Below are 69701 nucleotides of genomic sequence, written 5' to 3' on the forward strand. Positions count from 1 at the left end.
TTTAAATTCCAAGTGTACTGAAACTCATGTGTACCTTGCATATTGTATAACCATGATAATTCTTACTTGTTCTTTGCCAAGAGTAGTTATTGTGCATGATTCATTCCTTATTCCTTCTCTTGAGTGTCGGTGAGTGAATTTCATTTTAAATCTTGGGGTGTTTTGTAAAGGAAAGCCAAAGAGGGAGATTGTGAAGTCTAGACTTTTGTGTTTGGCTTTCCTTGTTAACATTGTAATTGTACCACATATACTCTCATTAGTTCTTAGTTATATCTTTAAAGGCCTGTTGTTGCTAGGAAGAAATGTTCAAGTGTGGCACACCACCTCAAAAGGTTTATTCATGCATGTATATTCACGTCTAAATTCATGTTACATTCTGACTAGATTAATTGTCTCATCAGTTTGCGCGCTGATTTTATACGAGCTAGGCACACAAATTAAGACTGTCCACATGAGCTGACTGACACCTTTCTGCTGATAGCCAGGTTTTAACCATTGATCTACCCAAATTGTTTTTTGGGCTAACAAGTGTCCATTATCCTTGCTAGCTGAAAAGAAACAACCCCTTTTGCATAAAACTTCAACTAGGTTTTAATTTTTCTATGGTTGTCCAGATTAATTTTTAGAGAGATAGAGTGCTTTCAAAGCTCTTAAGCTTGCCTCTTCTCGATTTATGGAACCCTAGCTGCCAAACTATTTTTCATGCACACAAATTCCTTATCTTGAGAAATAGGTTTGGATTGTTGTCATGGTCTAGCTTTAAGTTGCAAATACAAATCTTCATTTAGACCTAGTTTTTTTTGTTCATATTGGTTTCTTCCTTCAACTATTTGACTGAAGAAACTGACTGGTCGTTGAATCTAGATTTCATATCATTTTATCACTGTATCATTTTGATTTGTTTGTGTTGATCTTGGTGTGACAATGTGAAAAGTTCATATCTGGAAAGGAGCTAGCGTCTTGTGTAAACTGAAGACGACTCCATCTTGTGCAAAGTAAGGTTGCAAAAAGGTAAATCTGCTATATAGATTAGATCTAGGAATTGAGCTTGTTGTGGTGCTTTGTAAGAATCTTATTTGTACTAGTGGCTTGGACTTAGTGGAAAGTCCCTGGTCTTTTAACCCAGATGTGGGCTTTTCCTTCAAAACTTCTTGTGTTTCTTATACCCCATATTCTACCAAATTTTCAGAGCTTTTGCAACCCTAAAAAATCCCTAAACAATCTACTCTCTCAGAGAAACTAACTTAGGCATCGGAGATCCGTTGACCTAATCCCCCCTCCCCACCTTGTGGGCGTGTGAAGCTTAGGTCTTTGATCAAAGGTGTTGATTGTTTTGCAGGTGCATTTTCGTCAAGACTGAAGAAAGTGGAAATTTGCATCAACAACGTGCATGTTGTACTCTTTTTCCTTCAACTTGGATTTTTCCAACTGGGTTTTTCCTATCAAGGTTTTAACCAAGCAACATAAGCATACTTAACACTATTTAACATTCCATGCAAAGTTGTACTCTTTTTCCGAGCAAGGTTTTGATGAGGCAATTGATGTTGATATGCGGGCATCCAAGAAGGAGTGTTGTAAAAGTTTTGGGAGTGAAGGCCCACATGTTTTTAGTCAAAGATGGAAAGTGAGGAAGACTTAAGAATGTAGCATTTGTTGTTGTTGTATGATGTTTTTCAAAAAGCATTCATTTCACTTTTGTGATTCTTCACAAATATGACTCTATATAAGGAGCATTCCATGTATGATCACAATACATAGAAAAGAAAGGAAGTGAAAGCAATAATATCAATATTCCTTCCTTCCTCTCTTTACCTGCAATCCTTTTGTGCTTATAGTTACGAAAATAAATAATGTGATACATTGCACCCTCTTCGCTTATGTCCCTAGCAAAGGTTATCTCTCTAACTTTTGCCTATTTATAACATTTTTGAAATTTTACTATTTATTGTGTGTTTTTATATACTTTTTTTAGGAAATAATTAGTTACAAAATTTGAAGTCCATTAAAATACATTAGTGTCAATAAGATGAGATGTACAAATTAAAATACTTTGATAAAAAAAAAAAAAATAAAAACTAATAAAATTTCAATCAAACAATATTAATTAGTGATTAAAAACCAGCATCCAAAGTCTTCCTTCTTTATTTGTTAATGAAATAGCATAAACTTTTATTCACTACTACATATACATTTTTGTTCCTTAAACAGATATTGCAAATTAATCTGTGCAACTGAAAATGCCACAAAATTAAAGATGTTTTATTGTTTTTGAGTTTTTCTGCGTAGGAATAGGATATTCGTCGGAGGCTTTGCGTATCATCTCAAATGCATTTTGCATGCATGACTTGAACTTTTGTGGTTCAATGAGGCCCTTTTCCATTTTGAAGGCAACCCTCACCTTTCCCATATAACTTACTATTGTTACGTCAAGCCCCTGCAATACCATTAACACCATGTCATATAATTTCTATGAAGGCGCGCGCACTCACACATTATATGTGTGTGAAATGAGGATCAAGGGATGAACAATACTCGACAAAAATTTGAATTTGGATGCAAAAGAGGGAGCACGATACTGGTGCTAACTCAATTAAGCAATAATCACTAATACGCATGAAAGTTGTACAATATTCCAACCATGAAAATTATATCATACCTCAGGTGAACCAAACACCAGAAAGTACATTCCTTTAACTGGATTATTAGCTAAAGCCATTTGTTCCACAGGGCCAATCAAATTTGAGATCATCATGCTCGTGTTCTTCAGTGTGCTGTGGATGTATCTGGCTGCTGCCTGCACCATATATACTAGCAAAATGTTGAAAATAATTCTACTAATGAAGAAACTGAGAGAGGGGTTGCAACTCTATCACAAACCTCATGGCCTCCAAATTTGTTTAGGAACTCCAAGAACCTACAAGTGAGATAAATAGCTAAAGAACTTCTCTTCCTAGTGATTATTTTTTGTGCTTCCCAGACAAAGTCAAGGGCATTTGAATATTGATCAGCGGGAAAATCATGATCGTGATCTTCGGGTAATGATAAATTGGGGATTGGTACATGCAAGAACGTAAAATGATTCCCCCATGGCATCTTGCTGTCGGGTTTCATCATCTCCTGGATTGAAGTATACTTCCCCATCATTCTCGTGTTCAGCAGTACCACTGCCGTGCCTCTTGCTTTGCTTGAACTTCTGTTTATCTCTTGCATGTATAGTCGAGTGCCAAGGAAGATCATACCAGCAAGAACATCGTTTACCGTCTGTTAAGTGTCTTGCTAATTAGTAAGTAATTAAATAATTAATGAAGGAGTGAATCAAAGGGAGAAAAACTTGGGGTGAGTAGTAATCCCTAATATACATGGCAGGTGACATGACAGTTCGGTTAAACATGTCACCATTTGCAATATGAAATATTACGTAACGTGTCTAGCAATCATGTGTCTAAATAACATTACTCCTAATTAATCAATTAAACGCACAAGTATCTCAACACATTTTGATCGTGCTTGAAAGAAAAGGTTTATGATCAGAATAAAAGATTGTATGAAAACAGATAAAAAATCACGAAGAAAAACCGTACCACTCCAAGCTTACTCTTGATTGATTTGATTTGATCAAGAGAGAAAGTCATAGTTGCCACTGTAATGGGCTGAAACTCAATTCCATTGCCAGACCTAATTGGTGATATATCATCTTCCCCCACGGTGCTCCTCCAAATATCTGAAAGAGTGTTGAAGACTGATGAGATAGTTCTAGACAAAAAGCTTTCATCACTCATTTGCTGTGACCTCTGCCTTGAAGGAAATGTTAGGGGAAGAGAAGGGTTGTCGGCTCTCCGTAGACAAGAAAGAATGGCACTCATGAGAGAGAAGCCATCACCGAGGGCGTGATGGAGCTTGAATATAAGGTTGCAAGCAGCGTTATTATTTCTTGTTGGGTAATTGAGGATATGAAGTTCCCATAAGGGTTTGTCTTGTGACAATCTTTCTAGTGCTAGCTTTGATATGTAGCCATCAAGATACTTTTCATATGATTCAGTTGATAAGTTAGAAGGAATAATAGGGACGCTAATGTGCTCTTCAAGCTTCACTTCAACCCTTTTCCACCGTTTCTTTCCATTGATTTCAACCTGCACGAATACTTTCCAAACAATTAGTAATACATTTTGAATATAGTAATGTGGGGGGGAGAGAGAGAGAGAGAGAGAGAGAGAGAGAGAGAATAGTACCACAATAGAGGAGAAGCGCGGGCTGATGGGGAGGAAGAGAGTCTTAAGTAATGAGATTGCTTGAGACTCACTCAGTGGATTTTCGAGTTCCATAACGCCAATATTTGATACGGACAGGACAGAGCTAGTGAAGTACTGAGCAGTAGGGCTCACTGGCTCCAGTACTACTACTTCATCTTCCTCCAAGTGCTCCATCTTAATTATACTATCAATTCTATAAATTCTCTGTGTTACCTAGCTAGTGTCCTGAGTTGGTAGCTAGGCAAGTAAGTAGAATTGGAATTATATATATAATTTCTTCATCGATCATTATGTTTTAACGCAAAGTCACCAGCTTGTGCTCGTGTTCAAGACGTGACTGCAATGCTTGTGCTCATGAGGTGGCGAATTTTCATCATTTCGTTTCTTTTCATATGTTAAACATGACTATCCTCCTACTGCTAATGAAATAGCAGCACTATCTGCATTGATTCATTTCCAAAGCAGAAGTTTTTGCTATCTATAAGGGCCCAAATGTATGTACACGTTAAGCCTCAGTTTTAGCTGATCATTTTCTTTCTGTGATTTTATCTACACCCCACAATTTGTTAAACATTCTCGCTATTGAAAATACACCAACTTTTTAGTTAAGGAATTATCTTAAAACACCCACATGCACGCCCTCCTTCTTCACTCAACTCCCTCATCGTCTCAAAAAACACGAACTCGTTTGGTTAAAAACAAAAAACACTAACTCGCCTTCACCACCAACAGTTTCGGTGGATACATGCCGAAACTTGCACAATTGTGATTGGTAGCTACTTAAAATGATTTTGTTACTAAGATGCTAAAGCACCATTTTGGTAGTTTCCTGCGAAAAATTAAATAGCTTTGGAAGAGATTAACCAAAATATCTTTACGTTTTCAGTCGCCATCTACTGAAAATTGTGCAGCGGTCATACTATGCGAATAGCAATATGATCATAATATCAAAATTGAAGTAAAATGGAGAACAAAAAGCTATTCCTGATGTGGAGCCCCAAAATAGTAAGTTTCGTATTTCATTGTCAACGTGTGTGAGTGTTCGTTTAGTGGTTTTTTTTTTTTTTTTGGTAAATTACACAGAACTACCTGAACTATGGGTCTAATGATACTATCATACCTCATCTTTTTAAAATGACAATGTCATACATCATTTTTAGAATTTGTTCTAATGTTATACATCCGTTAGTTTGTCCGTTAATTTCTTAGTTAAAAGCTAACGTGGCTTCATCCGAGGCCCAGTTCCTTGCCCAGGTAGATTCCACATGGCGCCACACCCAATGTTTTCCCGCCAAATGGCATCTAGCTAGAATTCCCAATACACATGGCTTTCTCACCGGATGACACATGGATATTCCATTAAAATTTAAATTTAAATTTAAAAAAATAAAAAAGCAAGAGAACGTTGTAAAGTGTGCCATTCGAATTCCTTTTTCCCCCCGATACACCCAAACCCTGTCGATCTAATTTCTTCCCCAATTCCAGAAAAAGAAGAACCCTAACCCTAGTTCTCATACCAGCAACTCCAAATCTCGAACAATCAGATTAGAAATTCAGCGAAAACCCCAAATCATCTTGCCGGCTTGCTTGCCTAATTTCGTTGGTGTTGGAAGGGGGTTCCATCTGGGTTCCATTGGCTTCGAAGAAAAATCAAAGGATTCAACATGGGTTGGTATGTGCGCGAGGATCCCGACGAAACAACACCTACCTATTGTAAGTATTTTTTTGTGCTTTTGATGATTCCAAATGCATACTAAACTTGTTTATTGGAATGGGTTGAATGCGGGTTTTGTTTATTCTTGTTCGAAAAAGTGGATTTATGCTTTGTGAATTCGAAATAATACCTAAGGTGTTGGATAAAGGGTTTGTAGCTTTGTTTATTCGAAATGGTTCCTAAGGTGTTGGATAATGGGTTTGTAGCTTTGTTTATTCTTGTTTGAAAAGTTGGTTTTATGCTTTCTTAATTCGAAATGGTTACTGAGTTGTTGGCTAATGAGTTTGCTGCTTTGTTTATTCTTGTCGGTATAAGGTGGTTTGTTGCTTTGTTTATTGTTGTCAAGATAAGGTGGTTTGTTGTGGTTTTTTTTTTGCTTATTGCTATGTTTATTCTTGTCGAGAAATGGTTACTGTGCTTTGGTTGTTTGCATATAGTGTGTTGGATTTGGCTTTTCTTAGTCATGTGCTTTGTTTTGTGAAGAATCTTGTGCATTGGTTTTTGTTGGCTTTTGATTAGGTTAAAATGCAATTGCTTTTGTTTTTGCCTTTTCTTAGTCATGTGCTTTGTTTATTGTTGGCTTTTAATTAGGGTTTGTTCTTGTGAATTTCAGTATATCCAGAACTATTCTCTATTGAATTGCATCATGATGGGGAGATAAGTTATGACCTCTATTCTAGGGGGAAAGTGACATATATAGATAACTGTGATAAAGACATCATGTCATTGCCGGTGATAGATGATATGGTGGAGGCAGTTGGATACAGTGAGCGGTTCATGAACTACTATTTCAAAATTCCCAACATGGACCTTTGCAATGGTTTGAAGCCGATTCAAAGTGATTCCGATGTTCAGACAATGTGTAACTTTGTTCCAAAAGATAAAGTGATTGAGATGTACATCGAAGAATTGACGACAAAAGAAGCCGTAACCCAAAAGCAATAATTTCTTAAGTCCATGGAAGTCACTGGTCCAAGTAAATTGGTAATTGAGGAGATAAGTAGTTCAGAGAGGGATGTTGGGCCAACACAACTTCAACCAATAAGATATAGGGGCTTGCTAGCTATTGAAGGGCCAGAAGTGGATGATTGTTGCACATCTCAACAGGGATTGTCAATCAACAGGGATGGACATTTATGAGTGATAAAGGGGTTAATTCCGGCCTCTCAAAAAGCCCTCCCTAATTCCCAGAACAGATTTTGCGTGAGACATTTGTATACCAACTTCAGAAATCTATTCAAGGGGAAAATTTTGAAGGATGCTTTATGGTCAATAACCAAAACAACAATAGTTCCCCACTTCAAAAAAGCAATGGAGGATATGAAGAAGCTAGATGAAAATGCCTATGATTGGTTGGTGAATAAGCATGCACATCATTGGAGCAAGTCCTATTTTGAAATATATCCCACGTGTGACATGTTGCCAAACAATCTCTGTGAAAGTTTCAATGCTATCATACTTGGGCCAAGATAAAAACCTATTGTCACAATGTTACTACTTATTCACACATTCTTAATGAAGAGAATTCAAATGAGAAGGGATATAATGGTGAACAAAGTTGGAGATCTCTGTCCTATTAAACGAAGCCAAAATTCAAAGTGCCAGGTGCATTGCAAAATGGTCAGGGGGCACTAAATTTCAAGTTGATGCTAGAGGGGGAAGTAATATGTGGTTGACTTGGTTGAGATGACCTATTCTTGCAGAAAGTATGGCTTGGCAGGAATCCCATGCAACCATGCAATAGCTGCCATCAATTTTAAGAGAGAGAAACCAAAGGACTATGTCGATACTTGTTATTCGAAGGCACGGTACTTTGAGGTGTATTCTCATTTAGTAATGTCGATGAATGGGATGTCTTTGCGGGAGGAAACCAAAAACCCACCAATATTACCTCCAACATATACAAGGCAATCTGGAAGGCCAAGGAAGAATAGAAACAAGGAAGCTACTGAGAGGGACAATAAGGGTGAACAAACTTCCACAAACCCAACCAAATAATCCTCAAGGTCCTCCTCAACCACTTAAGCTAGGAAGGAAAGGGCAAGGCAGTTTGAAATGTACCATATGCAAAAAGGAAGGTCATAATCCAAGAACCCATCATAGACATCTTCCTCCAAGGGACAAACAAGTAACATTTTCTACTTTGTGGTTTTTAAGCATCCACATATCAGACTGTTTATCCTTTAAATTGCTTTGTAAGCATCCACATCTACTCAGGTTTATGAATTTATGGATAATTAAGCAAGTTCTATGCATAATTTGGTCCATTTCATATTTTTCTTCGGAAATGATGAGTAGTTTGTGCTTGAATACACTAGTTTTGTTGTGGTTATATCATTATGTTTGGGTGAGATTTTTCAAATTTGAGGTCAAGGATGATAATCTGTTCTTAAAATGTTAGATCATCTTTTTCTCACTTTTTGGCGGGAAAGTGAACTTGAAATTTTAAATTTTTGAAATTCAAATTACAAAAAAAAAAAATCAAATAAATTTTCTGATGTGGATGCCATTTGGCGGGAAAACATTGGGTGTGGTGCCATGTGGAATCCATCTGGACGAGGAGTTGGGCCCCGGATCAAGCCACGTTAACTTTTAACTAAGAAATTCATGGATAAACTAACAGAGGTATAATATTGGAACAAATTCTAAAAATGAGGTATGACATTGTCATTTTTAAAAGATGAGGTATTACATTGTCATTTTTAAAAGATGAGGTATGATAGTGTCGTTCGATCTATAGTTGAGGTAGTTTTGTGTAATTTACCTTTTTTCTAATTAAAAAAAATTAGACCAGCTAGTGGCATCGCCACGACAGTTTATCTTTCTAGGGATCAAGAAGACTCACATAAACATTTCAACCCCTCTCTGGCCATCATCGTGCGATTCACCAATGCCAGGAATCGAACACAAAGCGTGCCGTGTGGAATACAAGCTTAGAATTTATTCTCGACCATTAGGACACCCTATGCGGTTGTGTTCATTTAGTGGTTAAGGTTACCTTGTTTAACAATGAAGGGTGAGTATGTTTGAGAGTTTGAAGAAAATGATATCTCATTTAAACTTTATGATAGGGGTAAAACTATTATTATAATTTGTACTTCAATTTAAGCCTATCATATTACATTTCATGTAGTGATTCTCTATAAAGGAATAACCTCCTTATATTATAAAAAAAAAAAAAAAAAAAAAAAAAAAAAATCCCAATATGGGCTAGTTATATATAGTATAACTCCAAGTTATAATTTTTCTACGTCTTTTTTTTCAAGGACATTGGAATCTCTCTGCCTAAGCTCGATCTCTCATCTGCACAGAAACAATTCATCCACTTTTGTAATCGATTAGATCTCTCTACCTCTCTCTTGATCTCTCCACATCTCTGTTTTCATTCTCAATTTCATTCGAATTCCACCATTTTTTTCGAATCACCATATAGGAGCCTTTTGAGGATGAAGGAATTTGGGCTATTGGGTTTTGGGCATCCCCTAGCATCAGCATTGGTGGGACTACTAGGTGCAAGCACTTCAACCAAATGGCCACTCTCAAGTTATTGCCAAATCTTGTTGCTGCGATGAAGAAATGCAGAGCGCATATGCTACAATGAGAGTAACAAGGAGTCTTTGAATGGTGACAGGAATATCTGGAGACTAGTCCGTGTGGTGTGTATGTGAGAGTTAATCATAGAGGTTTAAGGGTGCGGTTGTGCATGGTGTGATTGTTTATACCCGAGAGAGAGGGGCTCGAATCAATGGCGGTAATGGGGTTTCGAAGGAGCGGAGATATGGGAGGAAGGGCTCGGAAGCCAAGAATTGAGAAAGCCCTTCTCATCAATTAGTCGACTGTTTAGCTAAATATGAGTCAAATTGCAATTTGGAGTTACCCAGGGGGTAGACATGAGGGTGTCAGTAAACGGTCAGGGCCTTCGGGTGAGGAGCACGATATGGAAGCAAACGTGGTTGAACTGAACTTGTAGTCAGTGTTCGGTTTAAGAAGTAGTGATATTATCATTATTCAGTTTTATAAATAATTTAGTATCTATGTTTAGTTTCATAAACAGTGTATTACATGTGTTTCGTTTTATAAATTGTGTAGTAATCGTGCTCAGTTTCATAAATGTAGTACCCGCAACCTATTTCAAAAATAATGTAGTACTCATATTTAGTTTCAGAAATAGTCAGTGCTCGGCTTAAGAAATAGTGATAGTACCAATGTTCAGTTTCATAAATAGTGTAGTACCCGTGTTTATTTTCAAAAATAGTTAGTGTCTAGTTTAAAAAATAATGATAGTACTTGTGTTCAGTTCTAAAAATAGTGGTAACAACTTTTTAAACCCGCAACAATCTCAAACTGACTCTACAAATACCTTATATGAAATTTATATTAATTTTATTTTGATTTTATAAATATTTCAATATGCATTTCATCACAATTTTTTTTTTTTCAAAAAACATCGATATATTATTGAAAATCATAATAATGAAGTTTTGAATGAAATTAGGAGGTTTTTCGAAACAAATTAATTCATTGTCAATGGAAGCAGCAAACTAATTTTGATATGGTATTTTGAAATGGATGCACTTATCTTTATAGCCCTAATTATAATGCTAATAAATTAATAATTAAAATAATAATAATGGACTAAAATTTGGGGATGAAGGTTCTAGTTTTGTAGATTGCGGAGGAAGCGGTGGGGCGGTGCTGCCAATTTGGTACATGTCAAATTTGATCATCGATGACTCTAATTTAAATTCCATTCTTCTCACATTTTCATGCAGACATAAATTCAAATTTCTAATGGAATTGGACCGGCGGAACGGGGTTTCCGTCAAGGATAAGGACTGTCTGCCCTTCCACTTCTCACTCTCTTGTTTATATAGTTACGGTTAAACTACGTCAACATTTTATATTACTATTCATTTTTGTCTTATTATCTCTTTAAAAAAAACAATATAAAATGTTGACGTGGCTTAACCATGACCACACAAAACAAAAGGGCAAGAGAGGGCACAGGAAGTGTGAGGGCAGACAATCCTTGTCCTTCCGTCACGGGTATTAGTTGGAAAAATAGAATTTAGTTTTGCACATGGGCTTATTTCCTATTTATAAGGCTTTAGTTTTTGTCTTTATTATATTGTTTTTTGTCATTTTCATTAAATTTCAAGCCTTTTACCTTAAATAAAATTAGTGAATGATTTTTTGTTAAAACAAACTTGGCCCAAGTCTTCTTTATTAAAGTTCCCTAAATTGAGACCTTGCATGGCTATTACAATTAACAAGATGGGTAGAGAAAACCTTTCCACTACTAGCAGACAAGAGTTCATATTAATTAAATATCGACCAAATGATGAATTATCAACAACGTAACTTTAAAGAGATTTGAAAAATAATTTTGATTGTTTTTTTTTTATTACAAGCGATATTGTAGTCGACAAAGTTTAAAATCAAGACGAGCTAAAAAAAATAAAAAAGATTCTCTTCTTCCTAATTTTTTAAGATATGTTATTTACACATCTCTTTTTATTTTTTATATACCTCTTTTTAATTTCTGTTATTTGAACTTTTTTAATTATTCATATCTAACAGCCGAAAATTTAAAAATATATGGGAAATAATTTATCTTTTCAATAAAAAGGTGAACCGCCTGCCACGTATATGGAGTGTTTACTCGTTCGGCTGTGAAGCCTCCGATTCGCACCTCAAACACAAAGTCCATAAATAACACAACACAAAGTTGGATCAAAATATTGCAACCTAAAATCCAAAAAAAAATGGTCGAGAAAGACGACAACAAAACCGGGGAAATCGAGGAAACGGGCCCAAAATCCGACGGGTCTTCTCCGAACCCGAATCCCAAAACTGCGAGGACGAAGGTTCCAGAAGTGGAAGTCTGCCTGTATCGACGGGGAAAAGGCCCGATCGACACGTTCAAGTCGGGTCTGGGGGGTTGGGACCAGAACCAGTTGGAGGTCGGAGACATTCTCGACAAGTATGGATTCAAATCGCTTTACGCTTTCAATACCGAATCGGGTCGCGGGGTTCCGATCCGGTTTAACCCTAGAAACGGCAGGTCTATGCTGCCATATAGAGATGGAGCCACGGTTCAAATCGACGGAGAGCCTAAGGTAAAATTTCATAAGATTCTCCTTCTGTTATAACATGATTGCCAAAACCCAATTGATGAAATTAGTCAGATGAATTTTCTGTTTGGATGCCGAGAAAATTGTGTTGTAATCTTTTTTTTATTGAATTGTATTTAAATAAATTTACTTTTCATGTGTGAGAGAGATACATTAGTGTTTTTTGGTTTGGAGTCGTATATATTTTCAGTTGTCACCCTCAATTAGCAATATAGTAGCTCCTCCTACAATTAGAGGCTTTAGAATTAGATCAAGAGATATCAGCAACTTACTTGGTTGAATTCGAGCCATCGGTTTCAGTAGTTCGATTAGTTTTTCTTGCTACATTTCATTTGTGGCCTAAGCATGGAAGTAATTTTAATGCCCCCTACGCGAATCATCTTGTTGAGCTTTGATTGTTTGTTTGATAAACACCGGGTTTTACGACCACATATTCCTAAAAACTAGGATTTCGCATCGTTATTTTGGTCGATGCTTTGCCCATTTTTATGACGAGCAAATGTGCAATCACCCCACTTAAAGTGATTGGGTTTAGGCACCGTGCTAATAGCACTGCGCCACAACCTCGTGGCAGCGTTGTTAACCATAACATGAGTAGTTGCCCACTAAATCCATCTCTAGGATTTTAGTTCGTACCTTGTTTTTCATCTATTTCATGAGCAGTCAGTCAGGAATGAGGATCTGCTGACATTATTATATCTCTGTATCGTTTGTGTTTCCATCCTCCCATGTCCTTCCTATTACGAATACTGAAAGAGGAACAATTTGTACTCTCATTAAAGGAATGCTTGCAACTGTTTTATTTTTATTTTCCACAAGATTCTTTAGTTGCAGTTTTGTAGACAGCGGAATATTATATTGACATGTGAAATGTCTTTTGGTGCCAGTTTTGCTACTGAGTTCTTGTATGTTCAAATTCTCTTCATGCAGGATTCATTGATCCAACCGGTGACGAAAATCTTGATTGGAGTAGCTTTTATGACCATCCTGATAACCTTGGTTTTGAGGGATCCTCCGCAATGGATCCAGAAATTAAACTTTACTGGAGGTAACTTCCCTCCATGGATCATCGCTCTCGTGATCATAGTATTTACTCGAATGAGGAAGAGAACCAGGGATTTGCTGAAAAAGTTTGGTTGGTGAAAGGCGTCATTGATGCTCCTCTTCTAAGGTTCATTAGTTTTTCTTTCCAATTGCTCTCAAACTTTGTTAAAAATTGATTCATAATCACTGAAAGCTACTCTCCAGTATTTACTGAAGTTTGACAACAAAAAAAGCAACGCTCATCTGTGCATCGTCACTCATCCGCAAAAAGCTGTATGGGGATTAGACTTCGTCACAAGTATAATCCCCTACAAGACTTTGCGGATGTACACAAGGGGGCATTTTCCATAGTTTCCCACATTCATTTTATGTAGCTTCTGTAAAGAATCCAAGATTTTGTATGCTTGACTTCTAGAAGGATTGTGCATTTATTGATTTTGAACTGCTAGTAAGCTGGCAGTGGAGGTTGAAGACATTATTCGAAGGATTTGAAAAGCTTAATTATTTTATGGTATGTTGCAAAAGTGTATTCGTAACCTCGGAAAAGGATTAGCTCCGTCTACTGGGCGGTGTTCCCAGCCTGGAACCCGTCGGTTGTTGCCTAGCACTTGTTCTTTAGGTGGAGAGACGACTGCCTCTCTAACCATCAGGTGCTTCGGGAACTTGAGCCTCTCTGACATCACCTGCGGGACTCATTCCAACTCAACGAGACTGTAAAAAGCACTTTCCTAATGCATTAGGCAGGTATGAATATCAGGTTTATTTTCAGCGACTCCCGATGGAACTCAAGCTCGCTATGCCCCATTTCAATACATTCCGTCGAAGAATCGTTACAAGGCTTGTGTGGCAGGAATGTTAGAGTATCGTTATAATGACTTTATGGGGCAGCAATCTTCGGGGAAGTGTCGTCATTTCGCGAAGCCATTGTTTAATCCTCTCTAGCACGTAACGCAATTTACGTTCCAAAGATTATAAAGTCTATAAAAACAAGGAATTGAAGAAGTGAGGGAGGGTGGACAACCGAACCAACCAAGAATTTGTTAAAGTCGGAGGTTCCAAGTTTGTGTGAGGGGAGAGTTATTGCTGGCAATGATTGTTGGTTTTTGGTTTGATTACTAATAACAACACAGTTCAGATTGACAGGGTAGGCTATGTTATATTGTTATGTAGGTAATGTTGAGAGAAACTCTTTGTAACCAGACACCACGTGGCAAACATCTATTAAATGGCTGGTGTACATTCTGAATATGTAGCATTTGAAGTGAAGGGAGAATTGGATCTACTAGCCCTCCAGTCAACACGATACCTAAATTTTTAGGTATTTGGTTATGGAGTTTAAAGATAGGCTCACACTTTTTGATTTCTTGCACGTTAGTAATCCTTGGGAAAACTTTAGAAGTAAAACGACTCGCATGGTATATTTTAGTAAACACAAGAAACTCTAAAATCAAAATGATTCCAATTCTCATTCTTGTACGTAAACATGACCTAGCGTATAAACTAAACTAAAAATCTACATTGCGAAAGATGAATACCCATACTTGGGTTACATAGAAAACAAAAGTTGTAAAAATAATCAAAGATTAAGATCACATAAGTAACTCTACCCCATATATTAACTTTCAAAATTCCATGAAGTTGATTCTCTCACAAGTCAAAACTACAAGCATCGATTTCGTTTTCAAGGTCAAAGCAAAACTCACAGTGACTACTTTCCTTGGCGTTCCTCCGACAAAAACAGGGACTACTTTCCTCAAAATGGCAAAAGTCGAGCATCGCTAGACAACACAACTTAGTATACAACGTGTACAAACAATGGCTATGAAAGTATGAATCGGGACAACAAAACAATGAAAACTGGGCAAGCCAGATGAATTGCACTAATAAATTCAGCATGCACAGCCACCTCCTCCTCTTTGATCAGACTCTGAAACAGCATCAGGGATGCCCTGGAAATATCTGCAAGTTAAAGGAAAAAGGAACAATGATGAAAAAGGCAGGTTTAGAGGGTCATAAAACATCTCATACGAGCATACAGCAACAATAGCAGAAAGATAGATAGATACTGATACATTGTAGATACAAAGTTCGGTAAATTGTAAGGTAATCGGAAGTTCAGGACACAATAAGCCAATTGAAAGATTTTCGTGTTCTGAAGGACATTACATCAGCATCATATGCTTATTCTACAAAGATCAAATGCTCATCCTCTGATGCGAATGGTCAAACCAGGCTTTATCTACATAAAAAACTATTGTGACTAGTGAAACCAAGCTTTATTTAATAATACAACGACCATTCTTTCCCTAGAACATCTTAACTACGTTCTAACATGACCATTTCACTAGGTTTATATCCTTCATGTCATAAAAGTGAACTAGAAACTACCTTCATAGTGAAAACTAGCTATCATGTTCATTCTATCTAATTCTTGTCTATATAACAAAAATTAACCAAGAATATGACCCGACATTCTATATAGAATTGTCCATCTACTATGCAAACGGTTCCAAACGAGAGCTTAAGCTCATCTCCTGGATCTGGAGTAGCCCACGAACGTAAATATATCCTAAAATAGAACTTCGCTTACTCCAGAATATCAATAGAATAAATGAAAACAATATGTCAGCCCTCACTATGAACTTACATGTCCTGCTCATGTTCATTTGCAAGAGCAGTCTTTGCAATACAAAGAAATGCACCATCAACGTTGTAATCTTCTTTTGCTGATGTCTCAAAGTAAGGTATATTCCCCTTTGATGCACACCAGTCCTTTGCTTTCTTCTCAGACACCTGTAAAGATAATAATTAGATTATGTACATGGGCAAATCATGGACAGCACAGCGAATGTGTTTCCTTACCACACGACTGTTACCCCCATCAATATCAATCTTGTTACCAAGCAATATAAATGGAAATGTCTTGGGATCGGGAGGGTTTGCCTGGGTCAAAATTAGAATGGAAACAATGTAAGCATCAAAACAAAAAATGAGCATTTCTGAAATACAAAATTCAAATTACAGGGCTGTTAGTCAAACAGCTTAGGTATATATTTACAACTTTCATAACTCTTAAGAGACACCTTTATTAAACCACTGTGTTTTATCAATTAAATCAAATGACAACATAAAACAAGAAAATCATGTTAATTCATAAAAACAAACTGTTAAAAGGAATGTGTACAATTAAGGAAAAAAGAGAATGGCAACCTTACATAGCCACCCATGGAAAGGCAAGCACAAATGGAAAACTTGGAAACTTACTACTATCCGAGGCTCAACTATCCTCTCGTATCAAATACACCATAGAACATAAACAGAACAGCAGTTAGAAATTAGAATCACGCCGCTGTAGTGCTTTGCTCCAAGTTCAAATTTGACAGCTGAATAATGGACCCAAAAGTCCCATAACTTATCATTACAGATAAAATGGTAATTCATCTGGAAGAATTCTCTGCAAATTCTACAATTTTTTGGCTGAAGCAAGATTTGATGGATGGAAGTAAGATAAGCAACGTTCCTTCCTACATGGGAATTCCCTTCTTGCATACAAGAGAAAGGTACCAGGAAATGGAGTATTGATGGAATACCGATTGCTTTCGTACTTGGGAAGAAAAATACTTTTGCATTTGTCTCAAAAGCCAACGATAATAAGGAGACAAAAAGAGAATGGATCACAGAAAAAACTAAAACGTCAAAATTAGAATTGTATTTGTTTTTACTAAAAGACTCTTAATGTATTCTTTCTCCTTTTTTCTGGTTACCTCTCTCATTATACAAAAACAATAGAAAACACAAATATCATCAAGCCGGCTCTAAATAAAAACTAATTAGACATTAGACAAGTACTATGAAGTATTTCTAATCTCTAAACTAGTCTTCCCTGCCGCCATGCTCATTATTCAGTCTAGAAAACCCCCCTACCGAAAATTGTTATAACTTTAGCAGCTAGCCCAAGATAAAGCAAAGTACTTACTATTAATCAAAATGCAGTATGAAAAAGAAGTGATATAAAACTAGTATTACTTCTCTAAAGTAGTTATATTCCACTGTGCCAATGATGCCAATGTTTACTCGAGTTTTTTTTTTTTATGTCAAGGGAATTGTTATTAGTGTTCCAAATAGTTATCATGCACCCTTCTCCTTGATTTATTTCACTTGGGAGAAGTATATATGCCTTTTTTGGAGTGAAAATAACAGCTCCCTTCTGACGAACATATATCATTGCTTGAATATAGAATGACTAAGAAGCGCGATGTACAATTAACACCGTAGCCAGCCATCATCAGAAAACTGTCAAAGCCTAAATGCTAATGAGAAATCACACAGAACTTGATGTGTGTGTATTTGTGAACATTTACATAAGCAATTCCATATTGTGATACAATTGGCATGCTATGCCACCAGATAACAATAAGAACCACACCTCAGATCCTCAACATATGTTTCCAACTGATAATGGTCCTACTTGAGATTCTAACACAACAAAATCAGAATGGCATGATAAAGTTATGAGATAAATATATAAAGAATTGAGAAAGGCATGAATCAAACCTGCTTTAGAAACTCCTCATGCCAATTATCTAGAGTATCAAAGGACTTCATTACGTTGACATCATAAACAAGAACACAGCAATCTGCACCTCTGTAAAATGAAACTCCAAGACTCTGAAATCTTTCCTGCCCGGCTGTGTCCCAAATCTTCCAGACGAAAGAAAATAGAAAAACCCACACAAATTAGTCCCCGCAATTCCCACTACAATTACCCAAAATTATACTAAACAGAACACTGAAATACCGTTCAACCAGAAAACCCACTTGTAGAGTGACGAGCCTGTCATCGATTTGGAGTTCTTTTGTGACAAAATCGGCACCGATTGTAGCTTTATACTGCTGACTAAACTTCTTGTGCACATATCTAAGCCATCAGTTAAAGAACCACACAGTCTAACACCCACAAAAATACATAATTAAACTGATACCTCATTAATATAACATGCCTCATATAGCGATCATAAACAATATCAAGCCGATTAAACTTAATTTCACCCAAATTAATCAGATTTCTGAGATCGCACAATGAAAATTACACAAATCCAACACCGAAATTCAAAAAATAATTAGAAATAACGAAAATAATCTCACAGATGGTGAAGGATACTGGTTCATCAACGAGGTCTTGCCAACCCTAACAGAAGAAGAAACACAAAGTTAATCCCTAAAATAAACACAAAATCCAGATAACAACAATGGGTGGTTGTGGAATCAGAAACCCTAGGGGTGCAGAACGTTACCCACTGTCGCCGAGAACGATGACCTTGAGCAAGGTTCGTCTGCGCAACATGGCGGACGAATTTAAACTGATATGAATCGGAAAAAAGCGGAAACAAATCAACTTTTGGAACACTGCCAAGGCGATTGATTGGTGGATGTTTTTGAATTTTTCCTTTTCTCTTTCTCTTTCCAGGAACGGAAAGAATGAATGGGGAGAGAGAGAGGAAAGAGGAGAGAGGGACAGAGAAAAAAGGAGCGCCAAGTTCGATCGGTGTTTTTTTTTAGTTTTTTGGAATTATACTTATGTCCGAGTCGGCAGGACAGACAAGCAGCATATATTATTAAATATTTACGTGACAAAGCGAAGTGCCAGGTGACATTATAATAAGTTTAAGTTTCTTGGGTCCCACTTATCCGCACAACAAAAGTGGTCTCGGAGGGGCCCCATCATGGTCCGAAGATGTTAAGGGGAAATTTTATTAAGACCTCTTTGTTTTTTTTTTTTTTTGTTTTTTTTTAATTAAAATGGTTTCTAAGATTGTTATAATTATTCATTTTGACTTTTGAGGTTTAAAAATCGATATAAATGTTCATTGAGATTTTTAACTGTCAATCATTATGGTCGTTGTGAAAAATTATCATTAAACTAAAGAAACCACCTATCAAATGGAGGGGTTGACAAAAATTCCCTCAATTTAACAGAGATTTTCCATTGAATGACTAAAATGATTGACGGTGTATAATTTCAAGAACTACTACTTTAACGATGTTGAATTTCAAAAACCAGAGCGAGAAGTTATGCCAACTCTATGGGCCATTTTTTTTTCTAAAAAAACCTTTATTTTCTCTACGCTCCCGATTTATAATTGAGTAGTTTTATTAACGCCCACATCTATATGAAGGTGCCTCATAAGATTTTTCACTTGAACTTCCTCTTTCACCCCTGTTAATTAAGGTCAAAAGAAAGGGAAAAAAAACACAACCATCCAACTATATGATCGGATACATCCATTTAATTTCCATCTCTTCCCTGTGACTTCCACCATGTTGTCTCACAACTATTTTCTCTTTAAATCCAACCACCCAACCATTCCTCTTGTCAATCTTTTTAAAGCCAAACCACATCTCATCTCTCAGTCAAATAGCAATCATGGCCCACGCGCACATAAACAACTTCCTAGTTAACTTGGATAGGAAACCCGATCACCCTATTGTTAACTCTAGCATTTGTTTGGCTGGATTTCTTATAGTGGAGTGTCTTCCTCCTTGGAGCACTACTGTTGGCTTAATCAAGAGGTTCTGGGCTCCATATGGCGACCTCAAAGTCTCGGCTCGTACGAACACAACCTTTATCATCACTACACCCTCAGAGTCAACAGCCAATAGGGTCCTCAATGATGGGCCTTGGAATATAGCTAGAGACTGCCTTGCCATTCACAAGTTGCCACTGCACCTCACCTTTGAGGAAATACCAGCTTACTGGATCAACTACTGGGTTCAAATGCATGTTGTGCCTTTGGAGGATTTTTCCTCTGAAAATGCTAGTCTCTTTGCGAATCCTTTTAGGGAAGTCATTGATGTGGATGATCATCTTGCATACCCATATGGAATCCATGACTTTCGCCGAGTAAGGCTTAAAGTGGATGCAAGGAAACCTCTTTCTAATGGGTTCTGGCTTCAAAGAAGAGATGGTGGAAGAACAAGGGCGATGCTCAAATATGAATGCCTCTTAAATTTCTTTTTTCACTGCAAAAGACTTGGTCAATTCGACAAATACTGTGAGTATGAAGTGCCAAATGTCAACAACGAATATCCTTATTTAACTATTATGGTAGGGGAACAGGTCCGGCCACTAAGACTCACTTATGCTACTTCCTGCTCAAATAATTATGTGAGTAAGGGTGGAAAACGTTGGAACTCCACCCTAAAGAAGGGCCAGGGTCTTCCCTTGGTTCTAGAAACCCTTATACCAAAATCGTCGTTGGTTGGTGCTTCTGCTATTGTCCTCTCCACCATGACACATCGAGCAATTTTTTTGGGTGAACCCTTTCTGTCCCTCAGTCTGTCTCCTACTGAGCCATATGTCCCCCTGCCCCACCTGGCCAATGTAAGGTATGGCTACCCATATGGAGACCAACTCTAGTTTTTCTATGAACATGTCGGCATTTGACTTCCTGCAAAAAAAATATCCACCATCCATAAATATTTCCACTCTCAGCTGGCTTGCTAAGTTCTCTCACTCAACTATGACTTTTTTACCAACCTCAAAGTCAACACTTTTTACTCATTACACCCCAACTTCTGCTACCTCACCTAAGTCAACAACATATCTTCTTGAAGGGGATCATTTTCTATCTCAACGCCTTTACTCAAATGAGACTCTATCCATAATTTCCAGCCTTATGGGACTCTCCATCAGTAACAATCCACAACCGCCAACCCATGCCTTTTTCTCCAGAAACCTAAATGCTACTCCTATCATGAAAGTTGAGTCTCCTCTTGGACCGACCATATCCACCATTACTCAAAGTCTTCTAATGGAAATTTAGGAAAACCACCTTTGGATCCTATGCCTGTCAGGAATGCTTAGAAGAGAGAGGTCCCTACTTGTGAGGTGAACTCACGAACAAAAAAACAAAAAACTTTACTCTTGGAAAATCAACTTTCTCCCACTGTGGTACAAGAAACCAAGCTATCTAAGAATGCAAGATTGGCTACTTATGCTCGTGCTCGTGGTTGTCCTAACCCCCGTTGGGGCTGGGCTAGTCTCTCTCATATAGCAATAACTAAACCAACTACCTCGGTCGAAGATTCAAATAATATGGATACCATTGCTTTATCTCCTCACTCACCGAATGGGATTGACAACACCGCCCTCAAGGTGTGGAGAATCCTATCATTTTCCAGGGCACTGGTGGCTGGCTTGATGCAGCCATGGGGGATAAGTGATCTACCTAGCTTGGAACTATTAAGGGATTAGGTAAGACTTCACAGTGGATGCTCTTCGTGAGCAATTACGTATAAATAACCCATTAAATGGTTTTTTATCTAAAACAAAATGTAAGAATGATGTAGTCCAAAAAGTGGGACGTTCCTTGGGTTTTTGTATTTCATTTTTTATTCCTGCAGTATGTAGATCTAGTGGGTTATGCCTTTGGTGGAAAGATGGTACTACTATCTAAATCCTCTCAGCCAACAAATATGTCATTGATACATGTATCCAAGGGAAGTTGGCGACTACTCCTATCCATATCTCATGGTTTTATGGTCCTCCTCACAACCATCAAAAAGCTCTTGTTGACCTTGGGTACTGTGGCCCAATTTTCACATAGGAAAGAGATTGGGAGGAGTAGGGGAAGATTACGGAATGGTTGGATCAAGCTGTTACTAATCTTTTGTGGACAGAATGTTGGCCTGACATGGTGATATCCCACGACCCTTTAATTGGCTTCGATCATATGCCCTTAATTATTCAATATGCTCATGATGTTGCTCTTGATCCCCGTCCTTTCTCCCTTGAAGCTTTTTGGCTCAGGAATTCTGAGTTTCTTAGTGTTGTAAAAAAAGCTTGGAATGATAATATAAATAATTACCTTGGGTATGCCTTGTCTAATAAGTTATCTCATTGTTCTCGAATGTTGTCATCTTAGAGCAAAAAAATTCTCTAACAACATAACAACTATAAATAAGTTGCTCAAAGTTCTCAAAGTAATGACTTTCAGCCTCATGCCGGCACTAAACGTGAGGTTCACTTAACAACCACTAAGAAGTTGGGGGAGGTTTGGAGAAATGAAGAACTCTATTGGCTCCAGAGATTGCATATTAACGGGTTGCGTGATGGAGACAAAAATACTGCCTTTTTCCACCGCTCAGCAATCCAGCACCACCAAAGAAATCACATTCTAAAGCTTAAAGATTTTGAAGATGTTTGGTTGGAAGAAGATGGTCAGATTAGAAATCACATTAACGCCTATTTTAAGACATTCTTCTTGCCTGCCCTTGCGAGTCTTAAGTAGGTGGTTACTCCTTAAATTAATGCCAATCTTCTCATGCCCTTCACCCTAGAGTAGATCAAATTTGCAGTGTTCGAATGTGAGGTCTTAAAGCTGCAGGTCCTGATGGTTTCCATGGAAATTTTTACCACACTTGTTGGGAGGTTGTTAATAATATTATCTTTAAGAGATGAACTATACCAATATCGTCTTTATTCCCAAGGTGGAAGTGCCTGAGTCTATCTCTCAATTCCATCTTATCAACCTCTGTAACTTTGCGTACAAGATCTTTTCCAAGTTGATGACAAATCGGTTAAAACCCTATCTTCCAAGCCTCATCTCTCACCACCAGAGTGCTTTCGTCCCGGGACATCAAATTCAAAACAATATTTTTGTTGCTCATGAGGCTTTCCATTATCTGAAGCACAAAAATTAATTCGAAATTTTGAGTTGGGTCTTAAAGTTGATATGAACAAGGCCTACGATCGTGTTGAATGGGACTTTCTGGAAGCAGTGCTACTTTGGTTGGGATTTCAAACAAGATGGGTTTCTATGGTTATAATTTGCGTAAGAACGGTCTCATTTTCTATCACTTTCAATGGCAAGTGTGGGAAGAAGTTTATTCCTTCTAGAGGACTACATCAGGGTGACCCATTTTCTCTTTACCTATTTCTCTTTATCATTGAGGCTTTTTCATCCCTGATTGCTGATCATTGCGAGGTAGGTGCTTTGTTTGGTATTTCTCTCGCCCCTTCTTGCCTGATGTTCTCTTACTTGTTTTTCGCAGATGACTCGTTTTTCTTCATTATGGCTAATTAGGATAATTACAATGCTCTGCTGAGAATTTTGGATTTGTATTGTGCGGCGTTTGGCCAAACTATTAATCTTCAGAAATCTTCCATTTTCTTCTCGGCAAATATTCCCCAGATTGTCATTAACGATGCATGTACTTTATTCAATATTCCTCAAACCTCAGACTAGGGGAAATATCTTGGCTTGCCTACCGTGTAGGGGCGGTCTAAAAAAAAAGCTTACTTTTTTGTTAAAGTGTGAATCGCTCTCAAGATTCATAGTTGAAAATCGACATCATTATCTTTAGTTGTTCATGAAGTTTTTATTAAAGTTGATGCCACAGCATTCCTACCTATCATATGAATTGTTTCTTGTTCTCAGCCACTTTCTACCACGATATTGATGCCTTTCTAGTTAGAGGGAGAATAAGCGTAAGATTCATTTGCGAAATTGGCCGGCTATGTGTGCCTCTAAGTCTGCGGGTGGTCTTGGATTCCGGAGCCTTGTGGACTACAATATGGCCCTCTTAGCTAAGCAATTTTGGTTTCTCATGGCAGAACCTATTGCTTTCTATGCTCGTATTCTGCGAGGTCACTACTTTCCTTCGGATGATGCTTTAAATGCCTCCAAAGGAAGCCATGCTTCTTGGGCTTGGAGCAGCTTCTTGCAAGGTTGGGCTTTTATTATCAAATGGGCTGGATGGAAAACTGGTGATGGGAGACGTGTCTGCATCTAGCAAGACAAATGGCTTACTAGCAATCATGTCTCGAACAATATGGCTACGGTGGCCATAAATATTATTTCAATGTCGGATCGATCTTGGAACCTAGGGCCTATACACAATATCATCCCTTTTATGGAATCTATGGCTATTGAAAGTATCATCCTTGATGATATTTCCTTCCCCAGTCATCTTATTGGTCGTGGTCCCTCAATGGTGATTACTTTGTTAAATTGGGTTATTCCTTTGGTCATGCAATTACCCTTGGCAACCAAACCCTATCTACCAATAATGCTAGTCAATCTATCTGTGTGGATCCTATCATCTGCAAACTCATTTGGGGAATGGCTACTCTTCCAAAAATCAAGTTCTTTTTTAGAGGATTGCTAACAATTGTCTCCAGACCATGAAGAGTCTTTTTCGCTCCCCTTTGTCCCATTTGTAAGAATGGGCCTGAAACTATTAAGCATATGTTTTGCCTTTGCCCGTGGACTTCTACGGTTTGGTTAGCGTCTAGGCTAAACTATCGCATCGATTGTCAATCCATCACTTCTTTTGACAGATGGTTGTTGGCTCTCTCTTCGGTGGTAGATGGCTTAGGTATAACCTTACCTAAAGTTTTATCTTCTGTCTCTTTCCTTTGCTGGGAAATCTGGAAGGCTAGATGTCATGCAAGTTTTAATAATGTTCTCCCCCTCTCCTAATAAAACCATGAAAGTGGCAATAAAAGCTTGCAATGATTTTATTAATGTTTCCACGGTTCCTGTTTATCCTCGGGCTAACCTGCTACATCCTCCAACTTGGATTCCTCCCCCGCCAAATATTGTTAAGATCAACTGTGACGCCTTGTGGTTTAAGGTTTCTTTGTGCTCAGGTCTTGGAATGGTGGTTCGAGATGCATTTGGGAAGTTAATCATAGGTAAAAAAGCCAAGGGCACGGCTGCCAACCCATTGGAAGTTGAAATTAAATGTGTCATTCTTGCCATAGAATTGGCAATGCAAAATAACTTCTCCAAGGTGATTTTTGAATCTGATTCCACGACATTGGTTCAAAGCATCAACGGCTTCTCTTGTCAATCTTGTTAGACCATCTTCCCTATCCTAAATCAAATTAGTAATTTCAGTCACAGATTCCAGTTCCTTCGTTGGTCTTGGATCCCCCGCCAAACGAATTTTGTAGCCAACTAGGTTGCTTTGTAGTGTAAAAGAAAGATGTGTTTGGAAGTCTAGGTGACCAGACCCCCCATTTGCTCTCGTCCATATTTTATCTAACGATAGTCTACCATGTCCACATTAGGCCTTGGGTCTTGGTGTTCAGGGAAGGTGATTGAAGTTTCGCTTCAAGTCTTGTTATTCCTCCTTGTTCACGTGGTCGGTGTCGTGTCCTGGTTTGTCATTCCTTACTGTTTGTTCTTAGGCACTATTGTCTTGGCCATGTACTTGTTCTGGAGTTTTTGTCTCCTTTTCAATGAATCTCATGTTGACCAAAAAATTTGTCTCCTTTTTTTTTAAATGTTTGTTTCTACAATTTTCTTCACATGTCATAGCAAGTAAAGAATACAAAACTTAGTAATTGGGTAAATCGTTCATTTGCTCAAAGGTGAGCCAATTAAGGCCTAGAGTGGTCAACTGAGCCTCTCACCGTCTGCCTAGTTTGTATTTATTTGTATTATCATTAGACTTATTTGGTATAATAGTTAAAAAACTGGCCTTTCTCACAAATAAATTTCTTCAATTAAATTCCTTCAGTACATTATATATTCCTTCCAACTAAACATACTTATTTGTCGAGATATATGGACCATGCTTATCATATGGTGTGTTTATATCATTCCAAAATCAGAACCACAAATTAAAATGTTAAATATAATCTAAGGGATAATACTTGCATTTTCCCTTGGGGATGAGCTCATTTTTTTACTTGCAAATAATGTATCTTCAAAGTCGAAATTTCATAATAGGAAACGTTTAATCTATTAATCTTCATTTGAAGATCATCTCTACAAACAAAAAAAAAAATCATTTGAAGTAGTGACCGTTTAGTCATCTAATGCATCAAACAAATTAATGGTGTAGGTACCAAATAACATATTCATGATGAACCATTTATCCTATACTTGAAGCCATGTGATTGCATTCTCCATCCCTTAAAGTTTTCTTGAACTAAAGAAGAAATTGTCCCTCAACAAAAATTCTAATTCTATCATGGATATCGAGGGAATTCATGGTGGGTTTCCTTCCTCGTCGTCGATCCCAAAACATTGAAGCCTATTGTAATCGACATCGAGCAATTCAACGTCATTGGACAACATCAAGACATTAGGGCTAGATGTGAACCTCCTTCAGAGTCAAATGATAGCTCACGGGGGAGTCGTTCGAAACGTGCCGCAAGTTTGGCATCCAGGGCAATACAAAGAGAGGAAAGCGCCACCAAAATCGACAATTGAATCGATTATGGGAGAGCCGGGACGGATGCTTCAAGGGCAACTACACGAGTCTCCATGGACAAAAGACTATGCGGGTGGGTTTGGCCTGCATCCATAGAAGGGAAACCAGGATTCAAGAAGGATGATAACCATTGATAAGATCCGGTTCTCAAAAACCCTATGCAACCTGCAAGTAGCACATATAATATGTAGGAAGAAGAAGAGAAGAGAGAAGGAACTAAGCTCAAATATCTTTTTGTATTTAATTTTCTTTGTAAAACTGATATGATACAAAACTCCACTCATTTCTTGCTTCATATACTCGTTCCCGAAAAGAGATCTTTTTCGGATCTCTTCCACCAAGGCCACTAGATAAAGTGATTCGGGCTTTTGAAATTTCATCCAACGGCCTACCTGTTTTGATCGCTTAAAAACTATAATAATTTTTGGCCGTTTGATGAAATTTCAAAGACCCGAATCACTTGATCCAGTGGCTTTAGTGAAAGAGATCCAGAGAGGATCTTTTTCCCTCGTTCCCAAACACTCTTGCCAATTGCCATTTCCTAATGAATTGCCTAATAACAACTAACTCAATTATAATTGTGGTTAAGGCAATCATAAATCATAACACAGGTGGATGGCGTCAACCTTGATTGATTTCTACATCAATCTTGAACCTTTGACATTATGAATTTAAACATTTTTTTCTGCTAATTTATAACTTTCTACATTATTGAAAATTTTGAGGTTTCGTTGTTGTCAAAAAAAGAAGGAAAATCATATCTTTATAGGAGTACTTGAAAAGATATTACTATGAAGTTGTCAAGTTCGTATCTCAGAGTAGAGGTAGAGCGTAACAAAGTAGCTTGACTGAAAGGAAATGGTAGCGAGACAGAAGATGTGATAATTCGGGTGTCAACTAAAGCAAGTTATCACAAATGGAACGAGAAACTCACACCTAGTAAAGGTATATACGTTCAAAGTTGCAGCTTGCATAGAGTTGGTCTCCCATGAGCGTAAGATCTGATCATCTATAGACATGACTCCACTTTAAAAGAAATAACATAGGGATAAACAAGTTGTTACGGTAAGCTTAAAACTACTGAAATAGCTTGATTGTTATGTCTAAACATTTTCCAGATTGAATAAGTTAATGAGATAATCCTCTTATGTCTCACACAATAGATTACTCAGTCTGATACAGGTAGTTTACGAATAACTTTATGTGAAATGGAAAAAATCATAATTGTTCATTTAACCTTAAATCTGAAAAAATAAACAGAGGCATATGAACAACTATACGGTTTCCGTGCAACTTTTAATCGATTGCAATGAGTGTCTCTTTGGTACTTTGGTAGTTATAAACTTGCTAGATTAGCTTAGCTTGTAATTGTTGGCATGTCTCAAGTCAATGCTAGTTTTAACATAGTCTAATGTGCTCTTTCTAGATTTAGTTATTGTATTCTAATTTGATTTCTTTCTTAATTCACTGATCTTAAGTTTTAATCTTTGCGAAATAGATTAAAATATAACGTGGTTATCAATTACAATGAAAATGATGTGGAATTATAATTTTAGGAATTCTGGTATTACTTAATGGCTGAATCAATTTAGTTTTTATTTTTTTAATTGTACAACTTGAAGGAGCTTTGATATGAAGAGACATTGTACAACTTGAGGTTGATGTATGGTTCAAGGGACCTATCTAGCGTGTTTAATGTGTTGCATAATTTGAAGATGGTATTCTAAGAGCATCTATATTTTGTTGTGATTCATAGAAATTATATTTTGCTAGGGCTGTGGATTGAGGCATTGGGGCGTAGTGCTAGGCGAGCTGCATGACTTATGTCCTTTGGACTCTTGGACCTAACGCAAGCTAGGCTGGCGATTAAAAGAAATGAGGAGGTTGCAAACCTCATGGGCTGCTGGGCTGCAGGAATGCTGGAATGCTAGAATGTTGGGCATTCAAGCCTCCTGCCTGCTGGTCTGAGAGAAAAAAATAAGGGAAAAGCCAGTATGGGTTGAGTTCCCTTGCTGAGTACTGTGAATGGCGTTGGTTGCTTAGTCCTCTTCACCAGGGAGAAATGTGGGCTGCTCCCGAGAGAGAAGGTAAAGAGGATCAAGGTGAATGCATTGGCTCGTCTGATTGCTGTCGTGGAGCCTACTATGAATAAAGGTGGAAAGACGAGATCTTCCCCGCCTGTTGCCAAGAGGTATGTGATTAACATGACTTCTTCCAATGGGAAGAAAAATGAAGCTGCTAGATCTGAGCATGTGGCACCTGCCATGTCGAGAATGGCTAGTATGATTGCTGATATGATTGTTCAACGTAGAGGTCCTGTCATGCCCCTAGTGCCGAAGTTTGTACCAAGACGTCCATTGGGAGCTAGGTCTGCTTCACCGTTGAAGAGGCTTGCTATTATAAAAAATGATAAAATGGACTCTACTGCTAAAGTGGCGCCAAAGCCCACTCCCTTTGCTACTAAGACTGATTTGCCTGCTGGGAATGAGGATACTGTTCTCATGGGCAGTTATGAGACATCCACTAAGCCTGCTTCTGGGAAGGCTGCTGAGATCTATGCATTTTTTAAACCATATCTGCTTGAAGACATGGACTCTTGTGCCAAGTTTGTTGATGGCGTTAGAAAGGTTGTTTGCCCAAGTTCCTTTGCAAAGCATACGACTGAGTATAGGAAGACCGCCTTACCATGATGTAAAAAATGACTATTCTGGCAACCGAGTCTATGCTACTTGACCAAAAGGATACCAAGGCTGCCCAGAAGGTGGCGAAAGCTATGGCAGCCGAAGCTTATTCTTCTCAAATTCAAGATCTTGAGCATGCTGTTTCTGAGCTTCATTCCGCTGCTTATGCAAAGGATGAAAAGTTGATTGCTGCTTATAACAAAGTGATCCACTTCAAAAAGATCGTTGATAGGCTTGAACCCTAAGTGTTGGAACTCCAACATACACTGAAGATCAACGAAAGTTTAAAGAAATAAGTGGATGGGCTACAGTACGTTCGTGTTGGTCTACTCGAGGAGAATGAGCAGCTGAAGGGTGAGAGGGCTAGTCTTGAGGCTTCGCTTGTTCAGAGTCATGATGATTTCTACAAGCTGGGTTAATAGATCATCCCTTTAGTGCCGTCTGACTTCGAGTTTGCTGGGAAAGACTTTCAAACCTTCTTTATTTCTCTAGAAAACTTGCTTGCCTTTACTTTTAAGGCTTCTATTGGTGAAGTAGTTGAAGAAGTTGGTGCCTAGGTTGGGTAGCCAATGATGAAGAACTGGATGGTGCCGCTGCTGAGGGTGTCGCGACTGCTAAAGGTGTGGTGACCTAGTAGTCATAGAGTGTCTAAGCTGCTAAGAAGTAGCCTTTATGTAGCCTTTAGGATTTTTTTTTTTCCTTGTTGCTTTTGCTTTACTTGAACTCATTCAGTCTTTGCTAGTCATTTATCAATTTTGCTAGAAAATTTAATAAACTTACTTCATTCGCTTTTCTCCATTTTCACTTCTTTTATTCATGCCCTAACCTTTAGATCTTATAAACCAATGGTAGGCATGCTACTTTTTTATAAGTAGACAGGCCGCGTAGCCTATGCAACCGTGGGTGTTAGTGTAGAACTTTGCAAAGTTGTTAGCCATAGGGTTGGCAGCTAGACACCTTACTTACAGAAGCAGACAAGTATGCGCGACCACTAGGCTGTTAACCTTGGCTTTCTCCAATTCCGTAGGTTGTGTAGCAAGTATCACATCACTTTAAGACTTGGTGTAGATCGTTCCGTGCTTGGCAGAAGTGAAGCTTATTGACTACGTAGCATGTCAGCAGTGGATAAAGCTTCGTATATGCACGTTAACTTGTTTAACCTTTCACAAGAATGTGCGGTTGTATAAGTCTAGTGTGGCATTACTGCTCGAAGGGCAAGTCGTAAGCAGCCTTCTAGAAACTGTAGGCTAACTTAGTACACTCGATAGCAGCTTTAAGGTTCCAGGGCAACCGTCCCTATGGCATACTGCATAATGTGCCCCTTCCGTCTCTAAGGCCCTGTTCCCCACGGAATGGGCCAAGAGACCTAAAATCCTTCAGTTAGCTAAGCCTTGAAAAAGACCATTGTGGCTACTTTTAAGAATCTCGGCTCAAGCCATCATACATCTAGTTATATTAGGGCAACCTGGCTCATCCATATCTGGATATTCGGAGTGTAAGTTTATCCTCTCGCCTTGGAAAGCAGACCCATGTGGGTGTCGAGGAATTGGTTTACCCTCTCGCATTGGAGAGCAATTAGTTTATCATCTTACACTGAAGAGCATGGTTGGTCCCTCGAGGGGCGCAATTCCTGCGATGAGTACCAAAGAAAAACACAGTCTTGTTTTGAAGTGCAGAAGTGATCAGCTATTGTAAGCATGCAGCTGAGCTAAGTTGTAGATTACTTCTGAATTCCTCATTGAAAAACGAGTGAAATGAACGAGAACTTAGTTATAAGGTATGAACTGCATAACAACTAAATAGTCCTCGGTTTGCAAGGTGGTGCCCATTGAGCTACTTGAGTCTTCAGGCTTTTGATGTAGTGGGAAGTCACGCATGGTACTTCCTCAGATTGTAAGCGTTCCACTGCTTTTCGATCTCTTTGTTGTTCATGGTCGTAGCGGCGTAGCTACCCTTGCCCTCTACTCTGCTGATCTTGTATGGACCTTCCCAGATGGAATCCATTTTTTTTTTTAGCCTTCTCTGCGGGTTGTGATGAAGGCTTTTCTTAGGCCTAGATCTCCTGGTTGAAACTACTGGATCTTGGCCCTTTTGTTGTAGCTAGAAATGAGCTGTTGCTGGTAGGCTGTGATGCAGGTAATTGTATACTCGCGCTTCTCCTCTACCAGATCTAAGCTTATGGCTATCTCCTTATTGCTCTGCTCAATGCTTGGCAGTAGAGTGCTGATACTTGGCTCGATGACATTGGGATAAATGATTGTCTTTTAGCCAAATGCCAAAGAGAAAAGAGTCTCACCGGTTGCTCGTCTTTTGGTGGTGTGATATCCTCATAGATATCTGGGGAGTTTGTTTGGCTATTTTCCCTACTCGTTGGTAAGGGATTTCTTGAGGCAGTCGAGAATCATCTTGTTGGATGTTTCGGCCCACCCATGGCCTTGAGGATATCTTAGCATGGACATATGTTGCTTAATGTCATATTTTTGGAAGAACTTCGCCAAATCTTTGCCCATGAATTACAAGCCGTTGTCGGTGACAATAGATTGAGGGATCCCCAATCGGCAAATGATGTTCCTCCATATAAAGCGCTCTATGTTCTTTTGAGTCGTGGTTGTCATGGGCTCTGCTTCTACCTATTTGGTGAAGTAATTGGTTGCCACTATCATCATGTCTTTACCCCTAGTAGAGGGCAACATTGGCCTTACCAAGTCGATTGCCTACTGTATGAACGACCAAGGACTCATCTATGGGTATCGCTCATTGGCAAACAATGCTGGTACCGGCTTGTAGCGTTGGCAGCGATCACACTTTTACACTAACTCCTTAGCTTTATTATGCATGATAAGGCCGTAGTAACCTGAGTTAATAACCTTCTACACTAAGGTCAGCCTCCAGAGTGATTTCCACAAACACCTTCATGGATTGAGCTTAGAACCTTTAGGTTGTCGGAAGGTGCTAGGTAGCAGAGATGTGGTCCAGTGTAGGATGTAGGATCTTCATGTTAGAATGTCGTTCCACATTTAGTAGCGTGCTGCCTTTATTTAGAGCTTTCTAGACTTTAACCTTTCCATAGGCAGTGTGCCATTAACCAGGTAATCTATAATAGAACTTTGCCAGTTTGGAGTTGTACTAACCTGTGACACTTTGGTTATCGACTCCGCCTCTATGCTTGGTTTGTCTAGATATTCCACCGAGATATAACGTTTGAGTTGGTGGTTGAGGGATGAGCCTATGCCAACTAGTGTGTTCGCATGGGCATTGTCTGCCAACAAAACTTGAATGTATGTGTGCTTAAGTTGCTTGCGTACTTTCTCTAAGTATTGCGCCATCCTTGGATGTTTTACCGTGTACTCCCCAGTAATTTGGCTGGTGATTAGCTAGGAATCGGATTGAATTACAAGCTTTTTCACCGTCAAGTCTTTTGCCATTTAGAGGCCTGCAAGTAGGGCTTCGTACTCTGCTTTGTTATTGGATGCCTGGAAGCCTAGAGTAATCGCATGCTCGAGTATCGAACCATCTAAGGTGACAAGGACCATGCCTGCTTCCGAGCATTTCCTAGGACGTGCTCGGCTGCCTTTAGAACGTCATTAGGTCGCTCTGTTGCATCACCTAGGCTAGGAGTGAAGGCACAATAGGGAGCTGTGGCCATGTTACACGTAGTAGGAGATGTTTAACTGTCGATAGCTTTAGAGTTGAATTATGAAGCAAAGGTCGGTTAGGGCCATGTGACACACAGTAGGAGGTGGTGCTCAATTGCCAGTATATGTTGCTCCAATGTAGAATCTTTTGGGACGACGAGGACAAAACTTGTTTACGAGTGTATCCTTCTAGTGTTCGTTTGCCCTTGGCACGCCTTTTGGGCTGAGTTTTGTGTTCGTCAGAAAACTTTGCATTCGTTAGTGTCTACATTTTTATCGTCACGCATCTGGGTTGGGCTAAATAGTACATCATGAGGATGACTGCATACTTCTAAAGGTAAAACTTGAGCTTTTGGGTTGCAACAACTTTCGCCAAAGTTAACTTTTGAATTTCTGGTAGCATCGATAAGAGCTTTTGAACTGTGGAATACAGGTAGTCAGGCCCCCAGCTCTTTTCGTATGATGGTAAAGCTTATTGCTGCTTTAGATATCGTCAAACATGAGAATAGGGCATTCGCTGCTTCCGGTTTAGATAGTAGGGAAGTGATGTTAGGTTCTCTTTCAAGTCCTTACATCTAGATCGGCGAGCCTTGTCCCAAAGTGCATGCTTCTCTATCAGAGGGAAAGAGTTTGTCAAAGTTAGATCTTCTTTCATGATCAATTTTTTGAACAATAGGTGGTTTGCTGGAAGTCCTTTTTGGAAGGCTTCTCTAGCTATCGAGTCGTTGCATTCGACTATCTTTGCTTTCTCTGCTTTAAACCACTTCACATAGTCGCAAAGCGACTCCTTTGGGTTCTTTTTTATATTGAACAAGTGGTCAGACTTCTTCTTGATCGAGCGATAGGATGAATATTCTTTGGTGAAAACTGAAGAAAGTTCGTTGAAACTCCGGATGGATTGTGGCGGCAAGGTGTAGAACCAATCTTATGCCTCACCTTGTAGAGTGGTAGCGAATATCTTGCACATAAGATCGTCATTGTTTCGATAGAGGATTATTATGCTTCAAGTGTCTATTTGGGTCTCCATCTCCTTTGAAGAATGTCATGTCATAGCGTATCGTCGGTGACCTCGTTACGTGGGAAATCGCATAATCGTTTGGTCAAGAGTCTCTCTACTTCTTCATGAATTCGCCTTTGTTGGGGTAGTGAAGCACTCGGTTGTCCTCAGTCGTGACCTGCTGGTCTAGGCTGCTCTTTTATGTACTTGGCTTGTCTATGTCACGGCTACGGTATATGTGGTTCACTCCTAGCAGGCAAGGGAATTCTTTGCAAACTACCGGTTGAACTTGAGCCGGATTAAGTGACTGTTTCTCTCCATCCGTAGTGCTACTTACTCCGATGCGAGGTGAATGATGCTCATTGCGGGCTTAGCCGCGAATAAACACTTCACCTAAAAGGTTGTCCATGAGTGTATGTTTGTCCGTGGGCCTAACCGAGAATGCATGCTCCTTTGCGCGTTAAGACAAGAGTATACGCTATCTTGATGACCCAATTGGGAGTGTACACTGCCCGAACGCTCGATTCGTGGCTGGTCGAATGGCTGCTTGCCGGTACTCTACTGGAGAAGTTATTCGTCCGCCCTTGTCCTACTTCGGGACACCTCATCTGGGGCACATTGCATCTCGGTGCACTGCAAGAGCTGATTCACTAAGGTCTTCTGATGTGCGAGGGCGCTCGTCAATTCTATGACTTGTCGAGACAAGTGTTGTTTTCCATTTGGATAGAGCTTAGAAGGAATACGTCTCCTTGAGCAGTGGAAGTGTGGTAGACTCCGAGCTCGAGATTTGACTTGGGAAATGTCAAATTCGTGGAGAAATGTGGTGAAAACTCCCCCGATTCAATCATAGGCACATAAATTTGAAGCTGGGACGGTTGAACTAATCTTGGACCAATTTGGGCTGCTTGGAAAGCCACGGGAATAGGCTAGGCCACGGGAGTGGGCTGCTCAGCATGTGGCACACAGGGTGCGAAGCTAGGGCTCGGCTTGGCAAAGCATTGGGCTCGCATCGGGCTTGAGTGGCTCGAGCCGTCTCGCCTTAGGGTTGGGCCCATGTGGGTTTCAATAGCACAACTTGGGCCGTGGTTGTGGCACCATGGGCTTTGCCGAGGGTGGCTACTGTGGGGGTTGCCATTGTGGTGCCCCATGGGAGTGGTACCGCTCTACTTATCATTGTGTTGAGCCTTGTAAATCGCCGCGGTCCTAATCCTTGAACATTGGAATTTCCGTTCATTAAGGTTTCTGAATCTTGCCATTGTACTTTCTTTTACGTTTAATCAAAGAATTTTTAGAAATAAAAATTCCAAGAATAAGAATGTACGAAAAATTTACAAATGAACAAGAAAACGAAAAACCTTAGATGTGAAAGTCTTCTACGAGTGTGTGACTCAACTCTCAATGAAAGCACCTATTTGTGGATGCAAATTTCTTCCTTGTTCTTAGACAAAATTGCACCTACAAAACAAATAACACCTTTGGTCAAGGCCAAGAACCTCACGTGCCCACGATGATTGGCCGAAGAACCTCCGATGCCAAAGTTAGAATTTTGAGGGAAAAGTGTTTGGAGAATTTAGAAAGAGTGTAGAACTTAGGTTTTGGAGAAAATGAGGGTATTTATATAGGGTGTGGCCGGCCCCTTTAGGAGGAAATGAACCGGCCAATTGGATGGTTTTTTCGGTGAGAATCATGATTTGTTGCTAATTAATAAATTAATTGAATAATAAATCAATTAATTAGCTAATTAATATAATTTGAAAGGAGAGATTTGGAGGTTACCTTGTGGAGAATATTTGATGAGGATGAATGAAATAGATTTTAAATAAATACCTATTTTGGGCACTTTTGACTTGATTGAAGGATGATTGTCCACTACTTGCACGTAGAAATCCCCGTGTGCCTTGAGGATAATCTTGTCTTTTTTACCCAAAAATCTACATGTCGCCTCCATATTTTTCTTGCTTATTTTTTGCTCCACATTCATGATTTTCTATGCTTACTTAATGGAAGATTTATATATGCCTTTGGGCAGCTGATAAAGGGCCTTCGGGTAAATGAAACTTATATATGCCTTCGGGTGGGTGATGAAGAGCCTTCGGGCAAATGATACCACTACTAAGCACACTATATATGATATATGTTTTACGAAGGTTTTATGGTTTGCTAGGGCTTTCAGAAAACCTATTACTTATTATGTTATATGAGTTTTCTAAAGTTGGGGGTTAGTACGTTGAAGAATAACTGTTTTAGTATTACTTATATATAAACTTGGTTCACTCATGTTTTGTTTTATGCCCCCTCAAGACCTAGGAATGAGGTATACAACCCGAGCTATGAGGCATTCCCATATCGGTGAATTTGTGTCCTCCTCTTTGCGTATGGCATATCATGTAATAGCACTTTCTAATATTCCTTCTGTTTGTATTTCAAATTAGAAGTAAGCTTTGAACATGTCATGCATTATCACTTTTAAATTGTTGGCAGTTGCATATTATATTTTATTAAGGTTTGTACTTGATTACTATATTGCGTTGTTACGCGCAACATTTATATGCATGTTTTACATGTTCTCAACATATGCATTCATGAAATGGCTTGTGTCACCCTTGGGTGTCGGCCAGCACGTGGCCATCCTATTGTCCTTCGAACACAGGATCGGGGCATGTCATTTCTGGACTACAATACAGCCCTCTTAAATAAGCAATTTTGTCATCTCATGGCTAAACCTATTGCTTTCTAGGCTCGTATTCAGTGGGGCCGCTACTTTCCTTCGGGGGACACTTTAAATGCCTCCAAGGAAGCCATGCTTCTTGGGCCTGAAGTAGCCTCTTTGCAAGGTTAGGCTTTTATTATCAAATGGGCCAGATAGCAAATTGGTGATAGGAGACGTGTCTGCATCTAGCAAGACAAATGGCTTACTAGCACTTCTGATTGCCTACTCCACTTGACTTGTCATGTCCTGGACAATGTGGCTACAGTGGGAAAATATATTATTTCAGTGTCAGATCGATCTTGGAACCTGGGGGCTATACGTAATCTCCTCCATCACGTGGAATCTACGACTATTGAGAGTATCATCCTTGGTGATCTTTCATTCCCTGATTGTCTTATTTGGCCGTGGTCCCTCAATGGTGATTACTCTATTACATCGATTTATGTCTTTGGTCATGCAATTATCTTGGGCAACCAAACCTTATTTACCAATAATGCTGGGCAATCTCTATGTGTGGATCCTGTTTTCTGGAAACTCATTTGGGGAATGCCTAATCTCCTAAAAATCAAGTTCTTTTTCTAGAGGATTGCTAACAATTCTCTCCCGACCATGAAGAGTCTCTTTCACCATTGGGTTCGAAATAATCCCTTTTGTCCCATTTGTAAAAATGAGCCTGAAACTGCTAAGCATATGTTTTTTCTCTGCCCGTGGACTTCTATAGTTTAGTTCGTGTCTGGGCTAAACTATCGCATCGATCATCAGTCCATCACTTTTTTTTGACATATGGTTGTTGGCTCTCTCTTTGATAATACATGGCTCGTGTATGACTTTACCTAAAGTTTTATCTTCTGTTTATTTCCTTTGCTGGGAAATCTGGAAAGCTAGATGTCATGCAAGTTTTAATAATGTTTTTCCCTTTCCTAATAAAACCATGAAAGTGGCAACAGAAGCTTCCAGTGATTTTATTAATGTTTCCATGGTTCCTACTTTTCCTTTGGCTAACCTACTACATCCTCCAAGTTGTATTCCTCCCCCGCCAAATATTATTAAGATCAACTATGACGCCTTATGGTTTAAGGCTTTTATGTGCTCGGGTCTTGGAGTGGTGGCTCGAGATGCATTTAGGAAGTTAATCACATGTAAAGAAGCCAAAGGCTCATTGCCTTTCCCTTGGAAGCTGAGGCTAAATGTGTCATCCTTGCTATGGAATTGTCAGTGCAAAATAACTTCTCCCAGTTGATTTTTGAATTTGATTTCGTGACATTGGTTCAGAGCATCAACGGCTCCTCCCGTTAATCTTGTTAGACCATCTTCCCTATCCTCAATTAGATTCGTAATTTCAATCACAAATTCCAGTTCCTTTGTTGGTCTTGGATCCCCTGCCAAGCGAATTCTACAGTCGACTGAGTTGCTTCGCAGTGTAAAAGAGGGATGTGTTTGGAAGTCTGGGTGACCAGACCCCCATCTGCTTTCGTCCATACTTTATCTAATGATGGTCAACCATGTCCATATTAGGCCTTGGGTCTTGGTGTTCAAGGAAGGCGACTAAAGTTTCGCTTCAAGTCTTGCTATCCCTCCTTGTTCACGTGGTCGGTGTCGTGTCCTGGTTTATCTTTCCTTTCTGTTTGTCCTCTAGCGGTGCTGTCTTAGTCTTGTACTTGTTCTGGAGCTTTGTCTCATTGTCAATGAATCTCTTATTGACCAAAAAAAAAAAAAAAGATATCATGGTATGAATTGCCAAAACAGTTAGCGCTTGTTAGTTTGGTCGTGTGCTTCTGCAATTTTTTTTTTAATGTTTCTTTCTACAATTCTCTTCACATGTCATAGCAAGTAAAGAATACAAAACTTAGTAATTGGGTAAATCATTCATTTGCTCAGAGGCTAGCCAATTAAGGCCTCGAGTGGTCAACTGACCTTCTCACCATTTGCCAAGTTTGTATTTATTTGCAGGGAATCTAAATGAAATACTTCCGGTACTGTTCACTTTTAACGAAAAGAACATTTTTACCTTGAAAAGTCACTCTTGGTACCATTCACTTAGATCTTTATTTTATCATTTTCATTAAAATTAAAATTTTGGAGGACTTTTTGTTAGTTTTCCTTTATTTGTATTATCGTTAGACTTATCTGGAATAATAGTTAAAAACTAACCCTTCTCACAAATAAATTTCTTCAATTAAATTCCTTCGTTACATTATATATTCATTCCAACTAAACATACTTATTTGTCAAGATATATGGACCATGCTTATGATATTGGGTGGGGGAGGGGGGGTCGCGGCGGTGTTTATATCATTCCAAAATCAGAACCACAAATTAAAATGTTAAATATAATCCAAGGGATAATACTTGCATTTTCCCTTGGAGATGAGATCATTTTTTCACTTTTAAATAATGAATATTCAAAGTAGAAATTTCATAATAGGAATCATTCAATCTATTAATTTTCATTTGAAAATCATCCCTAAAAAAAAAAAAAAACCATTCGATCTAATGCATCAAACAAATTAACAGCGTGTACCAAGTAACATATTCATGATGAACCATTTATCCTTCAATTGAAGCCATGTGATCGCATTCTCCATCCCTCAAAGTTTTCTTGAACTAAAGAACAAAAATTCTGACTCTGTCGTGGATGATCGAGGGAATTCGCGGTGCGTTGCCTTCCGCGTCGTGGATCCCAAAACATTGAAGCGTATTGAAATCAACATCGAGCGATTCAACATCATCGAACAACATTAAGACATCAGGGCTGGATGTGAACCTCCTTCAGAGCCAAATGATAGCTCATAGGGGAGTCGTTCGAAACATGCCGCAAGTTTGGCATCCAAGGTAATAGAAAGAGAGGAAAGCGCCACCGAAATTGACAACTGAATCAATTATGGGAGAGCTGAGACGAATGCTTCAAGGACAACTACACAAGTCTCCATGGACGAAAGACTATGCGGGTGGGTTTGTCCCACGACTACATGAGGGAAACAAGGACTCAAGAAGGATGATACCATTGATAAGATCCAGTTCTCAAAAACCATATTCAACCTACAAGTAGCACATAGAATATGGAGGGAGAGAGAGGGAAGAGCGAAGAAAAGACGAAACTAAGCTCCAATATTTGTTTGTTTTTAATTTCCTTCGTAAAACTGATATGATACAAACTTCACTCACTTCTTGTTTCATGAGAGATTTTTCAATGCAACCGGTACACAGGATGGAACACCACATGTCACTATACAAATGGCGGAATATGTGTGTTAAAAAACTAATAACTTAAAAAAAAAAAAAAAAAACTTTCCACCATTTATATAAAAACACGTGGTATTCCACCCATGTTCCGGTCACAATGAAAATTTTCTCCTTGCTTCATATACTTGTTCCCAAACATTCTTGCTAGTTGGCATTTCCTAACGAACTGCCTAAAACAAGTAATAACAACTAACTCAATTCTAATTGTGGTTAAGGCAATCATAAATCATAACACAAGTGGATGGCGGTAACCTTGATTGATTTCTACATCAATCTTGAACCTTTGACATTATGAATTTAAACACTTTTTATGCTAATTTATGACTTTCTACATCATTAAAAATTTTGAGGTTCCATTGTTGTGAAAAAAAGAAGGAAAATCATATTTTTGTAGGAGTGCTTGAAAAGATATTACTATATGGTTGTCAAGCTCGTATCTCAGAGTAGAGGGTAACGAAGTCGCTCGACTGAAAGGAGAGGGTAACGAGACGGAAGATGTGATAGTTCGAGGTGTCAACTAGAGCAAGCTATCCCGCATGGAACGAGAAACTCACGCCTAGTAGAGGTATATGCGTTCAAATTTGCGGCTTGCAAGGAGCCGGTTTCCCATGAGCGTAAGATCCTATCGTCTATAGACATGACTCCACTTTAGAGGAAATAACATAGGGACAGACAAGCTCTTAGGGTAGGGTTAAAACTACTGAAATAGCCTGATCGTTATGTCTAAACTTCTTCCAGATTGAATGAGTTAATGAGATAATCCCTCTGTCTCACACGATAGATAACTCGGTCTGATACATGTACTTTACAAATAACTTTGTGTGAAATGGATAAAATCATAATTGTTCATTTAACTTTAAATCTAAAAAAAAAAAAAAAAATGAAGCATATGAACAACTATACGATTTCCGTGCAACTTTTAATCGACTGTTGTGAATGCCTCTCTGGTACTTTGGTAGTTATAAACTTGCTAGATTAACTCAGCTCATAATCGTTGGCATGTCTCAAGTTGATGCCAATTTTAGCATGGTCTAATTTGCTCTTTCTAGATTCAGTTATTGTATTCTAATTTGATTTCTCTCTTAATTCACTGTTCTTAAGTTTTAATCTCAGCGAAATAGATTGAAATATGACGTGGTTATCAATTACAATGAAAATGACGAGGAATTTTAATTTTAGGAATTCTGGTATTGCTTAATTGCTAAATCAATTTTGTTTTTGTTATTGTACAACTTGAGGGAGCTTTGATATGAAGAGACATTGTACAACTTGAGGTTGATGCACGGTTCAAGGGACCTATCTAGCGTGTTTAATGTGTTGCATAATTTGAAGATGATATTCTAAGAGCATCTATATTTTGTTGTGATTCATAGAAATTATATTCAAATACAGAAAGTACCTCTACGAGTAAGAGAGCCAAGTGACTCCCATATTTTTCCTAGGGCCGCTCCCACTTCCTCTGCATATGCCTTTGATTCCGGCTTTTCCGATCTCTCTAGCTCCTGTTGAGAATGAGTCTCACATTGATGGGAGGAGAAACCTTGCATGGACTTATAAAAGGTTGGGCTACTCTCCATGTTGTCGATTAGTTTTATGGTGGAACCTCAACTTCCTTCATGGTATCAGAGTAGGTTGTTCACATGTTAAGCTTAAAGATTCACCACATGTGAGAGGGTGTGTTGCGAATGAGTCTGACATTGATGGGAGGAGGAATCTTGCATGGACTTATAAGAGGTTGGGCTACTCTCCATATTGACAATTGGTTTTATGCTAGAACCCCAACTTTCTTCAGCTCCATCACTATTAAGTCAGATCATACCAACTACCCTTCCTGGTTAGCACATATCATTCTCGTTCCCAAAAGCCATCATCTCATGGCTTTCATCGACATTTCTTCGAGTGTCATGCTGAGTTTAACACTGATAACAATGGCACGCAAACTGAAAATCTCTCATTTACCGAGTGGGTTTGAAGGGATGCTCGTGTTCTTGGATCAACATTTCTTAGCCTACTTCTCAAAAGTACGTAGGTGGTTTGCCAGCGTACCTTTGACCTCGGGCATTCACTATTATAACATTGTTCATGCCCCAAGTGAGTCGATGCAAATGACAATGTCATAGGCCCATAACCATACCCCTGCCGATAAAATTAAAAAAATAATAATAATAAAATAAACATCTAGGGACTCACAAAAAAATATCAATTTAATAGATTACTACACACTCAATGAGATAAAAGGTGTAAATTGATACAATTTTAAAACCCCGTGATGCAATCATAAAAAACTAAGACCTTATAGACAATTTTGATAACGATAGAGAACAAATTGAGACCTTGTACCTCAAAAAAAATTGGGAGTTATCAGTGGCACTCCCAAATCTCAATCTATACTATTCCTACATTTTTTTTTTTTTTTTAACAAACGATATGATCTAAACCAAGGGAAAGAGTTGGTTTAGCCTCAAAATGAGCTAGCAATAATATGGTTTAAACTCGCATTTGACAAAAATCGAACACAAGACCTCTCACTTACAAGTGAAGAGGAATACCACTAAACCGTAATACTGGCTCCTACATTTTTTACCTATCTATTCTCATTTTTAGCGCAGTTTCAATTTTACCCTTCTACTGATTTAATTATCCCTAATATCTGTAAAACCTCATTATATATAATTATACTGAGATAATTATAAATGGACAATACTTAGGTCCTCATTAGGGAGGATTCGCTTTTTACTGATTATGACGTGGCTAAATGAAATTAAAACACGTGTCCAACTTTCGATTATTTAAACTAGCAACCAAACACCCAGTTATTTAAGTAAGCCACGCATCCAAACATCCCATATTCCCTTCGTCCCCAACCATCCTCTCCCGCACTCCATGGCTGCCAGTGCTCTCATCATCACCACATCATTCCAAATATAAGAACAAACAGAAACAATTATCTAGCAATAATTTACCCATTTGAAAACCTTTTTTTTTTCTTTTTTTTTTTTTAATCTGGACAAACAACCAAATTTCACTACGACCCACCACTGATCCTTCTCTTCTCCGGCACCCATCACCAATCCTTCTCCCCTCCGACGACCCACCTCCAATCCCTCTCTTCTACAGCAAGATCAACTCGTCTTCCTCCTTGTGAACGACGGCCATTGCTGAAGATGGCCTCCCGCGACGGGGGTCGTCGTTGCGCGAGTCTTGTATCGAGTTGACGATGGTGGAGTCGACAAGTTAGCCGCGGTCGGAGCTGCTGTGGTTGTGGAGGACGAAGAAGATCGTTGGGATTTCAATTAAATTGTTTTTTTCTAAATTTGCTATGAGACAATAGCAAAGCAAAGATTATCAACCAACATTTTTCTTCCTTCTTTTCAACATAACAAAATTGTTGCTATGCAAAGGCAAGAAATAATGTAAGAAAAAAAATCTCTACACCAAGCAATGCACGCCAATTCATTAATAACCCTTACCCAAAAAAAAAAAAAAAAAAAAAACCATTAGTAACCAAAATATTTGTGTCATGAAAATGATATTTAATTAGATTTTCAAGATTTTAGGACATTAAAAGATATATATGGGAAAAATCGGAAAGCACATTAACAAAATGAGAATAAATAAATTAGAGATGTAGAAGGAGTGCATATTGAGATTTTAGGTGTGTTAATAAATTATTTCTATTTTTTATTTAAATACATATTAATAGAATCTTCACTGTTAATTAAAACGTTATGAAATTATCATTTTCTCTCTCTAATTAAAACTGAATATAAATAAGAAATATTGGCAGAAATGTAATTTTATACAACTAAAATTTTATTTATTTTTTTTTAAGTCTCATCTACATATAATTTTAATATATCTCTAATTAAAAAAATAAAAAATAAAAGATTTTTACACACTTTATGGGGGCCATGTACTAATTCTTAATTTAAAACAATATTCTACGCTAATGTTTGAAAAGAAAATATAGTTTTTGAAATAGGAGAAATATTCGAAAAGGCAGAGATCTATGCCAAGTAAAAGGATCCTCGTCGGATCATTTTTCTGAGGATCTTAGGGATCCAGTGATCTTGTTCATTTATCATATATTAGGCAGTCAAAAATTATTAGGTACTATTTATATTTAATTTAAAATTTAAAATTTTAATATGATTTATAATTGCACAATGTAAGATAATAGATATATGCCAAGTAAAAGGATCCTCGCGTGATCATTTTCTTAAGGATCTTAAGGATCTAGTGATCTTGTCTATTCATCGTACATCAGACGATCAAAAATCATTAGGTACTATTTATATTTAATTTTAAATTTTAAAATAATTTATGATTGCACGATGTATGATAAACGGACAAGATCACTGAATTCCTAAGATTGCCGGATCCTTTACCTTATGCCCAAAGGCACTTGGGAAAGTAAAGAGACGTGTCCAAAGCCCCGGGCGACGCGTAACCAATAAAATGGAGGCCAGCAGCAAAGCACAGCCGTAAAGCAAAGAAAAAGCGCGGCCACATCCTCACATTCCAGATTCAAAGAATGCCACATCATCTACCACACGTGCGCTTCCCTACCTTAATCGGTACGAACTCCCAAACGCACCGGTTCGCTTCACTCTCCCTCCCCCTCTCCGTATATATGCCACTCTACGTTCCGCTCTCCACCCTCTCCCTCTCTCGCTCTCTCCCCTCCAGAGAAAAAAGAAGAAAAGGAAACAAAAAAATAAAAAATCAAAACAAATTCTCCATTAAATTTTTCCCAAAAAATAAAATTCATTCCATTTCGAGCAATAGAAACCCTACTCATCACTCTAAACACAAAGAATCCTCCGCAAACCCTCACCCTTTCCCTAATTTCCGATTTTTTAAATTATTTATTCGATTATTTTTGACAATGGCGGCGGTAGTATCGGGTCCGGTGGCTCAACCAGTGTCTCCGGCCGCTCAACAGGCGCCGCCGGTTGCGGCTCCGGCGGTTTATGGGAACGTGTCGCTGTACGTAGGCGATCTGGACCCGAGTGTGAACGAAGCGCAGCTGTACGATCTGTTCAACCAAATGGGGCAGATCGTTTCGATTCGGGTCTGTCGGGATCAGAACCGCATGCACTCCCTTGGCTATGCCTACGTTAATTACGGCGATCCTCAACACGGTCCGTACTTTTCGCATTCTCGTAATCTGTCTCTGCGTTTGCCTGTTTGATTCAACACACAATCTCTGTCTTTTGTGTTCCGTGAATCTCATTTGTTTACTAATTTAATTTTTGCTTTTGTTGCTGTCGGCTTGTGGGATTTTGTTTCCTTTTTTTGTGAATTTGTCCGAAGATTCTGTAATCGCATTGCTTATTGTTTAAACATTTGTCTTTGTTTATGGGTGAAGTTGTAGACTTGTAAAGGATGAAACAAATTAGTGAATATTTTATTACGGCCGTCATTTGAAGGAAAAATATATATTTTTCTATTAGGAATTGGTCTCTGTAATTTTTCTGCCATTTAACTTGCAGCTGCTAATGCCCTGGAAGTGTTGAATTTTACTGCGATCAATGGGAAACCCATTAGGATTATGTACTCTCATCGAGATCCAAGCATTCGGAAGAGCGGAAAGGCCAATGTATTCATTAAGAACCTGGACAAAAGTATTGATCATAAGGCGTTATTGGACACTTTTTCAACCTTTGGCAACGTTCTTTCTTGCAAGGTTGCACTTGATAGCAGCGGTCAATCGAAAGGCTATGGGTTCGTGCAGTTTGACAATGAGGAATCTGCACAGGAGGCAATCAAGAAGCTGAATAAAATGCTGATAAATGGAAAACTGGTTTATGTAGGACTTTTTCAACGAGGCCAGGAGAGGAATCAGCAAAATGAATCACCACATTTCACTAATGTTTATATGAAAAATTTGTCGGAGACAACTACAGATGAAGACCTTAAGAAAATTATGGGCGAGCATGGTAACATTACTAGTGCGGTTGTTATGAGGGATGGTTCTGGAAAGTCTAGATGTTTTGGTTTTGTTAACTTTGAGAAGCCAGAAGCAGCAGCTGCTGCAATTGAGAAGTTGAATGGGAGCACCATTAGTGGTGACAAGGTTTTATTTGTCGGGAGGGCTCAAAGGAAATCCGAGAGGGAGGCGGAGTTGAGAGCTAAGTTTGAACAGGAAAGACTCAGTAGATTTGAGAAGCTACAAGGTGCTAATTTATATCTCAAAAATCTCGATGACACAATAAATGATGAAAAACTAAAGGAGCTATTTTCTGAATTTGGAACAATAACATCGTGCAAGGTATATCTTATTTCAACTGTAATACTGGTTTGCCTTTCCTGCTTATGTCTCCTTTGTAGGTCCTTTCGGAAGGTTAGCTATAGTTATTATTTCGAAGCTTCCTAAAAATAATTATTAAAAGAACAATGTTCATTTTCTTTATTTTTTCAAGGTCATGCTTGATCAGCAGGGGGTGAGCAAGGGTTCGGATTTGTTGCATTTTCTACTCCAGAGGAAGCCAATAAAGCTGTAAGCTTTTTATTATATGCTGAATTCTTGGAACATCCCGCAATGCTTCATCCCCCCTCAGTTTTGTGTAATTTTTGCGTTAATAACTTCCCTTTTCCCTTCTTCAGTTGCCTGAAATGAATGGCAAGATGATTGGACGAAAGCCTCTGTATGTCGCTGTGGCCCAACGCAAAGAAGAGCGAAAGGCTCGATTACAGGTAGTTTTCTTCATTGCACCTTCCTTTTATCGTTTTGGAATCTTTAATAATTTTTTTGGTTGATGTAGAATTATACTTGTAGGTTCTCATTTGAGGATAAAAATTATAAAGAATGCTTTGCAGAACCAATTATTACTAAACCGATCCAGATAGTGCTGGCTTTCCTTTCATTTATTAACATTGTAATTTTACATGCCTCGGATATATTGCATTTCTCTGCATTTTTGATAGAAAGGATCTGCATAGGGCTCGTTGTACTTTAGGAGGGGGGCTCTGCTTATACATTTTGAGTCCGAAAGCATAGCTATATAAAGTTGATTTCCTTTTCTAAAGCTGATTAACTCCAATGTACAGGGCAGGAGTACTAAATTTATTATCTTATATTTTGCTTCTCGATAATCGAAGCCTCAATTGTCACTTAAATCCATTATTCCAAAGAAACTTTACGAAGGTGACCTTTCTCATTTTTTTTCAGGCACGCTTTGCCCAAATCCGAGCACCAGGTGGAATGATGCCATCAGGACTTCCTGGTTATCATGCTGGGGCACCTAGACTTGCCCCTCAACAATTGTATTATGGTCAAGGTTCTCCTGGCCTTCTACCCCAACAGCCTGCTGGTTATGGCTTCCAGCAGCAGCTCTTGCCTGGCATGCGCCCGGGTGTTGGTCCAAACTTCATTATGCCATACCACCTTCAGAGGCAAGGTCAACCTGGGCAGCGAATGGGCGCACGTCGAGGTGGGAACCTCCAACATGTGCAGCAGCAGCAGCAGGTGGTGCAATAATTTCCTGATTTGGCATAGCAGTTTTCTTTTCATTTAGTCAAAACTTCATTACCACTAATGGGTTTGCGTAATTTAATTATTGGGCATTATGCATTACATTACTACAGCACCTGCTCAATAGTCACTTGCGTAATTGCATTATCAATTACAATGCATTATGTTCTGCAGCACATGCTCGATAGTCACTATTGTCAGTTTTTTCTTTCAACTTTGATATTTTCTGACTCAACCATAATTTCAGTTACTGCACCGTCACTCCAATCAAGGCTTGAGATACATGGGAAATGCGCGGAATGGAGTGGACCCATCTTTGGCTCCTCAAGGTCTTGTGGGTCCAATGATGCCTTTGCCACTTGATGGTGCAGGGCTGCCTGTGACTCGTAATGATATCCATCGTTCTGGGCCGTTGCCAATGTCAACACTTGCTTCAGCTTTAGCTTCTGCTACCCCAGAGAATCAGCGTTTGGTATGTTCTTTAACCCTCTTGTTATTTCTCCTTCAACCTGCGTTACATTTGATGCCACTTGTGTTTTTATTCTAGACTTACTAGTTATTATTGTGTTTGAAAAGATGCTGGGCGAACAACTATATCCACTTGTTGAGCGCATTGAGCCTGAACACACGGCTAAGGTGACTGGGATGTTGCTAGAGATGGATCAGACGGAGGTTCTCCATCTGATTGAGTCTCCAGATGCCTTGAAGGCCAAGGTAGCTGAGGCAATGGATGTTCTGGATAAAGCTGCAACGAAGTCTGAAGTTACTGATCAGCTTGGTGCATTGGATCCGAATGAGTGAATCTTCTTTTTCTTCACATTTTTGGGTACTAAGGCTCCGTTTTGTTACTGGCCTAGATGACTTTGCGTTGGTAGTCGGATTTTTTTTCTTCCATAAGAATATTGATAGGTACTTGCATGGAGGGATTTAAGGACCTAAGGTTGCTAGAAGTTTGGTCAGCGTCTTTCATTTTCTTAGAATTATTATAACAATTTTTAATTTAGAATTTCAAGTTGAATTTTTTGCTGGAATATTTTCACCTCTCTCCCTCTCTTTCATATTGTGCTTCATTTTTTACGTATGTGTAATCATTTTATCGTTGTCAAGAGGCGTAAGGGTTAGTCTCTCGGCAACTGCTTCTGCAGTCAAAACGGAAAATAGGTGCAACTGCTTCTGCAGTCATGGAAGCAATACTGTGCGCAGTATAAAAATGCATTATGCTTGTTTCAGTGAAAAAGTGCAGTACCATTGAAGCAACAACACTCAGTCGGGGGCAGTAACACATCTGGAATCAAAGCAGATCTTTGCCAATCGCTGGACAATGTTGTCGCAAACCTGTACTCTTCAACTCTTGAAACAAGCTTACAGGAAATCAGGATGAATGTCATCTTCTACCGTCTCATCGTTTGCCAGAACTGTCCCATAGTTTGTAGTTGTCTTGTCAATTTCGTTGCTGCATTGGCCTGCATTGTCTGCATGTTTTCTCCTTGTAATGAGTCGCAAGCTGCAATCGTCATCCTCGTCTTGGGTTACATAGTCACTCCATTTAGAAGCACCAGTTAGTGTAGCCCTTGTAACCTGACATGTTCTTCTCGGTTCCTGCTCATCTCTTGCTATAAAATGCCTCTGTACTTGTGAACTCTCCTTGGTGTTTGTCAGCTCGCACTTCACCTGCTCTGTGTCTGTCATTCAAAATGCATTCACGTTAATCATAGTCCGATGGTATGATCCTTCAACTTACTCGCCGCTATGCTTCGCAATTGCTCTCGTTGCCAATCATTCTTATTACGATTTCCAATTACGAAATTCATACGACATAATCCATCCGTATTACTTCACTAATCCCTCTCACAATGAATACTTTTACTCGCTAATTCAATGGTCTGGACCAAGAAAAGAAGGCTCAAGAGAAAAGCTTACTTAAATATACCTTGTGGAAGGGAGATGACATGTTTGTTGAAATTCCTCTTAGAGAAAACTCGTTTGTGACTGTGCAGCTCATCTACACCATATTTGCTCAGCTTTGGATTCTTCCACAACTCCGCCGGAAACTCTGTTACAATCTCAGGCTCAAAACCAGAACCTGCACTGAAACCAATCAACCGATAAACACGTTAGAATTCCCCTCTCTGTTTTCCCCAATTTCAAACTTCAACCATAACCCAAAACATCTCATTACCTGCTTCGTCTTCTGGCTTCACGTTGGCGCCCTGATCACTGTCCTCAGGGTCCAGGTACTGGGTCCAGTAATTTCGTCTTCTCTTTTCAGTCTTGTACGAGCAATCGGAAGAAATAAGAGTACCTTGTTCTTGCCGCTGTTGCTGTTGCTGTTGATCATTGGTTTGCTGGGCGAACTGGCGAGACATGTTGGAGGACTGGACGAAGAGGCGGAGGTCTTTGGCCATGGGACCTTGAGCAAACACTTGGCGGACGGACTGCTTCTGATTGCAGACGGCGCATGTCCACTTGTTGCTTTTGTTCCTCTGCTTCACCTGCAAATTTAATCGGCATTCATCGCCAAACAAAATCATCAAGTTTCAGCTTCAAGTGTTCGTACACACACATACATACATATACACACGCATGTACATACCTGCATGGTGGAGCATTGGCAGCACTGAACTGCGATGAACACGGTCGGCATTTTCTTCTCTGCTTTCTGATTTCACAAGTCGATGTGGGATTTTGGTATTACTGAAAATTTTGGCGGCGTTTTGATTTGGGGTTTGGGCGCCAAATTTTGGGGATTCAAAATCCCACAGAGAGGAGTATTTAAGTATTTGTAGAGTTTTGAGGGAAATAATCTTTTAATTTTATTTTAATTGTTATATTTAAATTTGCATTGTCTGATTATTCATAAAAAAACATAGAGCAGAAATCGAAAATATATTTTTGATTTGATATTGTTTTTTTTTTCAAATCAAAAATATATTTTCTTATCTCTGTCATTTATCTTCTTCAACTTCAAGCCAATTGGCGCAATCATGTTTCTAAATGGGCGAGCAAAGCTTTTGGTACATGAATAGAAACACAAATAGGGACTTATTTTTAGAGTTTTCAAGAGAATATTCGAGTTTTTAAAGGAGTATTGTCTACAACAAGAGGTTTTTATAATATAATCCTTAAATGTTGAGATTAAAATATTGAAAACTCGTTATTTATTTTGTTGGAGTATTGTGGTCGTTGATAAAAATTAAAGATGGAGTTTTAACAAAAAACCCACAGTACAGTTCACTTTAACAAAAAATCACATTTTTACACTAAAAAGTCAATCCTGTACTATTCACTTTACCCTTTATTTTGTCGTTATGATTAAAACTTAAAATTTTCAAACCTTTTTCATTAGTTTTCGTAATTAAAAAACTATTTCTAACGTTGAGTTCCCAAATGTGCAAAATAAAAAATAAAAAACGTTACAAGCATGACTAGCATTCACGTGGGTGGGGTTCATATGGATATGGTTTTATTTCTGTCATTTAATCTTCTTCAACTTCAAGCCAATTGGCGCAATCATGTTTTCTGAATGGGTGAACAAAGCTTTTGGTACATGAATAGAAACACAAATAGGGACTTATTTTTAGAGATTTCAAGATAATATTCGAGTTCTTAAAGGAGTATTGTCTGCAAAGAGAGGTTTTTATAATATAATCCTTAAATGTTGGGATTAAAATATTGAAAACTCGTTATTTATTTTGTTGGAGTATTGTGGTCGTTGATAAAAATTAAAGATGGAGTTTTAACAAAAAAACCCACAGTACAGTTCACTTTAACAAAAAATCACATTTTTACACTAAAAAGTCAATCCTGTACTATTCACTTTATCCTTTATTTTATCCTTATCATTAAAACTTAAAATTTTTAAATATTTTTCATTAGTTTTCGTAATTAAAAAACTATTTCTAACATTGAGTTCCCAAATGTGCAAAATAAAAAATAAAAAACGTTGCAAGCATGACTAGCATTCACGTGGGTGGGGTTCAAAAAACAAAAAACAAGAAATAGTTGTGCAGCATTCACATATGGATATGGTTTATTTCCCACTCAAAATCAACAGTAGAGCCAATAAAAACTAGTAATTGCTCAAAATCAACAGTATGGCTAAAATAGTTCAGGGCTCTTCAAATAAACTAGTAATTGCTCAAAGCTCTTTAAGGAGTTAGAAGGAAAGTGATAGCCAATAAAAACTAGTCACGTAAAAAATGATAGCCAATAAAAACTAGTCACGTAATATCTTTTATTGTCATCTATCACACCATTAAAACAACAACAAAAATTAGAATACTGAATTTTCTGAATATTGTCAATTTAAAGGGCTAGATTTCATATTTAGCCATTGGACTTGGTTTAATTAACAAATTTTTAACGTGTAAAAGTACAACTAGACAGTTGAAAATGAAATTAGCTAGTTGTGTGACACCAAGAGCACCCAAAATCATAGTGGAGATTGATAAAATGTGACAAGTGAGTGACAACATTTACATTAAAGAATAACAGAGTAGATTACATCTCACAATATATAATTCAAATCTGCTTTTTCACGAGGATTAAATCTAAAATTTTAATAAAAACCCTGTTAGAACCTAATTCCTTTCCAAAACCCTGTTAGAACCTTGATTCCTTTCCAAAACCCTATTAGAACCTAATTCCTTCCCAAAAACCCATTGCCCACTTCCATGTCCTTGGACTCTCACATAGAGAGGGTCCTCTGGACTCCGGACCAAATCGCCACCCGTGTCTTCGACCTCGCCGCCCAGATCTCCGCCGACCTCTCCCCCTTCTCCGAACCCCCTGCCCTCGTAGGCGTCGCCACCGGCGCCTTTCTCTTCCTCGCCGACTTGGCCCGCCAAATCACCCTCCCCGTCACCGTCGACTTCATCCGCGCCGAATCCTACGGCTCCGGGACCCTGTCCAGTGGCTCCCCCACGATTTCCTTCGACTTGAAGCTCGACGTCACCGGCCGCCACGTCGTCCTGGTACGCCCTCCTTCCTTACCCTATTCTCTGCAAGACTGCAACTCTATCCACAGTTGTAATTGTAACTTCATTTTGTTCCTAAATGCGACGCCGTTTCCTGTGTCTTTTAGGTTGAGGACATAGTGGATACGGGGACTACAATCGCGCATCTGATTGCGCACATGGAATCGAAAGGTGCTTCGTCTGTGTCGGTCTGCACATTTCTGGATAAACCATCGAGACGGAAGGTTGATTTTCAGCTTCTCAGCAAGGGAAAATTCTACCGCGGTTTCGAGGTCAAATCCGTTTCTTCTTCCCCATTTTTATTCTTTAGCTGCATTGAATCTGTTGTAAACAATGATATATTACTCTGAAAGCTGTTTAGAGGAACCCCGCATTTGATGCTTGATTGATTCGGTCTTCTTTCAATGGATAATTATTTGGACTGCTTAATGCGTTTGCACGAAAATCGTTTACTATTCTTTGTACAATCAATCATCGATACATGATTTAGAAAATGCATTTTATACAAATGTGAATGAAGAGGAATAGCTAATAAAAATGCCGTGTGAGGTCGATCGCCCCTACCCGGCCTCTATTGGTTCCAGGTTCTAAGCTGGTCAAGACTGTTATCATAGAAAAGTTGCGGAATCATTACCTATTTTGGGTATATGTATGTTATATGGAGTAATGTTATATGTTGCGAGACTGCTTCCCATGAGAACTTTCCTCGTGTGTGTAGGATATTCTCAAATTAAGTACTTGAATCCAGACATGGTTTTCATCCTCTAAATCACGTGGCGGTGACTCAGATGATCTATAATCTAACAGCTGAGAATTTATATATAGATGTCATGGCATTATTGTATTGATTTTCTATGTGGAACTCTTAGAAGCTCTGAAAATGAACTTGATTTAAAGTAATGCGTTCTTCGCAAGTGTTGGACTTGTATGCCTGAGTATTACAGGTGAACGTTTTGTATTGTTTCTTGTCTTGTAAGTCTGAAGTTTTTTGGGCTTTGGAAATTCATTTATACGCTATCAAACTTGTCTGTTTATTTGTCTCTGCAGTGTCCAGATTACTTTGTTGTGGGCTATGGAATGGACTTTGCTGAACGTTACAGGAACTTGCCATACATAGGTGTTTTGAAGCCGGAGCTGTATAAGTGATCTGATTTTAGCTGCCACGATGAGGAAAGTAATTTACTCACAGTTTAGGAAGTGATCAGATATGGAGATGATTGGTGTCACTTTCGAGCATGTACTTCATACAATGTTTGAACAGAGTGTAGCTGGTTCAAATACATGAGCACGCTTACTGAAAGTATACTATGTTTGAACAAAGTTTAGCTGGTTCAAATACATGAGCACGCTTACTGAATATATATTCACCATTTTAGACTGCATATGTATGCATCGATTAATTCCGTGGTGTCATTTTCTTTTTCTTCCTAACCTTTAATGTTGTGGTATCGTGATGTGAAGACTGGTTTTCTTGTTTTCTTTTTAGCATGCAAGATGCTTTCTTGGAACTGTTGGCTGCTGGTGTAGATCTTTTGAGAATGCAGCTAAGAAATAAGGAATTGAGAAAACCGAGGGAAGGAAGAATTTATGTTAAATTCAGAAAACTCCGCCCGGAGGAGTAGTATCAAGATGATAAAATTTTATGTAGCAATCACCAACTTGGTCTAGTGTAAGTTCGGATGCATGAACAACACAATCCCCCGACAACTTCGACTCCGGCAGTAACAAAAACGCAGGAGTACGAGTGCAGATGACAAAACCAGAACAAAGACTGGCGATGCCCTAGTGTTTAATTCCCAGGATTTGATTATCTTTTCGAATGCTCGGTTGCATACAATGGATTGTTGCATTCGTATTTTCATAGTGAGTTTTTTTGGAGCCGGAACAAGAAATCCCTATGCATGTTTTCGTGTTCTCGAGTAGGGTCCAAGGTTTTGATGTGCATGTGGGTGGACACCCACATGTTGCATGCCCTTAAAGAAAAACAGGGTTTGTTGTGTTGTGAAAATGATCGAATGCGAAATAAAATTACTGACTATTTGAGAAATAATGTCAAGGTGTTTGATAAGTTTTTATAATAAAATCGTTGTTGTCATGTTTCATTAAGGGAATTGTTATTAGCATTTCAAAATTTTCATTTGGGCACTTCTTACAAGTGTATTTTTCTTTCTAATTATAGAAAGTTTGGAGTACCAAATGAGATTTTTGAAGTGCTAATAACAATTCTTTTAATTAAAATAGAAAATTGGTTAAAGTGATCATAAATTAAATTTTTGGAAGTGAGAGATTTTAAATTTGAATATGAATTCAATACCAAATTAAGCTGCTTATTGTGTCGCTTAACCGAATCGGATCCGCCTTGGCTTGGGTTGCATTCTTGAGTACCCGAATCTGTATTTAAATGGGGTTAGGATTGAGCTGTCCTTCCAACCCGCTCAATCTAGTTTCCGGGTTTATCTTGTCGGGCGACCATGAGAGGGTTTTATGACACAGTTATCCACCATTTCTCAGAGAACCAAAAAATTGATTTGCAAGGAAAAACGCACCAGGGTTTAGGCCTCTTTGCACCGCCACAGCCACACCGCCGCCAGCCCCGCCGGCGCGGTTGATTTCGAAGACGAGGTAGCCCAACCACTGAAGCACTCGTTGCGTCTCGAGAGGCTGCGGCCGCGACACCTCAAGAGCAATGCCAAGCGCCAAGCCAAAACCGGCGGCGGAAATTCAATCGGGGATGCCCAGAGTCAGAGCGATGAGGGGTTGGTGAGGTAGGAGAGTAGTAAGAAGAAGGAGGTTGGGACTTTTGGGGAGTTGGGTGTGAGCGAGGAGGTCATGGCAGCGGTGCGAGAGATGGGGATTGAGGTTCCCACTGAAATCCAGTGCATTGGGATTCCGGCGGTGTTGGAAGGGAAGACTGTGGTCTTAGGTTCACACACTGGCTCCGGCAAGACTCAGGCTTACGTGTTGACTCTGGCTTACATGATTGGATCACCGTAAGGGTCAGGATAAATTTCCATGTTCTGTTTTTCTCTTGGGAACTTGATGAAAATGGTTTTAGCAAGATCAACCAAGTCTTTTCCACCCTCGATTGTAGCTTAAAGACGGCATGAAATATGCTTTCGCAATGGCTAAGGGAGCTGATAAATCCCAAAACTCTTCATGTTCAATGACTTGGCCACTTATCTGGTTTAGAGTGAATTGGGAATTTATTCTTATGATCAAATCTCCTCCTATATTGTTCTTCGCCTTCCCTTTGATTGTCCACTTGATACTCAGGACACTCGTCAATAACATTCTCATTTCTTGCACACTCTGTTCATATGAAACAATAACAACGAAGGAAGTTTTTACCTTGCATTTCTGTGGATTGTTATACAAGAAAGTTTAAAAGGAAGATGATGAACTCCTAAGACTCACCACAGAGGGCTTTTCTAGTGCACTGGTTATCCATAGCGGTCTATTGTACTTGTCACGTCCGCCAAAACTTCTAACTGGGTCCTAAACTAACAAATCTTTAACTGATCAGCACTTGAGCGCATATAAAAGCGCTACAACTCCTAACCGAGAATATATAAGCACATATTCCACACTACATTACATGTTAAGTATTAATTAATACCTTGTATTTAACAGAAACATCAAAGGTTCCAAGGGCACGATTGCCTTCTCGTAGCTCAAGGATATCGCGTACAAGTTGTCAAGCTGTAGACTCCACCAATGAAAAAAAAAAAAGATCCTGTTCTTCGAGAAGCAATTGCATTCTCATCTTCCAAACTCCACGATCGCCCTCTGAACGATCAGAATAAACTCATTAAAACAACCAAAAATAAAGAAAAAGGTAGTGATGAAAGCTAATGCCATTTTTGTGGGGAACACGATTGCATTTGTGCATGCAACAAGCCTTTTAAACCCATAATAAGTGACCCAAATAAGACGAGTGAAGTTTCGTGAGGATTTTCAGAGACGCCACCCACAAACAGTATGCATAATGATCATTAACATTTACATTTATCACTGGAGACTAAGTACATATTCATCCCTTGGGAGTCGGAGGTTTCTTGGTGGAGGCGTAATTCGAACCTATTTTAAATGAATGGCCTTGTTAAAAGGTCGTTTTACAAGTAGCGTAATTAGTAGCACGTGATTTGGTTGTTGTTGTCGGGTGGTCCGACATGCATTGATTTGGTAGAGCCATGTTGTACTGAATAACTGGGATTGGGAAGATCTCTCTTTTGTCTTCTGTCTTGATGATTGAATTTGGTTGCTGTGAGTGTGATCCTTAGCTCAAAACCTGCTTTCCTATCTGTAAGAATTTAAACAGCCCACCGAAAAAGGCTTCATATTTTAACTAACCTTCTAGTTATACTTTGGTTCTAGAGTTGTCTAGCATTTTCAATGCATGCACCGCCACCTTACATACAGATTTGAACTAGAAAAATCTAGTTCATTTGCAACTGGACAAAGTGCAAGTCTTCTAGAAGCTTCTCCCTTGGAAGCTTGCTACTGTATTTGCTAGGGTTTTCTAGAATCCAAACACCGATTGGGCTGGTATTGATCTTCAATGGTCAAGTCCCACCCCTGCGTGTGAGTAGCAAAATCATCTTGAAACTACAAAATAATAGTATTAAGTTGGTTTCTTTTACCATTTGTTTATAAATGACAGTATTAGGTTGGCTTCACAATAACAATTTATTCTCTTCGAGAAACTTGAAGTGCGACTAAATAAACGATTGATTTATTGTCAACTTTCATAAAGCACCAGACGAGGATAATATTGAGCATATGAACACGGCTGATTCTATTGGCGTGACGCAAGATTTAGTCAATAGCTGATCTCATTGATTTGCTCATTAAAAAATAATAAAGCCAAAACTCATATAATTTAAACATTACTTCTTATAGCACAGAAAATAAAACTTTCAAACTTGTAACCCATACGTACAATATTATAATTACATGAACACACTGATGGGTGTGCGTTTAAATTCAATTTGTTCTCTATGAGAAAGTGCAATTAAATGATCGATTGTCAACTTAAAGCATATGGCTATAGGTGTGGAATCTTTTGTAAAATTATCATTTTCTAGTATGTGAGCGTGGTTATGACAAGGAATAAAAGCATATGGCAATAGGTGTGTGGTCTTTTGGCAGATTTTAGAATTTTTATATCATGTGAATTTACATGATATGTATGAGAAATATATCTAGGCAACGTTTGCAACCATTAATGAGAAATATATTTTTCAACGTAATACGTGTGCAGCATCAGTTTATATAAACATTAATTCTTAACATAATACGTGTGCAACATAAGTATGTATCATCACTTGTATATAATCATTAATTTTTAACGTAATACTTGTGCAGTATCAATTCATAGAATCTTAATCAATTGTCATAAGTTTTGTTGGGAGGGATACTTATGCAGCATCAGTTTATATAAATATTTATTTAAAAGACTATGGATTAGAAAATTGTGCAGCTTCAGTTTTATTTAATCTACATAATACTTGTGCAATATCAGTTTATATAAATATTTATTTAAAGAACTATGGATTAGAAAATTGTGCATCATCGTTTATTTTATTTGCATATAAGTGTGCATCATCAGTTTTATTATGCAGATAAGTGGTAGCATCCTTGTTGGCGTTTTTTGTTTTGCACTGTGTTACAGATATTTGTGCAGCATCAGTTTTATTTATTATAGATTTACATTTTAAAATGCATAGATATATACAATTATTTGTGCAGCATTAGTTTAACTTTATGTTTTTTATTAGTCGCATTTAGTTTTTTTTGGATTGTTCCTGTTTTTTCAGTCACAGTTTTTTTTGTTTTGAAGATTTTGATTAGGTTTTGAGCTTATTTGATCGAGTGTTTGGAGAAGGCGATTTTTCGTTGTGCTGCTTTTGGTTTTCATTGAAGTTCCTTATATTTTTTTGCAGTATATTTATCATATATATTAGTTTATGCAACATCAGTTTATTAAATCATGTAAAATCAGTTGACATAAGTTTTTTTTGCATTGTATTACAGATATTTGTGCAACATCAATTTTATTTATTATAGATTTACATTTTAAAATGCATAGATATATACAATTATTTGTGTAGCATTAGTTTGACTTTATGTTTTTTTATTGGTCGCATTTAGTTTTTTTGGATTGTTCCTGTTTTTTCAGTCACGGTTTTATTGTTTTGAAGAATTTGATTAGGTTTTGAGCTTATTTGATATAGTGTTTGGAGAAGGTGATTTTTCGTTGTGCTGCTTTTCAGTTTTCATTGAAGTTCCTTATTTTTTTTGCAGTATATTTATCATATATATTAGTTTATGCAGCATTAGTTCATTAAATCGTGCACAATCAGTTGACATAAGTTTTTTTCTAGGGGGGGTGTTTGCAGCATAAATGTGCAGCATCACTGTGCAGCATCAGTTTATATAAATATTAATTCTTAACGTAATACGTGTGCAGCATAAGTGTGCAACATCACTTTTATATAATCATTAATTTTTAACGTAATACTTATGCAATATCAACTCATAAAATCTTAATTGTGAAACTAATTAAAACGAAAATGCAGATTTTCAATATAAAAAGGGAAAATCAGGTATGACGCAATGAGGGGAAAATGGGATACTCAACAACTTGTCATACAAGCTAAGAAAAATGAGAATGACGCGGTAGTTGGTGGACGATGGAAAGTTAGTGAAGTGATGCACAATGTTGAATCTTTAATTACGGGACAAAGGGATTTCAAATTGTGGTGTTTTGCGAAGGGCTATTTACAATTAAGCATGGGAAGAGGAGAGATTTTTCAATTTATCTGAAACACGTGTTATTATATAAATTGTGAGATATTTGTTAAAAAAGTAATAACTTATAAAATAAAACTTCTCACCACTTATATAATAACATGTGATGTACCATTTGTATTCCGATCAGAATGTAAAATTTCTCAACGAAGAGAGTGATATTTTCTGACGTTCAAGAACCTGAGCTCAAGATTGGTTGGCATCTTGAAGAGGTGGAGGTGGAACAAGTTGGATGCACTTAAATTTATGAAGTATGTTATATGCTATTGATAGTGTATATGGTTCGGACCGGTCGTTTATTTAAATTTGGACAAATTGCCTTAATATTGTACTAGTAGATGTTGTTGCATCTGGGCTCGCGAGCTTGGATTTTTGTGCTTTAGATCATGAGCCTGGACCAGCACGGGCTGGATTGGGTTCCTGGATGGGCCTGCTCGCCTGGGTGTTTTACTAGTAGAGATGTGCGGGGGTGGGGGCAGTATGGTCAAGTCACATAAAAAAGTTCTGAGAAAGAAACAGAAGAGAAGACCCGGGAAGAAACAGAAGAACGGAGGGTTTTTGGTTAAGGGAGGCAGAAGAAGAGGAAGAGAAATTTCAGTTAGAGGGAGAGAGATGGAGAGAGAGAGAGAGAGAAGGAGGGTACTAAACACAGTGTCTTGACCCGAAACCAAGCGACCAGAAAGAATCGCAGCTTTCAGAAAGCTATGGAGTCAGAGGCAGATCACACACACACTGAAATTGACCAGATTGAAGAACACTGTGCGCGCCAGCTGCTCTGCTTGACGGAACAGTGTACCAGACAAGGGCCGCGGTACACCCACATCGAGCAAAACGAGTTCTTGCATAGAAGGTAAGTTACAATCACCACTGTCTCTTTATTAGTTTTTAGCTTCGGTATGAGTTTTGTGCAATTGAGTTTGTGGAAATCGAACTGCATTGGTTGACGACTTGCCAATTTGTCTTCTGGGTTTCTCAATTTGTTGTCTTTGCCTGTAATTTGGGCTCTGTTAAGTGTTTTAATTGCAGGATGCAGTCGGGAGGATTGATGGTTTGTTTCAATTTTTTTTTGGATGGGCCTGCTCGCCTAGGTGTTTTACTAGTAGAGATGTGCGGAGGTGGAGCCAGTATGGTTAAATCACATGAAAAAGTTGGTGCATACATATAGGGAATGAGAAGCCGTAGGCTGACTATTCCAGATTTCTCCAAGAAAGTCTCTTTCTCCCTCTCTCTCTCTCTCTCTCCCTCTCCCTCTCTCTCTCTTGAGACAAAGCCATGTACCGCCTATCCAAAGACAGGAATTGCGGACCCGGATCCAAATCCAAGGCCAAGCGCCTCCCGGAAACGGAATTAGGATCCGGGCAAGGGACGAATCCAGGCCAACCGCCGAAGCACCTAGGTGAGATCCAGATGTCGGTATGATGCTTTTGGTTTTTGTTTTTAGGGTTTCTTTGTGATGAGGGAGATTATTTGTAATTTTCATATGTGATTATTTGTTTTTAAATATTAATATTGTGTTTTTGGTTTTTGCAGTATCTGAGTATTTGGCCATGGTTGCCTCTGTACAACTCTCAACAAAATGTTTTGAGTTTGAGGAAACATACTGAACAAAAATTGTTGTTTTTCCTTTCTGCATATGGGAGAATTACCCTTTAATTTTTGTTTGTTTTGATGAAGAAACGAACTTGCTATAACTAATTAGTTTCATACCTTATTTGATTTTTGTTTTAATTAGTTTCACAATTAAGTATCGCGCGTGCAAGTTCTTTTAACTATGTTGCTCCCTTAGTTTGGCTAAGTATGTGATTAGTTTGAATGAGATTGAGAATACAGAGTAATTAAACTGATATCTTAGGTTATTAATTTGTGAACATTTCCACAAAAAAAGAGGCTTTGGATGACTCTATGACTCAACTACAACTTGAGAATGCCCCGCCTACTTTAAAGAAGAAGAAGAAAGAAGAAGAAGAAACGTCGCCGTACTTCCAAGTGTTCAGTTTGCCTTAGGAAGGGCTGTGACCTAAGTATGTGCCCCTATTGGTCTAGGATCCCGCCTGGCGTGACTATTGTTGGTGAGGGCTATGAACTAACTTGTAGGCGCTTTATTCGCAAGGATAATATGTGTAGGCAGCTCGCGCCATTTTCTGTGTGTAATTGTAATGACTATGGCCACCGTGTTCTTGATTACCCGATGCCAAATATGATAAGACTGATTCCAGGCTAGACGTAGACGAAGTGACTTACCACCCGCCCATATCGCACAAGTCATACGACTCATCCATTGTTTAGTAATGACTGCATATGAGCCTGCTAAAGCTGAGGATTTCCTGGAGTCTTGCTTAATTTTCTCTTTATTATTTTAGATGTATGCTACAATGCTTCTCTAGATCTCATGCTGCAGGTTGTTGGTTATTGTATTACAATTCATATTTCTATAGTATATACTTGGTGAGTGTCAAATGTTTCCACAGTATGTATTATGTGTGTGGTTATATATATTCTGCCTACAATAAGAGCGTGCTTTGTGAGAGCATTGAGTTTTGCGAGAGAGAAGGTTGTGTGCAGGTTTTCGTGGCTTCTTCATCCATGAACATGTCTGCAGGTATGTGTTGTTGTGAATGCTTCAGTAGTTACAAATTGTGAGATCAATCACCCCTATCAGGCCCTTATTGGTTCCAGCTTCTAAGCTGGTCAAGGATGTTATCTTAGAGAAGTTACAGAATCATTACCTATTTTGGGTATATGTATGTTATATGTTGCGGGACTGCTTCCCATGAGAACTTTATACGATGTTTGAACAAAGTGTAGGAAGTGATCCGATATGGAGATGATTGGTGTTACTTTCGAGCATGTACTTCATACGATGTTTGAACAAAGTGTAGCTGATTCAAAAACATGAGCACGCTTACTGAATATAAGCTTGTTTGGATGTGCTTTTAAAATGACTGAAAGTGTTTTTAGAGAAAATATTTTTGGGTTTCCAAAGCACTGTAAGTGCTTCTACAAGAAGCACCAGTTATGTGCTTATTCTAGGAAGCACTTTAAGTATTTTCCAAGATTTACTTGCATCTTTACTAATGATTGATTCTAAAAACATTTTCACCAAAAGCGCTTCCAATCATTTCAAAAGCATATCTAAACGAGCTTTATATATTTCACCATTTTGGATTGCATAGTGCATACTTTTGCATCCATTACTTATGCGCGGTCATTTTCTTTTCTTCCTAACCTTTTAGTATTGTGGTATCGTGGTGTGAAGGCCAGTTTTCTTCTTTTCTTTTTAGCATGCAAGATGCTTTCTCGGAACTGTTGGCTGCTGGTGCAGATCTTTTGAGAGTGCAGATAAAACTAAGGAATTGAGAAAACAGAGGGACGGAATATTTTATTTTAAATCAAGAAAACTGATGGCAACATCAATGGCGGAACCACAGGGTTACCCTCCGCTGGAGGCTGCAACCCTCGCTGAATTTGTTTCTTTTGTTTCCTCCCTCCTTTTAGGGACTCTTTAGGGTTTTATTTTACTACTTTCTTTAGTTCATTAAAACAAGCATGAAGGGGAAAAAGTTTACCCTTCAAAACTGGATCTTTCTTAAAACATTTCAGGGGAACGATCTTGTTTTCACTCCATTTTTGCTGCTTAAGGGCTCCCGACACCAAGTTGTTAAGGACTTCGGTTACCTCAGCTACTGCGAGGCGATCCAGCAATAACATAACATAGAGGTTCGAGTACTGACGACACCCCCAACTGAAATGCGGAGCAATAACTTCAACTCAGCAGTAACATAACACAGAGGTTCGAGTGCATATGACACAAGCAGAACAAAGATACTGATAAGCAAGGGTTTTATTCCCAAGATGTGATTATCGTTTTGAATGCATAGTGGATTGCTTGTTTGGATGGATTCGTTCAGCTTGAATAAAACTTATTGTGGTCTGCAACATCCGCACAAGAACATTGGATTAACAGCTTCTGTTTTGGGCTGCCAAACGTTGTTAGAAGCGGCTTTTATTATCTGTTTTTTGTCAGCGATCAATAGAACACAATCAAATGCACTTATGGATAACAATTTTCTAGTGCTTTTTGGAGAAGCAAGTACTTGGTGCTTCTTCAAGTAGTACTTTAATGAAGTGCTTTTTTTTAAGAATCAATTGGATTGTCCATCAAAACTTTTCATATGATGTACAGGAGGTGGATCTTAATGTGCAATGGCTTGGAATTATTTAATACCAGTATAGTTGAATGAGTAACTTGTCAAAGATTTCATAAAAGGTAATGTTATGTATAGAGCTATAACTTGAATTTAACATGTAGGATGGGTGAACCTACATGAAGAGGGAGAAGATGGTGCTCTCGTTGGCACCTACGAGGTAGGGTAGGTAGCTGATTATTTGCGTTTCTAATGCGCAGGAGACATACTGGAGAAGGAAATAAAGAGAACGAGAAACACAGAGGAAGCTAGAGAGAGCGTATCATTGGTCCGACTAATTATACCGAGCTTTTTGAAGAGATAAATAAACAGGTGTGAATTGGACTAAAAGGTGGGACTAGATAAATTATACTAGTACTATTTCGTATATAATCACACTAAACAGCCGGGCTGCCAAACGGGACCATATTGTATTGGGTTGGATTCTTTGAGTACCCGAATCCGTAAATGATGGCCTAGGACCTTCCAACCCGCTCAATCTGGTTTCCGGGTTTATCTTGTCGGGCGACCATGAGAGGGTTTTGTGACACACTTATCCACCATTTCTGAGAGAACCAAAAATATTGAATTGCAAGGAAAAACGCCATGGGAGGAGTATCAAGAACTCTCCTTACTTTCTCTTTCTCCTCAAACCTTTTCGCCTTATCTCGTCTCCCGGCCGCCAAACGCTTCTCTCTCATCAAACCCACCAGGGTTTTAACAGGGTTTAGGCCTCTTTGCACCGCCACAGCCACAACCACCACCGCCAGCCCCGCCGGCGCGGTTGATTTCGAAGACGAAGAAGCCCAACCCCTGAAGCACTCGTTGCTTCTTGAGAGGCTGCGGCTGAGGCACCTCAAGAGTAATGCCAAGCCCCAAGCCAGAACCGGTGGCGGAAATTCAATCGGGGATGCCCAGAGGCAGAGCGATGAGGGGTTGGGGAGGTCGGAGAGTAGGAAGAAGAGGGAAGTTGGGAGTTTTGGGGAGTTGGGTGTGAGCGAGGAGGTCATGGCGGCGGTGCGAGAGATGGGGATTGAGGTTCCCACTGAAATCCAGTGCATTGGGATACCGGCGGTGTTGGAAGGGAAGACTGTGGTCTTAGGTTCACACACTGGCTCCGGCAAGACTCTGGCTTACATGTTGCCTCTTGCCCAGGTACTTTTTCCTTTGCTTCTTGCAAAATTAGAATAAAAATGTTTTCGATTACTTTTTGCTATTTGGGTCTGTTAAATTTTTGAATTTTGTGCTTGTTTGAGATGTAAAGCTCTAGAATTTTGATCAGTTGTGTTGGAACTTTGATTTGATTGCGTTTTCCTGCAATGTATGCTATACTTTACATGTGTTTCCTTAGGAGCCACCTTACGTATCAGGTTGGATTGAGATTCTTTAGGTTGCTTAGATTCTACCTGCTTACACTTTCAGCAAGCTATTTATCAAGACCACAATGGTAATTGTGTGCGAGTGTGATGTGTTTGTTGCGTTGTTGTTACCCACTCTTGCCTATGTTGCAATGAGAATTAATCAGAGGAATGCTGATACTCTGGGATTTTTGTAGCTGTTGAGAAGGGATGAGGCTGAAAATGGTATTCAAATGAAGCCCAGGCGTCCTAGAGCTGTTGTGCTATGCCCCACAAGGGAGCTGTCTGAGCAGGTTTATTCTGAATTTAGAACCACTACCTGTGGACTATGCATTTTCTATTGACATCTGGTCGGTTTTGTAGGTTTTTCGTGTTTCCAAGTTTGTCAGTCACCATGCAAGGTTCAGGTCTACAATGGTAAGCGGTGGTGGTCGGTTGAGACCTCAGGAGGATTCATTGAATAACCCAATTGAAATGGTAGTGGGTACCCCTGGAAGGGTTCTCCAACATATTGAGGATGGCAACTTGGTTTATGGTGACATCAAATACTTAGTATGTTTATCTGTTTATTTAGTTTTTTCCATTAAGTTGGTTAGTAGATAATATGGTCATATCAAGTTGTCACTATCTTTGATGAAGAACAACATATTCTAGTAAATTGTTGGTGCACTTAGTGATGTTAGTAATCTCTTTGTAGGTATTGGATGAGGCAGATACCATGTTTGATCGTGGCTTTGGTCCAGACATACGCAAGTTTCTGGTCCCATTAAAACATCGCGCATCAAAACCCGGAGGGCAAGGGTTCCAAACTGTTTTGGTCTCAGCAACAATGACAAAGGTGTGCTTACTTACATTCCGTCTTATTTGACAAGAAGCAAAATTTATAAGTTGGAGAAATAGACACCAATTGAAAGTGAATTGTTCCTTCCCCATTTTCACTAAGGGAACTCTTTGTTTCATTGAAAAGCATATTTGGTTATTTTGTAATTTTTCTCATAAGAAAACATAAATGTATGTCATTAACAATGAATTCCAGCTTCGTGTTATAACTACTTTGGCTAATTTGTATTTCTTTCTGATATTTTTGGGTTTCAATACTTTTTTTTACTACAGGACCAAGTTTCACCAAGTAATTTTACTTTATCATGGTACCAAACAAGGGCTAAATTTAGGAATGAGCCAAGCCAACCAATGCAGGTTGAGCTCATTCCACAAATGAGCCAAGCCGAGCTAAAACTTTTGAAAAATCATCCAAACCGAGCTTGAACATAGCTCTACAAGCTTTGATTGAGCTTGAGCTCGAATAATGTTTGAGCATCTCGATACTCAGCTAAGATTGGCTTATTTACACTTCTATTGGGATGGAGACATGAAACATAATAAAAGAGTCATCCTCTGAAGTTCTGAACACATCTCTTAGTTGAGGTGTTGGAAATTCTCTGACGCCTGCTTATGACAATGTTATACCTTTGACAACTGTAATCTGGATAATATCTTGTGCACAAATTGTGTCTTTTATGAAGTCAGTGGAAATTCAAAACCTGACCCTTATGAGATTTTTCAGGCAGTGCAAAACCTGATCGATGAGGAGTTCCAAGGAATATTACACTTGCGCACATCCTCACTGCATAAGAAGATTGCATCTGCTCGCCATGATTTCGTTAAGATTTCAGGTTCTGAGAACAAGCTGGAATCACTTCTACAGGTCTAATTCTGTGATACCGTTTTTCTTTTTCATGCTTTACTTGTCAAGTAGTAAATGTGTCTCATAATGACTAACATGTACGGTGGCCATAAAGTTAATCTAGCTTAAGTTGTTTCTTAAACTGGCGGGCAATTGGGCTTTTTAATGACCGATGGTTCCTGTACTATTCCAAATTGATCATTTTAGTCACAATTCTTTCAATTCGACCAATTTCATCCTTACCGTTAATTCCGTTCATTTTTCTGTCAAAATTGAGGGTCCTTCCACCTTTCTTTCTGTCTCCTTAATTACCCCCACAAATGCCATGACTACCGATCACCCCGAACCAATCCCTTCCTACTCCTCTCCTCACACACCCTTTCTCTTCCTCTAGACAATTTTAATTGCTACCAATTGGGTTTGAAGTTAGGGAAATATTTCATGTAAAGAAGAAAAATCCCCACCTGCATATCTGCTGTTAATGTAGAAATTTTGTAAAAACGCTCATATCATCAGAGTTAAGACCACCTTCTTCATCTGGAGCCATTTGCAGATTGCCCTTTCATTCAAAATATCTGAACGCAACGATATTCCCAATTCCCAACTCCCACCACACCCCTTCCTTCTCAAAAAGCTTAACTCTGTGTCTGTGGAGGAAAAGAATAACACTTTTTTGTGCCACCCAGGAACACGGAGATTGAATCACCTCCATCTACCCAGGTGGTATATATGCCTGAACAACACTTCTGTTTCAAAATAGTGACTAGGAAACTGCTATTATATGAGTTTGAACTCAAGGAAAGCTTCAAGGATGAGGAATTAAATTCCTATTCTGCTAAACCCATGGTGTAACTGAAATGAATCAGGGAATTGGGGTGACAGATGGGTTCTGTGGAGGTATCGAGGAGAGAGAAAGAGTGGGAAGTTGTGGGTGGGATTGATTTGCCAATTTTACCCTCAATTTGACAGGAGGAGGATGAAATTAATGGTAAGGATGACATTGATGCATGCCATACAAGAAATAGGGAAGATATGGATTGGATTGAAAGAATGGGGATGAAAATGAGGAGTTTGGAATAGGACAGAGACCATTGGTGATAAAAAGGCCAGAAGTTATTTTATCAATATGTTTTTTTTTATATTTATCTTGGTTTACTTCTTGAAGGTTTTCTACATGAAAAGAGCATGGGTTGATATTGCAGTGGTCTAACAAGAAAATACTTTTGTGGATTTTGTGGTAAACGCAGGTTCTGGAGCCAAGCTTAGCGAAGGGAAATAGAGTAATGGTGTTTTGTAACACATTAAGTTCCAGCCGTGCTGTGGATCACTTCCTCAATGAAAACCAGATCTCTACTGTCAATTATCATGGTGAGGTGCCAGCAGAACAAAGGTGAGACAATAAAAAATATTACCTCTCTTTCCTTTGTACTTGTAATGTCTGCACATTTTCACTTTAGAAAGAGTCCATACTGTTGTTGTTTTTTCCTGTTTACAAGCATGGGTTTTTATATGTTGCTTTTGTTCTTTTGGTAGAGTTTGGTTGTTTTTATCAATGCGGATCAAAGTTTAAGCTGTATGAATTTTGGTTTCATTTTTTTTCTTATTTTCCTCCTTTGATTCCCCTTTTTTTAATGTTAAAAGCCTCTGTGTACCTCTAAGGAAATATCTTCTCTTGCTATACGTGTGGAAACGTAAGATGATGTTAGCTTACTGTGAATCTGGAACATTGAATAGTTTTCTTCTTGCCTGAATGTGTGGCCCAGACACTCAAGTGCACACAAGTCCGTACAAACGCTTAAATTAATGTCAGTAGTGTTCAATTCTAGTTCTTGGCCTGACTGCTTTCTTCGAACAACTGTAATACAGGGTTGAGAACCTCAAAAAGTTTAAGAGCAACGATGGAGATTGCCCTACATTGGTCTGCACAGACCTGGCTGCAAGGGGACTGGACTTGGATGTAGACCATGTTATCATGTTTGATTTTCCTTTGAACTCTGTAAGCATCAGATATCTGCTGTGTTTCAGTGTTAAATAATGTGCTATTGTATTTAGGACTTCTACATCTTTCCTTTTTCTTCTTTGGACGCTGACCTTCCCCCTTGTTTGACATTTTAGATTGACTACCTTCATCGTACAGGAAGAACCGCTCGTATGGGTGCAAAAGGTATACATGCATTTCTATTTGTAATTTTATTTAGTTTCCTTCTTAGAATTACAAGGAATGCGCATCTGTACCGGACTTAGGTGAGTCTTTTGTCCTGTTTGTGCTTGAATCTATTGATGGCATCCACAAGATTTTGAATCGACCGCAGATGAGGAATCTTAACATGATATTGAATAAATATAAAAAAGAAATTATTGACAGTATTCCGTTGTAAGATTAGTTTTCATTTACTTAACACAACATAGAGGAAAAGGATAGGAATAAAAAACCACACGTCTTGTGTAAAGCAAGTGTTGCCTCTTTCCGAAAGGCTACATCTTTGTAAGTATTATCGTTCATTTGTTGACTTTCTGTATTTTTGTATCTCTCAATGATGGAATATTTGTTGGATTGATTCTCATAGTTTGTGACAATCAATTTTTTATTTCTTTGTTTGGTTACACTTCATGCTTTAGTGTAATAATCTTGAAATCAAATAACTCTTGTAATGCAGGGAAAGTAACGAGTTTGGTTGCTAAGAAGAACCTTATGTTATCAAACCGAATTGAGGAAGCAATAAAGAAGAATGAAAGCTTAGAATCTCTCAGCGTAGATAGTGTCAAGAGGGACATTGCCCGCTCGCGAATTACTCCACAGAATGGAAAATTGGTAAGAGTCTCAAATCAGAAAAACAAGAGCAGGCCAGCATTTGCACCTGCAAAATCTGCAAAACCATCTTTTCAGTCATCGAAATCAGTAAAGCCTTCCAGAGCAAGCAGCTCCAAAAGAGCTCCTTCCAATGCAAGCAGCTCAAGAAAAGCTCCTTCCGATGCAAGCAGCTCAAGAAAAGCATCTTTTAGTGAGAAGAGGCAAACAGAAGGCAGAAGATCCAGTACTGTTAAATCAACGCCCTCGAAGTTAAGTGTTGTTGGGTTTAGGGGTCGAGCTTCTTGGTCTAATAAGAAAGAATCGTTCGCGTCTGGCTGATTGTAGTCAAAACTTTAGGGTATAAAATGTTTTGTAATACTTAAATCTTGAATGTTCTTTGCTAAAGAAACTGTTGGCAGTCTTGCCGTGGTGCTCAAGTCTTGACTCTACCCTTTCATTTCTGTGTTAAATATTGAATCGTATTACAAGTTGTCATGTAATACCATCGATATCATAAGATGATTTAAACTTGTGAAAACAGGCACTAATTTGAACGAAAAGGAAAGAACAACTTGTGAAAAGAGGCATTGACTACAAGAAATTCCGGTGGCACGATCATTAACTTGAAACGGAGTTGGACGCTGGCACTTTGTTCTTGTTTACTTCCAGGTTAAACGAGGAGTCTTGTCAGGCTTGACGATGTTCCCCTCAGCGTCGTAGATTATGACACCCGAAAAATCTGGTAGCTGGCACTTTCCACCCATGAGTATGTTCTTCTGCCAGACC

At 38.7% G+C, this 69701-nt stretch overlaps 8 protein-coding genes and 1 pseudogene across 8 annotated transcripts in view; 4 read left to right on the forward strand and 5 right to left on the reverse strand.

The window, feature by feature from the left end:
• Window positions 1-2195: 2195 nt before the first annotated feature.
• Window positions 2196-4474, reverse strand: LOC103927925 (wax ester synthase/diacylglycerol acyltransferase 11-like). Its single transcript, XM_009336902.2, has 5 exons — window positions 4230-4474; window positions 3582-4130; window positions 2878-3261; window positions 2657-2794; window positions 2196-2434 (listed from the first exon to the last, which is right to left on the reverse strand). The coding sequence occupies exons 1-5, from the start codon at window positions 4422-4424 to the stop codon at window positions 2249-2251; spliced, it is 1452 nt and encodes a 483-aa protein (XP_009335177.2). The 5' UTR covers window positions 4425-4474; the 3' UTR covers window positions 2196-2248.
• A 7177-nt stretch (window positions 4475-11651) lies between these two features.
• On the forward strand, window positions 11652-13620 carry LOC103927915. The gene is made up of 2 exons (XM_048568629.1): window positions 11652-12083; window positions 13029-13620. The coding sequence occupies exons 1-2, from the start codon at window positions 11730-11732 to the stop codon at window positions 13239-13241; spliced, it is 567 nt and encodes a 188-aa protein (XP_048424586.1). The 5' UTR covers window positions 11652-11729; the 3' UTR covers window positions 13242-13620.
• A 1105-nt stretch (window positions 13621-14725) lies between these two features.
• LOC103927914 (ras-related protein Rab7) lies at window positions 14726-18699 on the reverse strand. Its single transcript, XM_009336890.3, has 7 exons — window positions 18437-18699; window positions 18304-18330; window positions 17961-18060; window positions 17697-17843; window positions 16005-16085; window positions 15790-15935; window positions 14726-15101 (listed from the first exon to the last, which is right to left on the reverse strand). Exons 1-7 carry the CDS (start codon window positions 18484-18486, stop codon window positions 15032-15034), a joined length of 621 nt encoding a protein of 206 aa, XP_009335165.1. The 5' UTR covers window positions 18487-18699; the 3' UTR covers window positions 14726-15031.
• A 25592-nt stretch (window positions 18700-44291) lies between these two features.
• LOC103927910 (polyadenylate-binding protein 3) lies at window positions 44292-48145 on the forward strand. The gene is given in 8 exon segments (XM_048568818.1): window positions 44292-44779; window positions 45131-45909; window positions 46061-46091; window positions 46094-46137; window positions 46245-46334; window positions 46810-47106; window positions 47360-47584; window positions 47689-48145. Coding segments are annotated over 8 exon segments (1947 nt in total). The 5' UTR covers window positions 44292-44523; the 3' UTR covers window positions 47914-48145.
• A 112-nt stretch (window positions 48146-48257) lies between these two features.
• LOC103927911 lies at window positions 48258-49875 on the reverse strand. Its single transcript, XM_048568819.1, has 4 exons — window positions 49706-49875; window positions 49292-49604; window positions 49043-49195; window positions 48258-48794 (listed from the first exon to the last, which is right to left on the reverse strand). The coding sequence occupies exons 1-4, from the start codon at window positions 49754-49756 to the stop codon at window positions 48475-48477; spliced, it is 837 nt and encodes a 278-aa protein (XP_048424776.1). The 5' UTR covers window positions 49757-49875; the 3' UTR covers window positions 48258-48474.
• Window positions 49876-51770: 1895 nt separating this feature from the next.
• LOC103927912 (hypoxanthine-guanine phosphoribosyltransferase) lies at window positions 51771-53470 on the forward strand. Its single transcript, XM_009336889.3, has 3 exons — window positions 51771-52085; window positions 52196-52360; window positions 53136-53470. The coding sequence occupies exons 1-3, from the start codon at window positions 51786-51788 to the stop codon at window positions 53232-53234; spliced, it is 564 nt and encodes a 187-aa protein (XP_009335164.2). The 5' UTR covers window positions 51771-51785; the 3' UTR covers window positions 53235-53470.
• Window positions 53471-54629: 1159 nt separating this feature from the next.
• Window positions 54630-55851, reverse strand: LOC103927913 (annotated as a pseudogene).
• Window positions 55852-63554: 7703 nt separating this feature from the next.
• LOC103927908 (DEAD-box ATP-dependent RNA helicase 39) lies at window positions 63555-69352 on the forward strand. The gene is made up of 9 exons (XM_009336884.3): window positions 63555-64237; window positions 64638-64733; window positions 64804-64992; window positions 65138-65278; window positions 66005-66145; window positions 67372-67514; window positions 67991-68120; window positions 68240-68288; window positions 68782-69352. The coding sequence occupies exons 1-9, from the start codon at window positions 63689-63691 to the stop codon at window positions 69252-69254; spliced, it is 1911 nt and encodes a 636-aa protein (XP_009335159.1). The 5' UTR covers window positions 63555-63688; the 3' UTR covers window positions 69255-69352.
• Window positions 69353-69574: 222 nt separating this feature from the next.
• LOC103927907 overlaps window positions 69575-69701 on the reverse strand; it is a 279-nt gene continuing 152 nt past the window's right edge. Inside the window, exon 1 of the mRNA XM_009336883.3 lies at window positions 69575-69701. This exon is cut by the window's right edge and continues 152 nt beyond it. Coding sequence (XP_009335158.2) covers window positions 69575-69701 — 127 coding nt within the window.

This window comes from the organism of the source record quoted next, unplaced genomic scaffold, assembly GCF_019419815.1.
Source record: "Pyrus x bretschneideri cultivar Hongxiangsu unplaced genomic scaffold, Pyrus_bretschneideri_v1 Contig49, whole genome shotgun sequence".
Taxonomy (NCBI): Eukaryota; Viridiplantae; Streptophyta; class Magnoliopsida; order Rosales; family Rosaceae; genus Pyrus; species Pyrus x bretschneideri.

Bases quoted from the DNA above. Each gene is read 5' to 3' on its own strand.
- LOC103927925 (XM_009336902.2), bottom strand. From the start codon at position 4,424: ATGGAGCACTTGGAGGAAGATGAAGTAGTAGTACTGGAGCCAGTGAGC. The intron at 3,262-3,581 runs GTACGGTTTTTC...GACACTTAACAG, and splicing joins TCAAGAGTAAGCTTGGAGTG to ACGGTAAACGATGTTCTTGC. The intron at 2,435-2,656 runs GTATGATATAAT...ATGGTATTGCAG, and splicing joins TGGTGTTTGGTTCACCTGAG to GGGCTTGACGTAACAATAGT.
- LOC103927915 (XM_048568629.1), top strand. From the start codon at position 11,730: ATGGTCGAGAAAGACGACAACAAAACCGGGGAAATCGAGGAAACGGGC. The intron at 12,084-13,028 runs GTAAAATTTCAT...CTCTTCATGCAG, and splicing joins AAATCGACGGAGAGCCTAAG to GATTCATTGATCCAACCGGT.
- LOC103927914 (XM_009336890.3), bottom strand. From the start codon at position 18,486: ATGTTGCGCAGACGAACCTTGCTCAAGGTCATCGTTCTCGGCGACAGT. The intron at 18,331-18,436 runs GTAACGTTCTGC...TTCTTCTGTTAG, and splicing joins ATCGTTCTCGGCGACAGTGG to GGTTGGCAAGACCTCGTTGA. The intron at 17,844-17,960 runs GTGGGTTTTCTG...TTCGTCTGGAAG, and splicing joins ACAGGCTCGTCACTCTACAA to ATTTGGGACACAGCCGGGCA.
- LOC103927911 (XM_048568819.1), bottom strand. From the start codon at position 49,756: ATGCCGACCGTGTTCATCGCAGTTCAGTGCTGCCAATGCTCCACCATG. The intron at 49,196-49,291 runs GTAATGAGATGT...GTTTCAGTGCAG, and splicing joins GAAGCCAGAAGACGAAGCAG to GTTCTGGTTTTGAGCCTGAG. The intron at 48,795-49,042 runs GTATATTTAAGT...TTTGAATGACAG, and splicing joins TGTCATCTCCCTTCCACAAG to ACACAGAGCAGGTGAAGTGC.
- LOC103927912 (XM_009336889.3), top strand. From the start codon at position 51,786: ATGTCCTTGGACTCTCACATAGAGAGGGTCCTCTGGACTCCGGACCAA. The intron at 52,086-52,195 runs GTACGCCCTCCT...TGTGTCTTTTAG, and splicing joins CCGGCCGCCACGTCGTCCTG to GTTGAGGACATAGTGGATAC. The intron at 52,361-53,135 runs GTCAAATCCGTT...TTGTCTCTGCAG, and splicing joins AATTCTACCGCGGTTTCGAG to TGTCCAGATTACTTTGTTGT.
- LOC103927908 (XM_009336884.3), top strand. From the start codon at position 63,689: ATGGGAGGAGTATCAAGAACTCTCCTTACTTTCTCTTTCTCCTCAAAC. The intron at 65,279-66,004 runs GTGTGCTTACTT...GAGATTTTTCAG, and splicing joins TCTCAGCAACAATGACAAAG to GCAGTGCAAAACCTGATCGA. The intron at 68,289-68,781 runs GTATACATGCAT...CTTGTAATGCAG, and splicing joins CGCTCGTATGGGTGCAAAAG to GGAAAGTAACGAGTTTGGTT.